General features: G+C 40.7%; 3 protein-coding genes and 1 long non-coding RNA gene across 5 annotated transcripts; 3 read left to right on the forward strand and 1 right to left on the reverse strand.

Moving 5' to 3' along the window:
- The first annotated feature begins 8,987 nt into the window (after positions 1–8,987).
- On the forward strand, positions 8,988–14,878 carry LOC134791921 (deoxynucleoside kinase-like). Its single transcript, XM_063763038.1, has 5 exons — positions 8,988–9,320; positions 9,753–9,922; positions 10,193–10,329; positions 14,288–14,382; positions 14,714–14,878. Exons 1-5 carry the CDS (start codon positions 9,177–9,179, stop codon positions 14,858–14,860), a joined length of 693 nt encoding a protein of 230 aa, XP_063619108.1. The 5' UTR covers positions 8,988–9,176; the 3' UTR covers positions 14,861–14,878.
- An 800-nt stretch (positions 14,879–15,678) lies between these two features.
- Positions 15,679–23,255, reverse strand: LOC134791750 (NADH-ubiquinone oxidoreductase subunit 8). Its single transcript, XM_063762892.1, has 5 exons — positions 23,103–23,255; positions 22,598–22,803; positions 21,879–22,019; positions 21,598–21,696; positions 15,679–16,756 (listed from the first exon to the last, which is right to left on the reverse strand). Exons 1-5 carry the CDS (start codon positions 23,137–23,139, stop codon positions 16,595–16,597), a joined length of 645 nt encoding a protein of 214 aa, XP_063618962.1. The 5' UTR covers positions 23,140–23,255; the 3' UTR covers positions 15,679–16,594.
- Positions 23,256–23,352: 97 nt separating this feature from the next.
- On the forward strand, positions 23,353–55,885 carry LOC134791642 (pyridoxal-dependent decarboxylase domain-containing protein 1). Its single transcript, XM_063762699.1, has 15 exons — positions 23,353–23,513; positions 23,582–23,955; positions 36,976–37,082; positions 37,188–37,319; positions 37,771–37,985; positions 39,199–39,270; positions 39,396–39,455; positions 40,159–40,359; positions 42,930–42,974; positions 43,091–43,219; positions 50,392–50,553; positions 50,659–50,783; positions 51,033–51,232; positions 51,368–52,988; positions 53,401–55,885. Exons 1-15 carry the CDS (start codon positions 23,442–23,444, stop codon positions 53,474–53,476), a joined length of 3,591 nt encoding a protein of 1,196 aa, XP_063618769.1. The 5' UTR covers positions 23,353–23,441; the 3' UTR covers positions 53,477–55,885.
- LOC134791536 (uncharacterized) lies at positions 25,367–30,699 on the forward strand. Of its 2 annotated transcripts, XR_010144309.1 has the most exons (4): positions 25,367–26,438; positions 26,673–26,837; positions 27,052–27,237; positions 28,591–30,699. It is a non-coding gene; the product is annotated as an uncharacterized LOC134791536 (long non-coding RNA). The 2 variants fall into 2 exon arrangements; XR_010144308.1 differs by having other exon boundaries at positions 26,673–27,237.
- Positions 55,886–72,089: the final 16,204 nt, after the last annotated feature.

Raw genomic sequence — 72,089 nt, forward strand, 5'->3', positions numbered from 1 at the left:
AATTAAAAATTATTGTTTTCGTTAACCTTAAAATAAAGCTGCAGAAAAATAAATAAAACTAACAATGGAACGAACACTGGGTGGGAAGAGGCCTTGAAAAGAGTCACGACTATTATATTATGGCCACAATGCTGCTGCATCGCCGGCGCCGCGCCGCGCGGGACCCGGGCCTATTTGATGACGAAAATATACAAAAATTAAACAGTTAGCTTCGCTGATGGACGATTTAAGTTATAGATGCGTCAGGCCTAGCAATGTACAAATTGCAGAAATTGCAGAAATGTTCTCGGAAATTTCAGAGAAATTACATGAAAGAAACTTGGAAAGTTCTCTGTGAGAATGTTCCCATGAGAACTTTAACGTTTTGTGTAATATATAATATTACACGCCACATAACAGTAAAGCGGGCAGGCGAAATATTTAAAATGGCATGTGTCTACGTCGGTCTTGACACGATTAGATTGTTTATTAAATTTAAGTTCCAGAGAATATTCTTCATAGAAGTTTCGCAACTTAAGAAACTTCTCCTCGGTGTATTGCTATTGCTAGTCAGGCCATATTTATTACAGGATAATTTGAAACAACTTATGATGCCGAATGAATAAACTATAACGTAAAAAAAAGGCTTTGAGCAAGAGCAAGTCTGTTTCTTACTTTTGTGTCTGTCGTCTTACGGTAAATCTAGGACCTGAATTTAAATGTCATCAATGTCATCATACTCAATTTTATCTAAGAATAGGGATACTACATCGATAAAATTGAGTGTTTAATAGAGTGTTTTAGTTTTTTTATTAATTAGAACGGGACTTAATCATTTTTGGAGGATATGTGAAAGCAAGGAATATGTGAAATCGTGAAAGTTTAAACCGAAGCACGCTTTTTTTATAAAATACTTAGAACCTTGAATGATAACAGACTTAAACTATTAAGTAATTTCATTAAAAGCATGCAGCAAGCGAGGCATGAAAAAGAAGTTGAGCAGCGAAGCAATCTTCGTATATTCCCGACATTCCCGTACGCTCCACTACTCGCAACAAAAATATCTATTAAAAGTATTAAAACCAGCTCGCTAGCTAACTTCTCTGTGCAGATACTTAAAGTTAATGCAGCAAATTGAACTTAAGAATTACTTCAGTCTGAGTGCTGGCGGGAACTAACCGGGATTTCAATGCAAATTATAAAGGGAAGTTTTGGAGAAAGTTATGCAGCAAATAAAATATTAAATTGGTTACTCGTACATTATTTAAAATTATCTTAAATAATTAGTACTCATTTCACAAAGGGTTTAAGGTAAACGTACTGATGGTGCTCGTCGCGGTTCCAGTACCTACATGTCGTCTTGAAAGTCATTGTCAATAGAGGTGACAGCAAGGTGTCATCTATTGGGCATTAGCATGTCGAGCACTAGTACGTTTACCTTATAACAAGGGCAAATTTTTTATCGCATACTAGGTGTTACTTTCAAATCAATAAAATTTCTCTTTATAACTTATAAGTTACCTATTTAATGTTTTATTTGCTGCATAACTTTCTCCTAAATTTTCGTTTGTAATTTGCATTGAAATCCCGGTTAGTTCCCAGCACTCAGACTGAAGTAATTCTTAAGTTCAATTTGCGACATTAACTTTAAGTATCTGCACAGAGAAGTTAGCTAGCGAGCTGGTTTTAATACTTTTAATAGATATTTTTGTTGCGAGTAGTGGAGCGTACGGGAATGTTCATTGGGGTTGCGCAAATCATCAAACGGCATTGTGACCTTTTGCCTGCGTATCTTTATTCTAGCAATGCTTATTAATTATTATTAAGTAATTTTAGTATAAAGCACAGGTGTTAAATAGGATCAATAGAAACTTGACTTGAGAATGCGGACTTAGAAATAGAAATAATTTATTCGTTAGCACACACATAAAATAGAAAATATACAAAACAGTAAACAAAACATAAAAGGAGAAAGCCACGAAATGACAATAACATAATAGACAAGCTTATAAAGTAAGGACGCGAAGCACAAGGAATTTCGTACATTCACCAACCTGTACCTACCTATCTCTATCACACGCGCGTAATTACCTACCTATATTCCTGTGCCGCCGATGATGCCGGCGGTCAATGACACTGTGCGAGCGGAACAGAAATAAAATTATGCGCGTGCGTTAGAGATAGAATCAGGCGGGTCAAAGTACGAAATTCTTCGCTGCTTAGCGTCCTTCCTTTAGTTTGATAGAAAACTTCGGGTAAATCGACCTTTTCATAATTATTAAACCCAAGGAATAAAAGGCGCATTAAACTTGTTGACAGCACAAATTCAAAAATTAATTGGTTATTTTATGAGCAAGTTCATTAAAACTTTGGAATGGTAAATAACTGCCTCGAGGGCACCATCTATTCTGTTACCAACGACATTACGAGTAAGGACGTGCTATGCTTTAAGTATCTTTTTAAATTCATTCGTTATTTAATCTTGATTGTAATAAAATATTTTTATGAGAGAAATCTGACATAAGCGCCTAAGTAACAGGCGGTATAAATAGGTTGCATCTGGGTGCATATCGCGGTTCTTTTACTATTGATATCGTTATTGGACAGAAATAATGTTTTAGATAAAATTAGACGATATTAAGATAGAATTAGCAATGTCCAATATAAAAATTCTCGAATTCCCCAAATTGAACACACGACTAATTCGAATTTTATGGGCCAATAGAAGCTGTATTGATAAAAACAAAGTAGGTAAGAAAAAAACGAACATAATAAAACTTAAAAACCTACAGATAAAAAAATTGACCCAGATCGCCGTCAGGTCAATATAACAAAATTAAATATAAGTAGGTACTCGCACGAGTCACGCCAATAATATCCAGCATATAGGTACTCTCTTGTAAAATAGTGGGACGTGTAACTATAAGCCTGTAAATGATGAATAACATTTTCATTTAGATATCACTTCATATCAAATATAGGTAGAGTCAGACCAAGAAAAGTCTGCAGCGGATTTGATAGCCCACGCAGTGCAAGTATTATTTTAAACATCTAACTTCTATGAAATTATGACGTATGAGTAACACTGGCACTGCGATCGCTATCAAAATCGCTGCAGACTTTTCCTAGCTTAACTCTAGATAGATTAAGTTCGACGAATTCGCCTCCTGTTAACAGCAACGAACGCCGCAACGCGTAGCAAGCTTTAACCCTAACACGTCCTATTTATGAGCACATTGTACAAGAAAAGAAACGAAAGTTTGCCAATTCTGCCATGCTAGCCCATCTAAAGCAGAAACGACTTCGCAGCGCTGCTGGATCACGCCAGCAGTCAAGACATGTCAGTGATCGACGCGGCAAGAAATGCCGATCGGCAATTGGATTTTACAGTACAGAGCCATTGCAGTCGATGGTATAAAATGATGAGCGCAATACTGAGTTAAGTACCTACTTAGCGACGTCACATACCTACCTACCTAATACGAGTGAACTATTGAATCGCAGCAGTTAACATTTTCCCTCACCGAAAAGTACCAAACTGATAATTCCCACCCCATTTTACTAATCTAGCAATGCTGCCATCTACAGCGTTCTCCGTCGCGCAAAAACGGTGATCCACAAACAATGCACGGGAAGCCCGCTCGCGACTCCGGCGTGGCGTGGGTTCCTATTGGACGAGCGAGGCGACGGCTCAAGGGCAACCCGACCGAAATTCGAGCAGGCCAGCATATAACAACGGTGATCCACAGACAATGCACGGGATGCTCCCGACTCCGGTGGCGTTGGTTACAAAGGCTGTGCGAGTGCTGGCTATAATAGGCCTGCTCAGACGGCCTAGCCAAGGTGACAATCGCTATCGCTACGACAACGAAACGCTTTGTGTCTCTCTATCACTCTTCCATATTAGTGCGACAGTGACAGTTGCGTTTCGATCGCCACGGAGCGTAAGCGATTGGCATGTTGGCTACGCGGCCAGGGTCTTCGCCTGCTGAACCAATGTTACATGACCTGCAGCAGCCACTATAGTAAAGCTCTCAATCATTTTATTTTGTGAGACTCTCTCTAAAATCAAGATTTTGATCTTATGATAAGGTGCAGGTGATGGATCAGATGAATGATACTTTGGGAGTTTCGAGTCTTCGAATATAATCGAACGAGCGAGCAAAGCGAAGCGAAGTTCTTACATTCAACTTGGAACACACAGCTGGCATCACCTGAGGGACATATATGTGGTGAAGAAAACCGGGCAAGTGCGAGTCGAACTCGCGCACGAAGGGTTCCGTACTGCAAAAAACGGCAAAAAAAAAACGGTCACCCATCCAAGTACTGACCCCGCCCGACGTTGCTTAACTTCGGGCAAAAATCACGTTTGTTGTATGGGAGCCCCACTTAAATCTTTATTTTATTCTGTTTTTTAGTATTTGTTGTTATAGCGGCAACAGAAATACATCATCTGTGAAAATTTCAACTATCACGGTTCGTGAAATACAGCCTGGTGACAGACGGACGGACGGACGGACGGACAGCGGAGTCTTAGTAATAGGGTCCCGTTTTACCCTTGGGTACGGAACCCTAAAACACGGGGGTCAATAATGGCGACAAAGTTTGCCGACTTTATCCTTTTTAGGGTTCCGTACCCAAAAGGTAAAACGGGACCCTATTACTAAGACTTCGCTGTCCGTCCGTCCGTCCGTCCGTCCGTCCGTCTGTCTGTCACCAGGCTGTATCTCACGAACCGTGATAGCTAGACAGTTGAAATTTTCACAGATGATGTATTTCTGTTGCCGCTATAACAACAAATACTAAAAACAGAATAAAATAAAGATTTAAATGGGGCTCCCATACAACAAACGTGATTTTTGACCAAAGTTAAGCAACGTCGGACGTCGGGCGTGGTCAGTACTTGGATGGGTGACCGTTTTGTTTTGCATTGTTTTTCCGTTTTTTTTTTTTCATTATGGTACGGAACCCTTCATGCGCGAGTCCGACTCGCACTTGTTTGAGTACATTGGTCTGACTTTTGAGTACGCCACTGTCCCGATTCCACTTCTCGACGCTTATTAGAGAAAATTAAATTTGAGATCTTACCTGAACGGCGTCGCGCGTCGCCAGGACTCGGTAAGCTAGTGGGGTGTGTTTGGGGCGACAATGCGCTCGTTATCCCATTATAACGACACATAATGAGCCGGGCACTTTAATTACGTGCGGACTGCTCTGTTATCTGCTCACGACGGGATTTAGTGCGCTACATATAACTAAACATTTCTGACTGAATCACATTTTTATTATACCTATGACTAGTGGCTCTGTGAGCTGTAGACCTCGCGAGCAGAGCTTGAAATAACATGGTGCTAAGAGCTTTAAATACACCGTGTTTTTTTTGATTTCCGTTAATTTCAAGGGTGCATTCCTGAGCTTAAATCAAGTAACTTTCTCAAAGACACCGATGTTCTAATTAAGTCCATTTCGGAGATAATCCATAATTTATTTTTTTACTATAAGGCCTCTACAAGCTTGTACACTTGCCTTAGGGCCGGCTTACATATTGATTAGTGTTTAGAATGAGTTCATACATTTGCTACTAAACTTAAGTACAATCTCGTCTTTGACGACCGGTCTGGCCTAGTGGGTAGTGACCCTGCCTATGAAGCCGATGGTCCCGGGTTCGAATCCTGGTAAGGGCATTTATTTGTATGATGATACAGATATTTGTTCCTGAGTCATGGTTGTTTTCTATGTATTTAAGTATTTATATATTATATTTATCGTTGTCTGAGTACTCACAACACAAGCTTTCTTGAGCTTACCGTGGGGCTTAGTCAATTTGTGTAAAAATGTCCTGTAATATTTATTTATTTATTTATTTATTTATTTAATCTCGGTCGATTGATGTACGAAATGACATTGATATGTCACAGATTTCAATTGTTTGGTTGAGTTAAATGTAATGCCCGTGTTACAACAACGCTATATGCTACATTTAATTACTTTTTAAACAAAAAAAAACAAAAAAGAAAACAAAAAAAAAATTTTTTTTTGAAAATTAACTATGCCATTTAGTTCTTATAAACGTACTTAACTATACCCCGAAGTTAACGGAATTCAATAAAAACACGGTGTATAGTAAATTAAAGAAAAACAATACGAAATTTATGTGTAAAAAAATACAAAAAGTTATAATATCCCAGCATACAATTACTGGGGATCGAACCCAGACCCTCTGTGCAAACAGAAAAAGCGAACGTTTACAAACTGAGCCAAATAGTTCTTAGATGGGTTGACGAAATTTAGCTACTCCTTCTCAAATTTAAATTAGTTAAAATTAAATATCTAAATACCGCCTAAACCAGCGATAATTTTTTTCTGCATTTTTTGCTATTAACTCTGTAAACATGTTTCAAAAAGAAAAAAGTCTTATGATATCGATACGACTATTTGTTTAGGCGCCAGGTATCACGACTCCGCCATTTTTAAAAATTTCCAAAAACCGGATTGACAAAAACATTTTATTTAGACATAAAATTCGGTCACAAAATTTCACGAGAATCGGTTAAGAATTGCGACCTGTAGAGGAGAACATCCGGACATACGAAAGCAAAATGCCCGAGTCAAAACGTAGACCTTCGCTTCGCTTCGGTCAATAAGGTTTTATTTTATGAGTGAAATTACAATGTGGATACAAAATTAGTGTAGACATTTCTTGAAAGTTTAGCACTTTAATTTATTTAGAAAATTTATTAAAATTTAAGTAGGTACCTAATGAATGTACAGTAGGTACAAACATATTTCTTCAATACCTACACACAAAGTCGACTGGGAATAATAGTTATTTGTACAACAAGAGATCAAAGTTTGATATTTCTTCGAGTGCTTATTTTGAGTCCCTTGCAAGCGAAAGATTCTATAATAGATTCACGAGCGTAGCGAGTGAATCTAATTTAGAATCTTGAGCGTAGTAAGGGATTCAAAAGCGCACGAGATGTAAATAACTTTGATCTCGTGTAGTACACAAAAATTTTCACCCTAAGCAGTGAGAACATACCTAGAGGGACAGAGATAATAGAACCCAAGTATATCGAACTTGTATTAGACCCCGCATGTTGAAATGACTATAAAGGTCACTTGAATGTCATTTTGTCTCACTCAGTGAGCAAAATCGCATTTTGCTCACTGAGTGAGACACAATCAGTGAGCAAAATGCGATTTTGCTCACTGAGTGAGACAAAATGACTCAGTGAGCAAAATCGCATTTTGCTCACTGTTTTTAAGAAGCAAAGTACCCCTGTTCGAGCTGCTGAGGTGAAAAGTTTATTTTAATTTCCTGCGTTTTCCCACTGACAGGTTTTATTGGTCATGGACCATGACCAATAAAACGTAATAGTGATCCAAAAGACTCGAGCCCTGTGAGCCTTTTTTTAGGGCACGCCTCATTTCTTGACGCCTAAAAGGCTAAAAGCCTATTTTACTAATGAAATAAAAAAGGCTTTTAGCCTTTTAGGCGTCAAGAAATGAGGCGAGCCCTAAAAAAAGGCTCACAGGGCTCGAGTCTTTTGGATCACTAGTCATGGTTACTAGGTACCTAATACCTACTTTTTTAACAAGACCGAAGTGATCCCATAAGAGCTCCGCGAACAGTTTTGTGCGGAGCTCTAAAAATTACGCGCAAGTTTCAAAGGGATTTTATTAGGTAGGTACCTTAGTGTACCTACCCAATTATGAAAAAGTACGTTTGAACTCTGCTGCGTTCTGCCATCTATAGTAACAGCCAGTGGCAAGTAAAATTGGTTATTTCAAAGCGAGCCAATTTATACACGTGCCGGAAATGGAACATATGTGATATCTGCAGCAGCCGTCACTCCGAGCTTCCGTTCATTTCATCTCTAAATGGAACTGTCAATCCACTTTGTATTAATTCAGGTTGCGGAGATTTTTTTAGTTTTAGTACCTGCTTTTGTTAGTGATTTTTAATTACACGCACAGTTACCCACCATGGGTTTAACTTACCCTAGAATTTGTTTTTTTATGGGTTAAACATTTTACAGATCAGTAAATATTGACCAATTTTTTACAATATATAGGGAAGATGGTTCTTGGCCTACTCTGGTTGATTGGCCCTTGCGACTTGCAAGGGATAATGAGTTTTTGCATCGCGCTTTCTACAGAAAGGGATGAAGAAAGTTACATGAAATAGTAAATGGATCCTAAATAATGTGTCCTGCAAAAAGGTACGAATAAAAGTAAGCAATAATCCCCTATACCTACCCTGAAAGGTATTGCTCAAATCTCGCACTCCACTATATCCCCGCAGCGGTAACGCTGTTAATGTGGTTTGCTGGTTTGAGTTACAGTCGGCAAGTGAAGGAAGTAAGACATAGGTAAGTGCACAAACGTTTACCTACTTATGTAACAGGTACAGAAACTGCTTGGATAACTTCATACCCAAGCAAAGGGTCTAACGCGCATCGAAAAACGTTATCTGACCCTCCGTTTCTCGAAATGGCTCGAATATGCAAGAGCGATAGAGGCAGTAGATAACGATTATTAGGTTTTCGAATGTTGGCGGTAGGCCCCTAGTACCGCAAAACACTACTTTCGTTTGTTTCTTTTACTGCAGTATTAATTTTAATTTATTTGAAGTTTTAGAAGTCTAGTTTAGTATTTAGATTTAATGTTATTCATACTTTATATGCATCCAAAAAGTTTTGTAATAAATGCATGTTATTTTTTGTAACTAAATTTAGATTTTTGATGTTTGCAATAGTTGGCCACCAGGTATTTCCCATTTTTGGGATTTTCTGGACTAATTATTAATGTTGCTGCTTTTAAAAAATTACAATACTTGGCGGATCATAGTTTTGATTACTCCAAAGAGTACAATTACCGAATTATTACTCTTTCGGTAGTAATTTTTGGCGATTTATTTGATAAAACACGCGTCTAAGTGTTTTTATCGGGAGCTCAAACAATCTGCCATTTTGACATTGACAGTTGTTTTTGTGTATGCAGCGCGAAGCGCGAGATTTGCCGCCGTTTCTCTCAGATTATTGTGTTATTTTCTATTTGGGCGCCAGATGCAATTTATTGTGGCCTTCGTGACACGTTGCACGTAGTCAAATCACAAATGCCGTGGGTCACATAGGTTAAAATATATCTGTTATCCAAGTTCAAGGCCTATTTCAAAACGCATTCAGAATATAATGTCTCAAATGAAATCAGTGGGCTCCGCTGCACGTTTGGCGGGCTCTCGGCCCTTCAGAGTGTCCATCGAAGGCAACATTGGCTCAGGGAAGTCGACTTGTATCAAGTTCTTTCAGAAAAATCGCAACGTTGAGGCACATCCGGTGAGTTACTGAGATACCTACGTAATTTTGACAATCAGTCTGCGCGCTGATTCTCTGCGACACCAGACAGTTTAAAACCGAAGTCGTCGAGAACTTGCTCTAATATTTTAAATTACTAAATTAGCAGGCTAAGAGCACCCTACATATGGTATTTTCAGGCAGAGAATAGTAGCTGACAAAGCTTGCCTTGTCTACAGGTTGCTAGGTTCATTCCCTCCTCATTTTGACTAAAAGCAAAGAGAATTAAGTAGATAGATATTGTATTGTCTTTGCTAAAAGTTTGTAGTATACTAGTTAGTAGAGTTAATATCAACTGCACCCTTTTTACTTAGGGTCAACTTTGGCATCTCTGTGGAAAGTAAGTATTGCTGTAGGTTCAAAATTGCCCTAGGGGCTATATATGAAAACTAACAATATACATTTGTTTTGCAGGAACCCTTGAATGAATGGAGGAATGTTGGTGGCCACAACCTGCTGGGACTGTTGTATGGGAATGTGCACAAGTGGACCTTCCCGTTCCAGCACTATGTACACCTGAGCCGCCTCAAGATACAGATTAGCCCACCCTCGCACCCGGAGATCACTGTCAAAATGTTTGAGAGGTAAAAAGTTTGTTAGTTTTGGGACCATTACCTATTCCTCGCAAAATTGTTAAAGCGCACTAAAATTCATCAAACTCTTATCTTCTTCTTCTCTCATGTCGAGGTTCCCCTAAACAGTGGATGGTCAGAAAGCAGCGGTGCTGACAGCCCGGACTGAGGCAGTGACCGTTTTATAAGCCATAAAGTTGGGTTTTCAAAGTTCTTGATCTGAATGAGGGTCTTGCTTGCACCATATGAAATAAAGAAACATGTTGAATTGTGTATTTGCAGATCAGTGCAGAACAGCCGGCACTGCTTTGTAGAGAACGCCAAGAAACAGAATTATTTGGAAGATGCGGAGTACCAGGTACTGATGACGTGGTTTGATTACTCTGAGAAAAATCTTGACATCAGCCTGGACCTTATTGGTGAGTTAGAGACCTAATTCTTCAAGAGTTAGATCTTCAGAATTCTTTAAGATGAGGGGATTCTGGTAGAATTTTAGTTTCAAATACACATAGAGCTAGGTGGCCATTGTTATTCCTAGACCGATATCAATGGTGGTAAAGGTTGTCAGTGGTTAAGAACGACTTTTACAGTACATATGGTCCTATTTTCCCGCACTAGTGCGTAATATATTATATTATTGCGTATTGCATATTTTGGCCACCTCTCACGACGTTCTCCTGATAGCCTAGAAATGACGACTATGACGGGCAAAGTTGAGGGCCAGAGGACTCGCGGCAGACCACCCGCTAGATGGAGCGCACAAGTCACTACACCGCTGCATCTACATCTGCAGGAAGCCGTACATATGGCGGGTGACAGAAGCCTATGGAAGAGACTGGTCAGCAACATTAGGACATGATGTCACGATCCTCAGCATTGAGGGAACGACTGATGATGATGATGATGAGTGCGTAATATAGCACTTTTCGTGTGTATATATGTCAAAAGTTTAAAGGGCCATATGTACTGTAAAACGTTGTACGATAGACGTGCGAATAGGTAATTCGCAACTCGTTTAGAATTTCCTCTTTTCCGCACTTTTATCGTAAATTAACTATTATTTATAATTCCAAACACTTCAGAGCGCTCTTACAAGAAAAGTCGAAATAATGCAAAATTGATGATACTAGTCGACAAAATTCAGGACTTTGCGCTCATTATTAGAAACAATGAGTACTTGCTCCAGTAAAAGCGTCTTCTTATCTTTAGAAATATCGTTGTAAATATTAGAAAAAGGACTTATTAAATTAGTAATGATTTTTTTTCTGATGGTCGTTTCCGAAAAACCCCGTGAAGCACTGAATGGCGAGCTCTTATTTGGAAATGTTGAGAAGTTTACTCTGCTAAACCTGGCTATTTTGTATTACTAATACCCTGTACTTTAGGCATATCAAACGATATTTTTCCTATATACCTCTGAGAAAGAGAAAATCAAAATAAAACGAACTCAATTTTCTCTCCGAAACAAGTGTCAATTCCTACGAAAATCTACATAATATCGAAGTCATTTTCATACTCAAGCAACCTGCAACGTTTGCTTATACTGTTGGTATACATTAGTGTTTATGAAATTCTACTATAATTTTTTGGCAATTTTTTGAAAACTACTCTATATTACCGATGACACGCGCTGCGCCAGCTCAGTCTGCTCAGTGCCGCGGCAGAGCTTGTAGAGGCAGGACGTGTGTCGGTCGGCTCCGCACATTTTCAACGGCGACGACGAGGTTTTTTATCATTGTGTGCGGCGGGAGCCGTGTAAAACGCTATACTGTGTGCGTGTAAACCGCAACGAGAGACTTTGATCCTAGCACTGTTTTTATAGTACATTTTATAATTTATAATGGTACTTACAGTTTAATAAACTACCGCACAGGATTAAAAATATTTGAAACGACCTGACATTCTATATGTATTTATTTGACTCAAGATAGTACTCAGGGTCTGATGATGGAGCCGGAAGGTGGTCACCGGTACCAATCAACCATGTAACTAAACCACTTCGTGTTTAGGCTTGTTTTATTCATCTCAACAAGATCTTTGACACAAGATAGTACTCAGGGTCTGATGATGGAGCCGGAAGGTGGTCACCGGTACCAATCAACCATGCAACTAAACCACTTCGTGTTTGGGCTCGTTTGACTCTTCAACAAGATCTTTGACTTAAGATAGTACTCAGGGTCTGATGATGGAGCTGGAAGGTGGTCACCGGTACCAATCAACCATGCAACTAAACCACTTCGTGTTTAGGCTCGTTTTATTCGTCTCAACAAGATCTTTGACACAAGATAGTACTCAGGGTCTGATGATGGAGCCGGAAGGTGGTCACCGGTACCAATCAACCATGCAACTAAACCACTTCGTGTTTGGGCTCGTTTGATTCGTCTCAACAAGATCTTTGACACAAGATAGTAGTCAAGGTCTGATGATGGAGCCGGAAGGTGGTCACCGGTACCAATCAACCATGCAACTAAACCACTTCGTGTTTAGGCACGTTTTATTCATCTCAACAAGATCTTTGACACAAGGTAGTACTCAGGGTGTGATGATGGAGCGCGAAGGTGGCGACGGGTACCTGTCTATCATGTAACTGAACCACTTCATGTTTGGGCTCGTTTGATTCGTCTCAACAAGACCTTGGACACAAGATAGTACTCAGGATCTGATGATGGAGCTGGAAGGTGGCCATGGGTACCAGTCTACCATATGTAACTGAACCACTTCGTGTTTGGGCTCGTTTGATTTGTCGCAACAAGATCTTTGACACAAGGTAGTACTGAGGGTCTGATGATGGAGCCGGAAGGTGGTCACCGGTACCAATCAACCATGCAACTAAACCACTTCGTGTTTCGCTTCGTTCGATTCGTCGCAACAAGATCTTTGATACAAGTTTGTACTCAGGCTCTGATGATGAAGCTGGACTGTGGCCACGGGTACCAGTCTACCATGTAACTGAACCACTTCGTGTTTGGGCTCGTTTGATTCGTCGCAATAAGATCTTTGACACAAGATACTACTCAGGGTCTGATGATGGAGCTCGAAGGTGGCGACGGGTACCAGTCTATCACGTAACTGAACCACTTCGTGTTTGGGCTTCGTGTTTGGTTTATCACCTAGTGTCAAAGATCTTGTTGAGACGAATCAAACGAGCCTAAAAACGAAGTGGTTTAGTTGCATGGTTGATTGGTACCGGTGACCACCTTCCAGCTCCATCATCAGACTCTGAGTATCACCCAGTGTCAAAGATCTTGTTGAGACTAATCAAACGAGCCTAAACATGAAGTGGTTTAGTTGCATGGTTGATTAGTACCGGTGACCACCTTCCAGCTCCATCATCAGACTCTGAGTATCACCTAGTGTCAAAGATCTTGTTGAGACCAATCAAACGAGCCCAAACACGAAGTTGTTTAGTTACATGATAGACTGGTACCCGTGGCCACCTTCCAGCTCCATCATCAGACCCTGCGTATCTTCAGTGTCAAAGATCTTGTTGAGACGAATCAAACGAGCCCAAACACGAAGTGGTTTAGTTACATGATAGACTGGTACCCGTGGCCACCTTCCAGCTCCATCATCAGACCCTGTGTATCTTCAGTGTCAAAGATCTTGTTGAGACGAATCAAACGAGCATAATCATGTTACTACATGGTTGGTTGGTATCCGTGACCACCTTAATCATCATCATTATCATCAGATCCTCAGTACCAGTTAGTTTTTAAACCCTCGTTGATACAAACTTTACAAACCTATAGGTACCAAATGCAATGACGAAACATGTAAATAAGCGAGTAGGTACCTATAATTTCTTTCGAGTAATATACCTTCCTAAGTTCGAGTATGGGCTATTCATAAATTACGTCGTTTCAAATGGGAGGAGGGGGGAGGGGGGGTCTGGACATCGGATGATGGTAGCATGACGTAGGAGGAAACAGAGTCATCCGAAGCATGATTTTTGGATGATTTGAGGGGTGGGGGGGTCAAAAATCGTCAAAAATAGATGACGTAATTTATGAACAGCCCCTATGTACATTTGCACTGCATTTAGTATTTCGTACTTACCAAATAACAGTTTTAGGACTTTAAAAGTTAAGTACAGTTAGTGTTGTTATGGTTGATTTCAATATGCTTCGCGAAGGATCAAGAATGTTTAATCCATCATTGTAGTGCGAGTGTGGCAGAAGGGATCGGCATACAGAGCTCGCACGGCCTGCCGCAGCGCGTAAAATACCTAAACTCGCTCAACGCCGAAATGTAATAGCGCTCTTCAGATTGCCGGGTACCTAATTCCGAAAATGAACTCTGATGGAATTATGGGTAATTTTCGGAAATACCCAAATAGGAGTTTTTGAAAGAAATCATAATGGCATAATATAATTTCAGTATACTTGCGGACGACGCCACAAGTGGTGTACGATCGCATGCTGAAGCGAGCGCGCGCCGAAGAGGCCGAGATACCCCTCGAATACTTACAAGAGGTAAGTTCAATGTTCTGGATCACTTAGTACATAGTACATACCTTGTCACAATGACAGGGATGGCAGATTGAGATCCCTAGCGGCCTTCATATTGTCACCGTGGTAAGGTATGAAACTGCCCAGAATTAATATTGCTTGACTGTATAAGACTATAGGTATAGATTCTGGTATAGAATATTTCTAACGATTGTAATTTGTGACGTTTTCAATTTAAAGGTTGAATCAAGACATTGTCGGTTGTAGAAAAGGTTTATTTCAAATTGAAGCTATAAGAAAATAGCACCTTATTGCCAACCGACAAATTGATATCCCCAATGACATATATCCACAGGTACACGATTCATACGAGAATTGGTTGAGCTCTGGGTCCGTGGGCTGCGAGGTGCTCACCATCGACGCGGACCGCGGCCTCGACCGAGTCGTGGAGGACTTAGAACGCTACTCATACAAGATCCTCGGTGGGAACCACACCAACTGACACCGGAAACTCCAGAGGGGCTAAGGCTGCGTTTCCACCAGAAATGTACGAGGATACGTAGCGTCGTGTTTGTTAATATCCAATAGAATCACTTAATTTATTACCTATCCTCGCTCAGCGCGGATAATTAAATATTCTATTAGTTCTTAACCACTACGCATCCTCGCACATTTCTGATGAAAACTCAGATGAACAAGAAGTTCTGTGATGGCGCTTTGTTTTGTGGTAGGTACCTTACTGAATATTCTCATTTTTGATAAAACTCGTGTAGCGCCATCTGCATTAGCTGTCAAATTAAAGCACGCATTATTGTTAGAATTTATACCTTTCCTGCTAATAATCAGTATAATAATTCTTTACTATAAATGCCAAATAAAAACAGCTGTGACATACAACAAAATTCAGTGAGTCAAAAGTTTAGTGTTCACAGAACAGTCAAAAGTCTGTTCTGTGAACACTAAAAATACTTATGAAAGAGCCAAAATACCTAGTTCAAATATCAACTTTTACTGCTTATTTTATTATAGTTACCTCTAGCATTAATTAATTTATAAGTATTTTAAGAAGCGATGGACTGAGTAGAAATAATTAAATAATATTGCCTTATTGTTGACCAATGCTTATGTTTATAACTAACAATTACCTCAATATGTTTTGTCAGTTAAATTTTATTAAATCAAGTATAACTAAATAAATTATTTTCATCTAAATATTTTTTATCTTTATGTTATCCTATATCCAATGAAATAAAAAATGTGTATGAGACACAATACGAAAATACAATATTTGCTAAAATTATTTCAGTAAAACAAAAGTAATAACTGAGATATTGATTTATTATCACAAAAGAATAACTTAATATTCCTATATTTAAGAGCTATTTTGCGCCGAGCCCAAATATCTATTTACATGCTGTCACAATATTTCATAAGTAGGTACTTACACTACCCACATTGTTGTAGATATATTGATACCTTGGTCAATCACAGGAGGAAAATAAACCTTTTTTTTAATATGAGAAAAGCTGATACCTTGATCTACATACTCGTATTATTAACAACGCGTTAGCGAAGGTCTCCGTTTCAGCTTGGGCAGAAATGCTTTCGTATGTCCGGATTTTCTCCTCTACGAGTCGCAATTCACCAACCGCTTCACGAAAAAAATTCTGACCAGGTTCCGATGATACAATATAATTCTTTTGTGAATTTAGTTTTTGGAAAATTTATAAAATGGCGGAGCCATACATATATTCAGTTTTAAGTTATGCTCGCAAGGTCAACAGCTCACAGAGCCACTAGTGTAGTAACTGTTCCTCTGAAAGAACATTCTTAATGCCAGTTAATAGGTTTTCTCATTATCAAACTACACAACGGGACTTAATCGCGTATTTAAGTTTTAAGATTTACCTCCGACGTTTCGAGGACGGCGTTGTCCCCGTGGTCTCGGAGAAGATCTTAAAACTTAAATACGCGATTAAGTCCCGTTGTGTAGTTTGATAATGTTTAATAATCGTGAAAGTTTAAATCAGTGACTAGGTTTTCTCGTTCGAAAGGGAATAATGTCCTTTCATATCATATCATTTATTTCATTTTCATTTTTAGCTCATACCCCATAGACATGAATGTATTATTCTAGCACAGAAGACAAAAAACTATTTATATTTCCTCCAAGGGTCTATACACGAGCTCAGTGCAAAACAGCCCCTAAAGCTATTAGAGTAAGTTGGGCATCAGTTCAGCGGTAGAGATGGTCGGCGCGGATGTTGGAGGCGATCTCGGACTCCCACTTGTCGCCGTTAAGGAGCAGCTTCTCCTTGTTGTAGAGCAGCTCCTCGTGCGTCTCCGTCGAGAACTCGAAGTTGGGGCCCTCCACGATCGCGTCTACTGGGCACGCCTCCTGCACACACAAATGGTCATATTCTAATTAAATGTATATCCGCTATTTTTCTCAAAGTTTCTTATAGGTATGAGTGTCGCTGTCGAGCGAGCGAGTTTAAAGGGCGAGTGTCTCTGTTTCAGCTTTGACAAAAACGCTCTTGTATGTCTATCTGGCTGTTTTCCTCTGCAGCACGCATTTCTCAACCGATTCTCGTTAAATTTTGTTAGCAGGTTCGATATTCATTATAATTTATAATATGGATTTTTTTGGTCTAAGTATTTAGTTTATGACTTGTTTTTTCAAAACTTTGGCGAAGTCTACAGCTTGCAGTGCCACTAGTAAAATAATTATTAGCTTGTTTAAGTACTAGTTATTTCATGCTCTTAACTCTATTAAGTACTAGTTACTTAGATACTAAATACAGTATATAGCGGCCCTCTTTTTTAAAAATCTATCGTTAAATTTAAATTAACACAAATATTTACCAGTGGCGCTAATAGTGAGCACGTTGATGGGCTCTTAAGATAAATAATGTGAAGCTGAAACTTTTAGAACCCCTGGGAGACAAGATTTTTTTTCAGCTCATTAGCTAAAACGTGAGAGTCAGGATCGCGGGTGTACCTAAATAAAAATAAACAAAAAGCATACCATATTTTAGTACCTAATTTGTACTATTTGGTACCTCCTCTAAAAAAATTAGTACCTCACGGTATTAACAGTTATTACCAAAAAACATTACACCCGCCATTCTGACAGTCAGAATGGCGGGTGTATTTTATTACGCAATGATCCCGCGATTATTGATAAATTCTATAAAAGCCAAATTTTAGTACCTTTTTAGTACTTTCATATTCAATTATAAATTGAGCCATTTTATTTGTGGTTTCCGAGTTTTACTCATTTTACACTTTACATTGCTATTACAATTTTGCAGGCGCTTTAATTTTTCACCGTATCGATTTCGTTTTTAAGAAAAAACGCTACGCTACAACTATTGTTATTACGCCAGGTTTTAGTACCTTTTACGTTTAATTTGTTACCGTTTCACGATTAATCTGTTAAGTTCAATTAACTATGAAAATGACGTCTTACAAATGGCAAGGCGCCACGTCATAGAATTCTTCGTATGAAAAAATTCTGCTCTTCATTGTGCTTGTAATTGTGTACCTAATACCTACTTTTAAGTATATGGTGATTAATGAAATAAAACCCGCAAATTATGTCTGTTTGTCGGTATGTGACTTCTCGTCCCGTTGATGTCCTTTTTAGGGTTGCGTACCAAAAAAGTACAAAAGGAACCCTCATGGTGCGACTCTGTCCGTCTGTCCGTCCGTATGTCACATCGCTAAATATATCGAGAACTACGGAAGCTATCGATTTAAAATTTGGAATGATTATTTGTTTATGAATTTTTAATAATTATGGAAAATGCCCAATATAAAGATGGGGCAAATTTTACAAGTCTATAGTTACTAGGTCGAGTAGGATATCATTTGAAAGCGCTCGAATTGAACATTACAAAACATTTCTTTTTCACACTGAAAAATAAATTTATATTTGAAGGAAAAATGTGAAAAACAAAACTATTAAGGTCAATGTGGTCAAATCCGTCAGAGGAGTAAATCCATCCAACAACATTTGCGACTATTCTAACAACAGTATACACTTGCTGACTCGATCGCTAAAGCAGAGAGCATATTTAATACCAGTAGTCAAAAACAGATCACAACAGTAGTCAGAAACAGCGCTCAGTCGCCAGTAAATGAAAAAATCGGGCAAGTGCGAGTCGGACTCGCGCACGAAGGGTTCCGTACCATATAAAAAAACAAACAAAAAAAAAAAGCAAAAAAAAACGGTCACCCATCCAAGTACTGACCACGCCCGACGTTGCTTAACTTTGGTCAAAAATCACGTTTGTTGTATGGGAGCTCCATTTAAATCTTTATTTTATTCTGTTTTTAGTATTTGTTGTTATAGCGGCAACAGAAATACATCATCTGTGAAAATTTCAACTGTCTAGCTATCACGGTTCGTGAGATACAGCCTGGTGACAGACAGACGGACGGACGGATGGACGGACGGACGGACGGACGGACAGCGAAGTCTTAGTAATAGGGTCCCGTTTTACCCTTTGGGTACGGAACCCTAAAAAAATAACGCTATTAAAGTTCAGGTGCGCTCCGAACTTGATATCGAGCTAAGTGTGCTGCTCTGTTTTGTGAAGTTGGGATGAGACGATGTAAGTTAGGCCTTAATAATGGCTTATTTAGAATTTTAGACGATGCGAGAACTCGCATGCGAGTTTCATTACACTGCGGTTTTTGATCGGTCGGTTGAATTGGACGTAACCAACAGTCCGCAATGTAACTAAAATGCATGCGAGTTCGCGCGCAGTCTAAATCAGCCCTTAGTATGTTTATTATTGTTCGATATGCATGTTTATCGGTCTTTTTATCCATTTTACATTATAATCTCTTGGTGAGAAACCATGGGTGGTTAAAATTTGTGTTTACAAAACTATCGAGCGGACAAATCCGTCAATTACGAAACGGGAAAAATCGTCATGTGCCGGAATTTCCCTATTTCATATATTGCCAACCTTTTTTGATTTGACTCACTTAGGTAAGTATAACTCATATCATACTCATGCAGTGATGCGAGATTTTTACTGAATTGTCAAATTTCTCATATAAATTCGTGGTAGCTTTCGTACATCAATCTAAGATATCTGTGCTGTATTATTTAAAATTAAAAAGTAGATATTATTTTTAAACTTTTTTTAAAGGTTTAATTTAAAAATAGGACGGATTTGCCCCAAGAATATATTTGGGAATAAAATCTAAATTTAACCTTAAATTGAGTTCACTAAGGTTTAGTTTCAATTAAGGGTATAGTGGTATTTATGTTCACTTGACGTAAGTACCTACATGTTTGTAATACGTCACGATACAAGAAAAATCGTTGGTTGACAGAAATGCCCTAAACCGTAGGGAAAATCCGTCAACTGACATGTCTTTAAAAAAATCATATTTAAATAACCAGCAGTACTAGGAGTTCAATATGAGTACCTTTATATAAATAAATAAAATATATAAATAATTAATATTGGGGACATCTTACACAGATCAACCTAGCCCCAAACTAAGCAAAGCTTGTACTATGGGTGCTAGACGACGATATACATACTTATATAGATAAATACATACTTATATACATAGAAAACTCCCATGACTCAGGAACAAATATTAGTGTTCATCACACAAATAAATGCCCGTACTGGGATTCGAACCCAGGACCATCGGCTTCGCAGGCAGGGTCACTACCCACTAGGCCAGACTGGTCGTCTATATCTCATAGGTTAAATAAATGCTTAATCTATTACAGTGATAAGGTTTATTAAAAAGTTAATATCATCATAGTTATGACCGGCTAAAGTGAACTTAAACTATGACGGAAATGCCCTCATTGACCTTAAATCCCCCCCCCCCCCCCCCTAAGTATCCCCGAAAAACCAACATACATACAGTGAGTATTTTAGTTACTAAACGTGTCTGAACACCAAAAATTTAGTCGAGAAGACTAGTAAGAGTGGTGGAGTGAGGCCACGGGGAGGCTCACTCGCCAGAAAAAATAGAACAAAATGGATCCATTCGACTAATTTACTGACTAATCTACTCGACTAAATTGTTGGTGTTCAGACACCTAATACTCGCAACTCGCCACTCGACTATGTAGTCCGAACTAGGCTAGACATTGAAACTCAAGGCGGTTTGTGTACAAGTGGCTTAACCGCGAAACGCAAAAATCGAAACTTCGTTATCTGCCTCTCTATCGATCGAATATGCAAGAGTGATAGAGAGGCAGAAACCAAACTTTTGATTTTCGTGTTTCGCGGTAGGCCCTGTGTTGGTGCTAGTGACGCCCTCTACGCAGAGTTTTGCGTAATATTCCCAGTGGGGTCGCTTTCCGTGCCATATTCATACTCAGACACAGCGATCTTGTCAGAAGAAAAACTGTACCAAGACGATAGAAAAACATCATGAAATAATTGCTTGTATTTCTAAAAGGTATGTATTTCAATCGTATGTCTTCTTATTAGCAAAATCAACGGGATCCCACAAAGAAGTATATTCATCACACTAATATACCGACAAACAGACATAATTTGCGGGTTTTATTTGATTAATCAGTAATCACGATATACTTAAGAGTAGGTATAGGTACACGGTACGCGGAATTTTTTCATAGGAAGAATTCTTTGACATCGCGCCTGGCCATTTGTAAGAGGTAATTTTCATAGTTAATTGAACTTAACAGATTAAACGTGAAAAGGTAACAAATTAAACGTAAAAGGTACTAAATCCTGGCGTAATAACAATAGTTGTAGCGTAGCGTTTTTTCTTAAAAACGAAATCGATACGGTGAAAAATCGAAGCGCCTGTAAAATTGTAATAGCAATGTAAAGTGTAAAATGAGTAAAACTCGGAAACCACAAATAAAGTGGCTCAATTTATAAATTAATATGAAAGTACTAAAAAGGTACTAAAATTTGTCTTTTATATAATTTATCAATAATCGCGGGATCATTGCGTAATAAAATACACCCGCCATTCTGACTGTCAGAATGGCGGGTGTAATGTTTTTTGGTGATAACTTTTAATACCGTGAGGTACTAATTTTTTTAAAGGAGGTACCAAATAGTACAAATTAGGTACTAAAATATGGTATGCTTTTTGTTTATTTTTATCTAGGTACACCCGCCATCCTGACTCTCACGCTAAAACCGGCCCTTGATATGAATCTGTAGTAGAGAATTCAAAAATTGAAATTATTGATGAGGTATAAAGTAGATGTGTTACCTGGCAGAAGCCACAGTAGATGCATTTGGTCATGTCAATATCATATCGCGTCGTACGCCTAGAACCGTCCGCGCGCTCCTCCGCCTCGATTGTGATAGCCTGCCAGTGAAAGTGTAAGTTAGTTACTTTAATATATAGCTAAATTTTTACAAAACCCAAACAAGGAGTGAATATTTTAAGTGTTAGCTGCATGGATACATTATATGTAAATTAATTCATTCATTGATGCAGCGCTCCTCATCCAACAAGAAGGGAATTTGCTCAGCTGTTTGTGGACTAACCTGAGCCGGACAGATAGCTTCACACAGCTTGCAGGCAATGCAGCGCTCCTCTCCAGATGGGTAGCGGCGCAGCGCGTGCTCGCCTCTGAACCGTGGGGACAGAGGCCCCTTCTCAAATGGGTAGTTGATGGTTGCTGGTTCCTGGAAGCATTGTTGATGTTTTAAGTTTTTCTCTGGGACTGTTAATATTAGAGATGCACTGGACATTTGGTTACTATCTGGTATCCGGCCAGATACCGGATAGTGACATACTATCCGGCCGGATACCATATAGTAACTTTGCTTGATTTTGGATTAAACAAATTAGATTTAAGGAACAGTCATGACATAATCATACTCATAATTATTTTATAAGAATTACACATTCCACTCACTTGCACGCACACTCATTTCAGAAATGAGTGCGCGCAAACATTCACTATGAAACAGGTCAAAAGCTGCACAATGCGCACATGCAAACCCAAAATACAGGTATGCTTCCGCCATACGAATATTCAGCGTCCAGATACCAAATATTCGGCCGATGGTTTGGCCGACCATATGGTATCCTGTAACGGCCAAACAACTATCCGTTGCATTTCTACTTAATATATTGTATAGTTCATTTCATAATATCATTTATCATAGTAGCAATACAACATATGTATTTTTGGTCACTTGTATACAATAAGTCCATTTTGCTAATCAGTCAAATTATCTACAGACTAAACTAAACAAACCTTAAATATATGAGCCAAGGTGACTGCGAATCCTCTCGCCAGCTCCGTCCAGAACATGGTCTGTGCAGCTTTGTCGGACAGCACCTTGAACGACATGTCCTGCGGCTCGGGGTTCACGTACATGTAGCCCTTCTCCTGCAGCGGGTACTCGCCCGCCTTGCCCGCCGGCGCGCTGTACGCGCGGCTCAGCGCGCCGCAAGCGCGCACTACAACACAGGTACTCATACTCTATACTTGGTCTACTTAACAAGGTAAGCAATAATATAATTTTATAACAGAATTGTAGCCAAATAGGAATGATAAGCTCAAAAGCCTAATGTAAGTAGTGTATAATAAATGAAATGACGTCGCAATCTCGGTATATTAATAGAATTTTTCGATAGTAAATACGCAGAAGAGGTTATAAACAACACAGTTGCGTAATCGATATTTTAATGCCAAAATAACGAAAAGGCGCTTTCAGGGAAAACGATTAGTGATAGATATAATCAAGCACTGTTATTACCTCGCGTAGACACTGAAAATATTTTTGCTAAGGACATTTTTTAGCCCTATTTAGAAATAATGAATTTTGACGAGTGAAACTTCAAACTGCTGTCAAAACTCAAAATATAGAGTCCAAAAAAACCGATAACGTCAAATTTGATGTGATATCATTTGAGCATTTGAGCAACTGTTAAAATCGTCCATTTGAAGTGATCTTTGTGTTGCTTGAGTAAAAACATTTTTTGTTATCTGTGAGCGGTAGTAGCCCACGTCAAAACAATACGTGACGTTTACAAATTTTTATGTTCGGTGATATCGCAATAGCTGCTGTTAATCTGCGAAAAATTCGCCACGCAGCATGGGAGATGCATCGGTCGCAGATACCGAATCTAACAAACCCAGTCCTCAAAGCGAGGCGCCGTCCGAGACGGTAAAACTCCGACTATCTAGTGGTTTTGCGTTTTGTGAGAAAAATTCTTATTTCCGTCTTGTTAACAGGACCGGGGTCCTTTCGGCGGGCTGGAATTTCAAGTTTCAGAAGTGGTTGAGAGGTTGGAAGCAGGAGTGAATGCTCACGATGCCGGCGATGACGAGAGACGGAGGGAACCGCGCAAAATCAGCGCCGGGTTCTTCGAGCCGGAAGAGACTTCTATGGATGAGATTTTGAAGGTTTTAGAGGAGTTGGTATTGAAGACGGACCCTAGTTGCGAGAGCGCGGAGCCGCCGCTGCTGCCAACGGACGCGGTGACGCGGGCGGCGATCCTGTCGCACAGCATCTCGGCGCTGTTCGGGCGGCTGGAGCGCGGGCACGCCGCGCGGCTCGGGGCGCACATCGCCAGCGAAACGTCGCGGTGGATGGCGCACATGTTCAGGTATATCAACAATAGTTATTTGTACAACAAGAGATCAAAGTTTGATATTTCTTCGAGTGCTTATTTTGAGTCCCGTGCAAGCGAAAGATTCTATAATAGATTCACGAGCGTAGCGAGTGAATCTAATTTAGAATCTTGAGCGTAGTAAGGGATTCAAAAGCGCACGAGATGTAAATAACTTTGATCTCGTGTAGTACACAAAATTTTTCACCCTAAGCAGTGAGAACATACCTAGAGGGACAGAGATAATAGAACCCAAGTATATCGAACTTGTATTAGACCCCGCATGTTGAAATGACTATAAAGGTCACTTGAATGTCATTTTGTCTCACTCAGTGAGCAAAATCGCATTTTGCTCACTGTTTTTAAGAAGCAAAGTACCCTTGTTCGAGCTGCTGAGGTGAAAATATTATGAGATAAACTCATACAAATCAACCTCTACCCATGGTAAGCTCAATAAGGTTTACGTTTATTAGTACCTACAACTAAATTAACAGTAAATAGTAGTGTCCGACCGAAGGTTCGGTTTCGGTTTCGGTTTCGGCCAGGTTCGGCCAAAAAATCATGTTTCGGCTGTAGTTTCGGTTTCGGCCAAAAAACGGCCGAACCTTTCGGCCGGGCCGAAACTTACGAAATGGTACTTCGTACTATGAAACTAAACTATGTGACAAAGACCAAAAGTTGGGGAATAAGTAGGACAACAATATTAATATGTACCTACATATACTGATTCATGTATAGGTACAGAAATGAATTGGTTTATTATAAAACACAATTCCACTAATGAGGGCGCCACTATATAGACGGTCGATGCAGTCTTAAGAGGCTGTTAACACCTATAACGCGCACACTGTCTACTTAGACACTCATCTACTCAGATACAATTGTATCGGAGTAAATGAGATAGCACTGTCGTATGTTACTGGGTCTGGGGAAAAGAATGATAAGAAAACTCATCATCTTCCTCGCGTAATCCCGGAATTTGACATTGGTTGGAGTCTGTGCTCAACTACTTATCCTGCAGCCTGAAGCACGGCTTTGACTTCGCATGAAAGTTCGCCTCACTGGGGCACTTCGGACGTTTAGGCCCAGGTGAAGATCGGTACCCGGCCTTGCGATATTGTCAACAAAAAATTCGCGCTCGCTGCGCTCGCGTTTTTGGTTGACCCTGTATCTACATGTTGGCTTGACTGGTGAATGAATAGAGTTAGACCAAGAAAGTTCTACAATTATTTTGATAGCATATGCAGTGCAACTAGTGCAAATGTTTTTTTTTTTTTTTTAATTATTATTATGGCTTTTACTCCTCGCTAAATTTAGCAAGGTGGATTCTGCCAATGTCGAGGTGTAGACTTTTGACTTATGAGACGAGAATGTTCGGTTTAATTTTGATTTTTGTGGAAGGATAGACTGGGAACCTAAAACAAACAAATTATTATGGACATCACAGACAAATACATGACATGACACAATTAACATAGTACCAACATTAGTGAAAAAGAGCGGAAAGCGGATGACAGATTGTTAAGGCAAGCAACATAGCGGATGAAATGGAGGAAAAAACGTAGAGATTAAATTATATAGATAGATAGAAAATAATAGTAAGACGAGCAGTAAGAATTAAAGTTTTATATTATGTTCCTGTACATACTTAATAAGGATAGAAGTTAGGGGCGGGTCCATTAGAGTGAGAAGTGAGTAAAAATTAATGGGTCGCGGAATATTTGAAGGTAACACATCATACAAAGAGTAATTGAATCTCGGACAAGAGAAGAAAATGTGATCTACGGTGCCTTCGTCTAACCCACATTCGCACAGTGACGTATCCCGGACCCGTATCTTGGCAAGGAATACAGGCGTACAAACTGGCCCTAAGCGTAAACGGCAAATTGTAGACGTGACCCATTTAGGGTATGCTCGGAATCTGAAAAACCATGGTTTACGTGGAATATTGGGCTGAATGTGGCCATAATGTTTTCCTACCTCCAATCTGGAAGAATTCCAGAGATTTTGCCACGTGTTAAACATATCAGTCTGTGCATGGTTTAAAAGGTCAGAACTGTATATCCTGTCGTGGCCTGGTGATCCCATCTCAATAGCTCTCTTTGCCCATAAGTCTGCAGACTCATTTCCAGGAATGCCACAATGGCCCGGAATCCACCCAAGTACTATTTTTAACCCCTTTGATTCACATTTTCTTAGTAAGGTTTTGATCTGAAGTATTAAGGGAAATTTTGCTTTCATTTTAAACTGATTGCCCATAATAGCTTGCAGACAACTCCTGCTATCTGTAAATATGAACATTTTTGTTATATTGTGAGAATCCGCGTATGCTACAGCTTCCAAGATGGCAACAGCCTCGCCTGTAAAAATTGATGATTGAGGAGGGCACTTAAACATCAAGACAATGCTATATTTTGGAACCACCACTGCTGCTCCAACACAATTTGCGGAATTATTTTTTGATGCGTCAGTAAACACCGGTAAGTAGTCTTCCCACTTTTCTAAAAGTTTTTTAAATTTGCTGTTAGCTCCCGGGTCATTTTTAAAAATTCCAAGGTCTAAAATAACACTAGGGGTGTAAATTAAAGTTTCAAATTTTGTTTCAAATAAGGGGTTTGTTCCTGATTTATATAATATGGGGTTTATACGATTTAATTTAGAATAAGTAATAATAATTTTTGGAAACTCTTTATGCATCCAATATGGGTTTTCAGTGACCAATGAAGCAAGAGCCCGCAAGCGTGTAATCAGCAAGTGATTGGAGTTGGAGATAGCTCTTATGAGGAACCTGTCAGCAAGATATTGTCTACGCAGCGCCAGAGGAGGCTCCACACATTCTACTTGCATGGCATTTTTTGGGGAAGATCTCATGGCACCAAGTATGATTCTTAAGCATTTAGCCTGTATTAAATCCAACTTTTTTAAGGATTCCTTATTACATGGTTCTAATATAAAGGATCCATAGTCCATGTGGCTGCGGATAATAGCATTATAAAGTAGCTTTTGACAATATGGATGAGAACCCCACCAAACTCCTGATAGAGCCCGCAAAATGTTGATTCCTTTTTCACACTTGTCCTGTATGTATTTCAGATGAGGTATTCCACTCATTTTCCGATCCAAGATGATACCCAGGAATTTGGTTGATTCATTATTGGGAATGCTTTCTTCACCATAATGAACATCTGCAGTTGGCATGTTCCTTTTGCGACTGAAGATCACAGCACAGCTCTTGGAAGGTGACAAAGACAGACCATGCTCTTCAAGCCAATCCTTCAGGTAACTCAGGCCCATGTTCAACCTTGCAGATGCTGTATCAATAGATTTTGCGGAAGTGTAGAGGATTAGATCATCTGCATACTGTAGAATGTTACAGAAGGGTAACACGGCTTGCTCTAAATCATATGTATATATGCTGTAAAGTATTGGGCTAAGAACGGATCCTTGAGGAAGGCCCTGCCACAGTGTACGAGGAGAAAGATAAGAACTGCCATCACGGATTTTGATGGTTCTTCCTATAAATAGATTGGAGACAATTTGTACAATCTTCACTGCAATGCTCAGATGTAGCATTTTTGCTCTGAGCACCGGAAGAAGGACATTGTCATAAGCTGCCGAAATATCAAGAAAACATCCTAGTAGGTCCTCATTGTTAGAAAGCGAAAGTCTGATATCCGTGGTTAGTATGTTTAAGCTGTCCATTGTGCTCCTACCTTTTCGAAAACCGAATTGGGTGTTTGCTAATAGTCCTCTGCTCTCGACATACCACTCTAGCCTATTCTTTACTAGGTGCTCAAGTATCTTGCCCATCGTAGTGGAGAGCGCAATCGGTCGGTACGAGCTGGCTTCTTGTGGATTTTTAGTCGGTTTCAGAATTGGGATGACAATTTGAGTTTTCCAATCTTCTGGGATCTCTCCTGAGTCAAACACGTGATTCAGAATGCCAAGGAAGTATTCCTGTGAGAATGAGCTCAGTTCTGTTATAAAACAGTAAGGAATACCATCTTCTCCTGGTGAAGTGTTGCGTAGTCCATCCAAAGCTATTTTGAGCTCCGAAACCGAAAACGGTTCGTCAAAGGTGGTCGACGGAGGAGGGAGTGGTGGCGACACTACGCAGGATAATTCTGGGGCAGTTGGGGGTGCCAGTCTATCAGCAAAGTCCAAGAGCCAAGCCGACCTGTCAGAAGAGCATATGATATCCGGTTTAAAGGACCCTCTGAACCGCCTTATATTCTTCCATACAACTGATGGGGGAGTTCTAGGGGACAAGCTCTCACAGAACCCTTTCCAACCCTTTTTCTTTGTTTTGGACAATAAGCGTTTAGTGCGGGCCGAGGTTTTCCTGAAATTGATGAAGTCCTGTATGTCACCTGATTCATTGAATCTTTGTTCAGCTTCATCCCTCTCTTTCACGGCAGCTGTGCAGTCAGCATTCCACCATGGAGGTGAAAGAATTTTATCCTTTTTGTTATTTTTCCGGGGGATAAACTTATCAGCTGCTTCTAAAAGTAAATTTTTGAATTTTGAGTAATTTTCCCTATTGTCATTTAAGTTAGAGTCCCATTCTTTAATTTTTGTTTCGACATAAAGTGAAAATTTCGACCAGTCAGCTGATTGTAATCTGTATTTCAGAAGAGGTTCAGGAGCCGGGGATGGAAGAACAGATGAGGGCTTGGAAATAACAATGGGAAAGTGATCGCTGCCATAGGACTGACGAAGCACAGTCCAAGATAACAATGAGGCCAAATTAGGGGAGCAAGCTGACAAGTCGGGAACGGATTGTGGGTTCTGGCCTGGATAGACTCGATGTGTGGGCGATCCGTCGTTTATAACGCAAACATTGATTTCATCGAAGATTTCTAACAAGAGTGACGAAAACCCGTCCGAATGGTATGATCCCCAAGAAATGTTATGTGAATTAAAATCGCCTAAAACTATATGAGGAGGAGGGACAGAGGTTAGGATAGAAGATAATTCAGGAATAAGGTCAAGGTCAGGGTGAGGAATATATATTGAAATGAAATTAATGCCCATAACCTTAGCGGCTACGGCATTAATTTCATTTCCATGAGGAGGGAGGGGAATTTGAGAGAAGGGGTAGGATTGCTTGATCAACAGAGCGCATCCTGCACGTCCATCGACGCGGTCATCCCGGAGGCATGAGAAGCCCGGGAGTCTAAACCGAGACCCGGGCCTCAGCCACGTCTCCGAGATGGCCGCGACAGACACAGAATGGTCATTGATCAGCTGGATGAGATCTGTTTTTTTAGGAAGAATACTCCGGCTATTCCATTGAAGAAATGTGGCCTGGCGGTCCGTGGTGGTGAGGGAAGGAGAGTTTTTCTACTAGGGTCAACATTATAGGTGCAACGTCGTTCGGTAATATATCACTCCATTTGGCGATGATATTAGTCAACAGTTTTAGGAGGAGCTCCATGAGGTCCTCATTTGGAGTTTCTCTGGTGTATGAGTTATTGAGGGCTTGTCCGTTGGGAATTTGGGATGGAGGGGGTCGGACTATATTGTTATGGGCTTGTTGGTCATAACCTGGGGACAAGGAAGGTCTTGACCGAGGTGACAAAAATACTGTCTTGCGGTGAGAGGTTCTGGGAGGGGTAGAAGGTAAATCTGTTAAGTCAAAGGTTGATGATGTGATGGGGGGGAAGGTTCTCTTGTGGGGCCAAACATTATATTTGCAACGTCCGCATAGGGTCTACGACTAACAACTGGGACTTGTGTGGATGCTTCAGCATATGAAATGTTTCTTTCAGACATTATCAGTTTGATGGACTTTTGTCGGTGATGTTCTGGGCAGTTTCTGTCAGTGGCATAGTGTCGGGCAGTGCAAAAAATACAGGATATGTGTTCGGGAGCTACATTACACCCATCACCCGGGTGCTTTTGGGCACATTTGTAGCAGCGGGCATCTGAGCGACATTGAGTCTGAATGTGTCCAAATCTAAGGCATTTTCGGCATTGAATTGTTGGCAGTAGGTATACTTCCACCACTAGAGAAGTATAATAAGCAAATATTCTAGATGGCAAAGTTTGACCTTCAAAAGTAACTACTACAGTCTGGGTTGGAACCCAGGATGGAGATCCATCTTCCTTAGTCACTTTCCTTTGTAGGCGACGCGCTTTCAGAATCCTACCTTTACCTTCTATTAAATTTGTACCCTTAACGAAATCAGTCATGGACCAATCCGTTGGAACTCCTCGAACTAGACCCATACGAGATATGTTGTATGTTGGTATGTTTGCTGATAGTTTGTATTTATCTAACATAGGGTTTTTTAAGATAGAGTTGGCATCAACGGCTTTATTGAATGTTACTGAAACTCTATTGCGGCCTACAGATTTTATCCCGTCCTTCTTAATATTTGTGACATTTGCCTGTGTTAAGAGCATACCCACATAGATGGCTTTCAGTGTTGACCTGGAGTCAGCAGAAGATTCCTTTGAGATGTGAACCACAAATGGGCCATCGTCGTCTGCATTGTATCCTCTGCCTTCTGTGTCAAGATCAGGGTGTTTGTACAAAAGTGGGTTAGCATTCTCATCGCGTTGTTTATCTACGTGGGGGTTGGTGACATCCTCATTTACTATTGCTATTACCTGTTCCGAGATCTCTTTGTTGACGTTGGTTGTAATTTTTTTAAGAGCCGGTTCTTGTGGGCTACTGACCGGTGATAAGTCTAATGTTTGCAAGTTTCTTTTTCTAGAATTATTTTCAATGTCCATACCAACCATAACATTAGAGTTACCATCGGTCTCGTCAGGTGGCTTTTCCTTCTCATTCCCTACCATTGGCCCTAAGGCCAAAAAGGCCTTACCCTAGCTTTGTATCAGAACAAATGTATTAATAAACTAATTTATGTAAATAAACCTCAACCAAGTTAATAAATAAGGATGAAATTTACAAAGGATATTATTTATAAAGGAAAATAACCTAAAAATGAACAGACTCACACGGCGCTTCTGTCAAAAAAACTAGTGCAAATGTTATCTATACGTCACAATTTCACAGAAGTTTTGACGTTTAAAATAACACTTGCACTGCGTGTGTTATCAAAATCGTTGCAGAATTATCTTGGTCTAACTCTAGTAATTTTCTTAAAAAACTGCTTAAGTAACATCAATTTCAAGGACATTGGGTGTTGACAGCCGCATAATATGTGTGTAAAAGCGGTTTTATGACATTTTTTCAACGATTTTAACAAGTCTACAAAAGGTTCGGTTTCGGTTTCGGTTTCGGCCGAAATTAGAGCCAAGCCGAACATTCGGTTTCGGTTTCGGTTTCGGCAAAAAAACATGTTTCGGTCGGACACTAGTAAATAGTCTTCAACAATGGAATGTAAAGGTTTTTAAAGAGTCTGCAACACACATGTAACACTCCTGGAGTTGCCTTGGAAGAGGGCATCTTGAATAATTGATAGAAATATTATAATTGATACAAAAAGGTACTACTTTAAATACATAAAACAAACAAACCTAAAACTCAAACATTTACTAAGCAAATAGGCCACAAAGGCTCTTTTACATGTAAAGATGCAATTTAGATACAAGCAATAAAAACAAATCATCAACAATTGCAGATATTAATTCAATACAATAACATGAAAAAATGACATGACACAATGAAAAAAACTAGTTTATCAAATTATCCTCAGACATGTATATAATAGGGTCTCAAAGGGTTGAATTGAAGTATTATATATTGAAAGATTAATTAAAAGAAAAGATACAAACACTTTCTACTGCTCTTACTGGGATTCAATGTTCAACATCCAGTTGCAGTGACTCATACATACCTACTACAAGTGATGGCATGTTATCTGATATGATATGACATGGCATTGTGTTTGTTGACCTTTAGGATGATGCTTGCCAATATTAACAGTGCTGGATTACTGTAATACAGTTGTTGGAATGTCAATAGTTGTTGTTTATATATATTATAAATATTAAATGTTGTTTACAAACCATAATATAATGAGTGCAGGCTATAAACCAAAGTTTTCACTGCAAGTAATTGCTTTACCAACTAAGCTATTAAGTAAAATTAGTTGTATTTAAAATTACCACATATTCTTCATTTAGTATTCACATACTATATTACCATCTCAATTGAACCCCCTTAGGAGATAAAATCCAAGATGTAAAGTACCCTATTTTCTAGTTTTCACCCTATTTTCCAAATTTAATCAAGATCTGATCAGCCATTAATGCAGGATTGAGGAACAAACATCTAAATATTCAAACATACAAAGGTTCATGTTGATAATGCAAATAGGATTTATATTATTTAAGTACAGTCTTGTTTATGTTCAACATTATACACAAATTTATACCAATAAATAATGGGATAAGTGGACTTTTGTACAAATGTTATTTTTTATGTCTTTGCTTAGATATTTTGTACATAAAAACTACCACTAACTACTACATACATCATAATCTATGCATAGTATGTAAAGCAAGCATGCCTAACGGCAATCACACCCATAAAATGCATGTCCAATACATTTTACATGCATACATGTACAAGGAAGTTTAGTACATTATGTATGGTAGTATTAATGGCTCATATCAGTTACCTTGAGCCTATCCTGATTAGATTGGCTCACAACGGAATTAGAGAATTTTATGGTGGTATTATTGAATGTATGTTTTCACTCACATTGTAGTATGACCAGTAAATAAGTTTTTTTTTACTCTAACAATAAAGGACTTACTTATTACGGTTATTTACAGACAAAAATACTTGTTTAAGTTTATTAAGAGCAGTAGGTCGGTAAAATTTAAACTGGAAGACGTGTGATCGCGGGTTCGAGCCCAATGAGTTTTCGAAACTTACTTATATGTAGTACAAAATAAGTCTATATTCTGTAAAGGTAACCATTGAGAAGAAACTGGACTAATTTAACGTACGCATGACCATCTCAATATATTTACAACCACTTGTGATATGGGTATGCTAGTCCAAATACATAGTTCCCAGTGCTAATTTAGATTGCAGGCATAACTGGGACTAATTAATCATAAAATAAAAACGGTCATGACCTACTTTACTGATAGTATGTAATGCTTGTTGATTGACTGATTGATTCCTCTAATACCTACGTTACTAAGTTGAGATAATAATATTTCTGGAACTACACAATCAAACGCCTGCGACATATCCAAAAATAGTGCAACGCATGGTTTTTTTTCATTAACTTTATCCCAAATATAAACAGGCAAAAATGCTTTTAAACAGACCTTGCGACAAAATTTATAACTAGCTAAGTGCAGCAAGCTGCAATGAATTCAATCGATCCTTGAAATGCCACGACCTGAAGCAAATAGCATTCAATTATCGGTGCGGTGAATACCGGCCCTTTGACCGCCACGTCCCTCGTGCGCGGCGCGGCACGGCGCGGAGTCGTGAGCCTTCTCGGAATGCACGAAGGTTGATATTGGGCTGTAGCCGCGCGCGACAGTGACGGTCCTTGCCACTCCTTGGACGTTTTAAGTTTAACCTAAACCTGCATTCAAACTCGCTAAATCTTTATTGTGGACCTTGTTATTTGGGACCGTTTCCCTACAAATTTCACGCATTTATTCTTATTTCGATATGATGAAGCCCACAAATTCCCATGACATTAAAATGATAATTAATTCTTTAAAAAACAGTAACAGTACGGGCTACGACGGAATTAGTACAAAAGTAGTAAAGGCAGTATCCTGTATAATTTCACCTTTGATCAGTCATATTACTAATTTATGTATAGAAAAGGGAGAATTCCCGGAAAGATTAAAAATAGGTATTGTTAAACCGCTTTTTAAAAAAGGCGATAAGGAAGATTTAGCCAGCTATAGACCAGTTGCACTGCTTTCCATTTTTTCAAAAATTATAGAAAAAGTAATTCATAACTCCATTTACGGATATTTTGAAAAGAATAACTTATTCACGCAAGAACAAATGGGATTTCGTAAAGGTAAGTCTATTAATATGGCTATTTTTGACCTTATGCGAGTAATAGTAACAAATGTTGACAAGAGAGTTCCGGTATCAGCACTTTACATGGATATGTCGAAAGCTTTCGATTTTGTAGATCATAGAATATTGCTAGATAAATTATATAAATATGGAGTTAGAGGTAATGTGCATAATTTGATTAAGTCTTACTTGGTTAATCGAAAGCAGTTAACTCAAATAAATAGACTATGCGTTGAAACGAAAACTGAGGTCACTTATTCATCGGAAGTTAGACAAATTCATTATGGCGTACCTCAGGGAAGCGTTTTAGGCCCTTTATTGTTTATTATTTATATAAATGATTTGCCAAAAGCCATCGAGTATCCAATGGTACTCTTTGCTGATGACAGCACCATAATGTTCACTTGTAAAGATCCAGAAACATATGAAACTGAAATATCCAAGACATTAGAGTCAGTAATAAACTGGTTAACTAGCAATAATTTAAAAATCAATTTAGAAAAAACTAAAATAATGACATTTAAACAAAGGCGAAATGATAAATGTAGTTTAAATATTTCATATAAGGGGCAACAAATTGAGAAAACGGATGTGACAAAATTTTTAGGAATAAGCTTAGATCATAAATTGACATGGAGAAATCAAATAGACATTATATGTAAGAAACTGCATCAATTTTCATATGTTTTATATAATTTAAGAAAGATTGTTAGTGAACCAGTTGTTTTGACGGCATATCAAGCCTATGTAACATCAACACTAAGGTATGGCATTATATTTTGGGCAAACTCAGTTGACAGAGAAGTAGCGTTTAAAGCGCAAAAAAGATGCATTAGATCATTGTGTGGAATTCAGCAACTGGGTTCATGTAAACCATATTTTAAAAAATTAGGACTATTAACTCTACCTTGTTTGTATATTTTCGAAATTGTAATTTTTGTTAAAAGTAATCCCCACTTATTTCAACAGTTTAAGAGTATACGTCTTAGGAACAGAATAAATTCAATGCCTTCCAAAACAGCATTATATAGGAAAAGTATATTTGGAATGGCCCCACAAATTTTTAATAAAATACCCACTGACTTAATATTAGAAATAGACACACAGAGCGGAACACAAACGTCAACAAAATGTGGGTCAGAATGACATTAGCGGCAAATTTGCATTGATGATAAAAACGCTTACGTAAATTTTGAGTCAAGATAAATGTTTTGTACGGAAAAGAACTTACTGCCGTAAGCATTAAGTGTCAAATTTGTAAACATTACTACCAACACTGTTTAAACTTTAAGTCCGATGGCACTAAACGTAACTTCACCTTTGTATTTACGTCAAACAACGTCAAACGAGAATAATGAACGAATGGAGTCCCTTTGGTACATTTTAATAGGTATTACTGTACAGAAAAACCAAAGTAATAAATTAAACAAATTTAATTTGATCGGGAGTTCAAATAAAATTAATTTATGGTAACAACCCGTGTAAGTTATCATAAAACAAAAATATTTTTAATAACTAAGTATACGTCTTTAAATACTATTTTCCTTGAAATAAATTCAATTTATTAAATAACTGTGTATTTTAGATCTATATAATACTCTTCGCACTTTCGTTCTTTGCAATATAGTGCACGGGGACATTCAAGTCGCTACTGGTACTAGGGTTGCCAGATGGCCGGGATTTAGCGGGATTCTCCCGATTTTTACCATGTGTTCCCGATTCCCGACAAAGTGAAAATTGTCCCGAAAACCAGCTTCACGTTATGAAGCAATAATTTCAAGTTCCGAACTGTCGTCGAGCGAGCGAGCGAGCGACTCAAGATCTCAAAGAATGTATACTAGGTATTCTAATTTAAAAACGTCTATGGGCAGAGCAGCTGACGTAGTGCCAAAATGTAAAATATCGTTGTTTTTAATACAATTACTTTAATTTGAATGTTTTTTTCCCCGACTTAAGTCCCAAAATCCCGAAAAAATTATATTTTTTCCCGATAATAGCGCCTTTCGATCTGGCAACCCTAACTGGTACTGATTGGTTATGGTCTTTATCAAAAAAATCCTGTGGTCGTCACTGTGTTCAGACAGGTTTAGCATTTACAGTTAGTCGATGTAAGCCCTTATTGGTCGTGTATATGTCGGAAACAGGGAAATGGGCCGAACACACAAGTGCCGTTTTGCCTTGTTTAAAACTGCATCACCCCTATCTCTTCTTATAATAGCAGTCCACTCTGCACGTCGCATAGGTTTTCTTGGAAATCTTGAATTTAAACATAATATTATATCTTATGAATTCCATATAAAAATAAAAAAAGTATTGACCTCACATCGACTCATTAGATTTTTGTTCCTTCACATCCCTTCTTTGGGACTAACAAAATAATTTATTCAAAACCATGAAATTACCACCAGATTACATAAATTATGTAATGCTATCCAAAGAACTAACCGAAAGAAATGCATTCCATGCTTTTTCCTTGTTTTATCTTTGTTGTTTTTGCATATTTTCACCACCATTTTACGACATTGTTGACAACTTCACATTTGAGCGGTCCATACAAGACTAAACGAAAAAGTAACGCGTGATCTGTTTTAACGTTACTTTTGCGGGGCCATTTTTTGCGGCTGATTGGGTATCCAGTTCTTATTCTATATCAATGAAAATACCGAATGAATTAAGAAATTTAGAGGATATGACAAGTTTTAAAAGTAAAGTTTTTAAATATTTAGTTGACAAAACATATTATAGTGTAAGCGAATTTTTGTTAGACTATAATTAATGGTAACTGTGCACAGCATGTAGTCACAGTCCATTAATGACAAAAAAATTGTACGCCTTATGGCACAACATAGTGATACAACAGTAATACTATAAGATCTGTACTTATGTACTATTCATACCTATGTTGGACAAATAAACGATTTTGTATTTGTATTTGTATTCGATTAGCTAGGGTAGATGAATGTAAAGAACTCTGTGTAACTGATGGGACTATTAGGAGTTCGGAGACACAAATGGATTGTGTTTGGTGTTTGCAGACTGGCAGACTACAGTGCCTACTACCATCAAGAGCAGCTGGAAGGGCTGGTGCGAGTAACTCGAATGCTGCTGCACTGTCGCTACCCACGCTACCTCGAGGATGGAGGTATGCCACGATAATTAAATGTAATTTGCATTGTTACCGGTTTTTCAAAAGTACGTCTACTCTACTACTATCAATGAGATGTCATAACTTGCCTCTTTTTTGTAGCATTGGCGTTCGCGACGCGCCTCCCATGCATATACAGCTGCGTGGCGTCTCCTCTAGGCGTCGTACAACATTTGTGCAGACAGCTCGGTTTGCCATTAGCCTGCGTGCGGCCTGTACCCCAGCACCCGCGCGGTAAGTCATTCCGACAGAGAATGAAAGTACAATTACGAGTAGTAATTGTAAACATTATCTGCAACTCTGCTTAACTACAACTTGTCACAATAACAATAATATAAGATTTCTAGTGACTTTTGTATCGGTTGTTACTGTTACAAGTTACAAAATGGCACATAGATCAAATTCCTTGACTGTAGACACTACTGACAAAGGAGACCTAAAGTTTAGATGCGAGGTCTGCAAGGTAACTTTACAATTTCTATTCGAATTTTAAACAATTAACACTACAAATTTGAATTTCCAATTTTAAACAAGCTCACTGACCAGCAATTTCGGAACTAAAGTTTTTCAATAGAAAGGAGGATGGGTCAATTATACATAGTTCTGCAGAAATTTTGGACTAGTCATTGAGTTTTCACTTCTGTCGGCACTCCCGGAGTGCAACCCATTGTTTTTTTTTTGTCAGGACGTGGCATGGACGTATCTGCTCTTGAACGACTCTGCGAAGAAGACTTAGCGGCCGAACGCACACCGCTCCTAGCACTAGGAGCCGCCGGGGCAGCCCCCCTAGGAGGAGGAGATGACCTCGTAGCCTTGGCAGATGCGTGCCACCGCCGGGGGCTACATCTGCACCTGCGTGGGCATAGCCTTGCGCTGCCCGCGGCGTTGCCCAGAGACGAAGTTAGTAACATTGTCAATAGACATGCTTAGGTGATCTCGCACCACTCTGAGCTCTAGGAGCCGCCGGGGCAGCCCCCCTAGGAGGAGGAAACGACCTCGTAGCGTTAGCAGATGCGTGCCATCGTCGGGGGCTACATCTACACCTGCGTGACCTGCGTGGGCATAGCCTTGCGCTGCCCGCGGCGTTGCCCAGAGACGAAGTTAGTAACATTGTCAATAGACATGCTTAGGTGATCTCGCACCACTCTGAGCTCTAGGAGCCGCCGGGGCAGCCCCCCTAGGAGGAGGAAACGTCCTCGTAGCGTTAGCAGATGCGTGCCATCGTCGGGGGCTACATCTACACCTGCGTGGGCATAGCCTTGCGCTGCCCGCGGCGTTGCCCAGAGACGAAGTTAGTAACATTGTCAATAGACATGCTTAGGTGATCTCGCACCACTCTGAGCTCTAGGAGCCGCCGGGGCAGCCCCCCTAGGAGGAGGAAATGACCTCGTAGCGTTAGCAGATGTGTGCCACCGTCGGGGGCTACATCTACATCTACGGGGGCATAGCTTGGCGCTGCCCGCGGCGTTGCCCAGAGACGAAGTTAGTCATATTGTCAATAGACATGCTTAGGTGATCTCGCACCACTCTAAGCTCTAGGAGCCGCCGGGGCAGCCCCCCTAGGAGGAGGAAATGACCTCGTAGCGTTAGCAGATGTGTGCCACCGTCGGGGGCTACATCTACATCTACGGGGGCATAGCTTGGCGCTGCCCGCGGCGTTGCCCAGAGTCGAAGTTAGTAACATTGTCAATAGACATGCTTAGGTGATCTCGCACCACTCTGAGCTCTAGGAGCCGCCGGGGCAGCCCCCCTAGGAGGAGGAAACGACCTCGTAGCGTTAGCAGATGCGTGCCACCGTCGGGGGCTACATCTACATCTACGGGGCCATAGCTTGGCGCTGCCCGCGGCGTTGCCAAGAGACGATTGGTCTACTCGTTTGTCTTCAATGTCATAAAAAACCGTCAAGTTTATTTTTGTGCGATTAAGGCCCACTTGCACCATTCCACTAACCCGGGGTTAACCGGTTAAACCTGGAGTTACCATGGTTACCAGTGCAATTTGACACTAGATTAACGGTTTAACCGCTTAACCCCGGGTTAGTGGGATGGTGCAAGTGGGTCTAAGGCCTGTTATAGTTAGGTAATATTATAGTAAAGTATAACGTTTGTTTCAGAGTTATAGTATAGCTGACTCCGTCACACTCACGCCGGGACCTTGGTTCGGCGTTCCCGGCCTCCCTACTGTCGTATCCTTTTTAAACGGTCAAGATTATGAACGTAGTGAAAAAGAACAAAAAATAAATACATCTCGTATTAATTATGTAAATTAAAAAATAAGTGACAAAATAATTTTCCTGAAAAGAAATTACAGACATTTTACAAAATTCCAGAGCCTATGACGGCAAACGATCATTCCAAAGGTGTCAATCCGGTTAGTATCGAGTATAGATGATCACTTGTAAAAACTGCGGAAGTATTCTAGTAAAGTGTCTACATCGCTCGTCTCATTTGTTTTTCGTTTATTTCTTATGTCGTATTCGTACCTCGTTCTTTATTCGTCTCGTTATTTTTTGTCATTATCTTATTTGGTCTCGTTCAGTCAATAGCTAGCCATACACGTACGGATTTGCCCGCCGGATCTGCCTGAAAGATGTGTCTGACGGGCACATCCCGATCCGTTGGTTTTTAGCACGGACAGCGGACAGACATCCGGGGGATAAATCTGTGTCTATTTCTCGCCACACATGGACAGATAACTTAAAGCTTATGTACCGTAATTGTAAAGGTAAGCGTCGGCAAGAGGCTGCCGTGACCTGGCAGTCACTGCCCGGCAGTCGCTGCCCGGCAGTCGCCGCACTGCTTTATAGGGATTTGTATGACACCGTCCGACGCAGGAGGCAGAGCGGCGCGGCCGGGGGGCGTGGCCTGCGCGCGACCTCGGCCGTGCCGCCGAGCCGCTCCCGTAGCAGTATGGCAGCGCTGCCCGGTCCCGCCTATCCAAATGCTTACGGCGGCGCTGCCCAGCAGTCACGTTCGGCGGCGGCGGTCGGTCGCGGCTGCCGGACCGCGGCAGCGTCTTGCCGAATGCTATCTCAATTAATCGAACTGTGTGTTATATTTGTGTACTGGTGCAGGCGGGCAGCCGCGAGGGCGCGCTGGCCGCGCTCGGCGGCTTGACGGGCGGCGCGGGGCGGGGGGGCGGCGCGGGCGCGCTGCCGCTGTGGGCCGCGCTGCGCGCCGCCGGCGCCCGCGGACTCACCAAGAGGCTGGCGGGGGCCTTCCGGAACGCGAGGACGGCGAGAGCTATTGTGGCGGAGGCGGGACTAAAGATTCTGGTAAGCTACTAACTTATTATCGACTTTATATAGGACCGAAAGGGTGCGCTCACGCAACGGCCGACTCCTACCTTGCGCGACATGTGGACGACGAGGGCTATTTCTGAAGGGTCCTAAGTGAGGTAAGTTAGCAATATGTAGGCGGGTAGTTAATAAGGCCGCGCTGGCAGAGCTCGGCGGCCTGACAGGCTAACCCACCGACTGGCGATAGCTTTTCGTAATGCGAGGGCAGAGAACCGATACACCTGCTCCTGCCTTCCTTAATAGGGTATTTGACGTTATTTTATGAATGGTATCAATCGATTAGGTTCGTTTTAAGGATCAAATATGTCTGTACCCTCCCGTTGTCTTAAGGTGGATGTCTAGGGCTTTCCTGCCGACTAACCACCAAAAGATGGCGTGACTGTGCACAATTTTCGAATTATCACTATCTTTTTCAAAACTCAAACATTTTTAAGACGTGCTGATATCATGCGTCGACAACAAAAAATATGACGTCTAAATCGAAATATATTTACAGTCAACAGTCTGTAAATTTCATCAAAAATTTGTAAAAACGGCAAAATATTGCAATGTCTTGCATTCACGCACACTTACGTACTTAAAGTCACCTTAAAGTCAGTGTCAAATGTCGCAGATTCGTAATGTTACAGTAAAGTAACCTAGAGGGCGCAGCGGATGAATGTTTATTGTTGAAAAAAGATTAGAAATTAATTTAATATTTTTAAATATTATTATTGAATAACTGGTCATTTTTTTCCATTTTGCTAAAACAAACGATCCATAGTACCTAAATATCAAGGTTTAAAGTGCGGGAAGTCAACTTATTAAGAGAAAATCTGTAAATACAATTGTATGAAATTCGGACAAGGAGAACCACCTTAAAGCAATACAAAAGTCACAAATGATAGTCAAAGTCTGGCACCCGCACTTTACTGACGAAACGCTTCTAACAAAATGGCAATACATTTCATTCATTTCATTTTTATATTCCTTGCTTAGTGTGTGTACAAAAGGTCTTATGTGTAAATCATTGCATGTCTCAACACAACCCTGTGAGGGTATTGCAATACACTTAAGAGCTAAGAACTAAAGTACCAATACATAATAACATTTAATATACAAATCTAATTAGTTAGACATTAAAATTACAATTTAAATTAATTTAAAAATATGATAATAATATAATTTCCATTGATTTATGATAATTTTATATAAGATATATTGCTATTAAAGAGAGGTGACAATATCTATGACCATTTTCAATATCTTGACTCATCATTTTGTAGATATTCCGCGACGGTATAATAGTTTTTTTCCACAAGAAATTGCTTTAATATACGTATAAATTTGTTATAATCAGGTTCAGTTTTTATGTGATTCGGTAATTTGTTAAAAATCCTTATTGACGTGGGATAAGGTCCATTTTTATGTATCGCTAAATTAGATGATATTTGCATTAGATTACTTTTGGAACGAGATTCAAAACGACGAGGTACATCTCCGATTTTAGTGAACATTTCTGGGTGATTTTTAACGAATTTGCATGATTCTAAAATGTAGATACAAGGTAAGGTTAGGATGCCAAGGTTTTTAAAATAAGGTTTGCAGCTTTCTGGGTGTTTAGTGTTTGAAAGAATACGGATAGATTTTTTTTGTCAGATGAATAAATCTGGTGCGTCAGTGCTATTGCCCCATAAGATCACGCCATAGCTAAGCCACGCGTGCGCGAAGGCGTAGTATGCAGATAGGGTGGTCTGTAGGTCGGTGGTCCTTTTTAGTTGCCCTAGTGCATAATTAAATTGGCTGTATTTTGTTTTTATTTTTTGTACGTGATCTTTCCAATGTATATGGGTGTCGATAGTGATGCCGAGAAGTGGGAACGTGGGGACGCATTCTAGTTCAATGCCGTTGAAGGAAAAATTCATATCTAATTCGGTTTTTTGACGGGGCCTAAATTGCATTATTTTTGTCTTGGTAAAATTTATTTCTAAATTGTGATCGTTCATCCACCCTACAATGTTTGTAACTAGTTGATGTATTCTGTCATTCAGGTTGAAACTATTTTTACATGATAGTAGTAGGGAGAAATCGTCTGCAAACATGACACAAGTTTCGGAAACATCGTGACGTCACCTCACCATGTTACGTTTGAGGCCGTTTCGATGTATGGAAAACAAGGAAACTGCGATTTCGTCGGTGAAATATTGCGTTTATGTATATTGTGGCTATACAATATTTTTTAAGTAAAATGTAAGGAATCGAATAGTATAATTATGTTTTCCTATTTGGAAGTTAAAATGTTTTTTATTTTTTGAGTTTTTGAGGTCTTCTAATTTTTTATTATTCCCATATAGTATTTAAGTTTCCAATTTATTGTGATAGATTGCAACTAAATTTAGTTATACAATTCAACATGTGTCACAACCCTATTACTAACTTTTGCCATGTGTAGGTGTACCACTTGACTTTTATTTTCATGTAATAAATAACGTACCTCCTACGAGTCACAATGATGTACGAAACACACAAATATCTCTCAAATAAAATTATCATTAATTTTTTCACAGAGCGCAGAACCCGGCGGCGATGAACCACCAACCGTAGATCTAGTTGTGAGTACTTTTCTGACAACACTATCAATACCTACATCTCGATTGTCACTTGCCTCTCTGATCATAATAACTTGGAATATGAGAAAGTTAAACAAATCTGTTACTTTGTGTTACAGGAGGCAATATCTCGGGCATCGGCATGCGTTACATTTCAGTTTGCCCCCGAAGACTCGGAAAAGCCGCCGCCATATTACGACAAACTCAACTCGTGGCTCGGACAAGTGCTGCAGCGGGAGGCAGATATGGTCAGTTTTCTTGTTTATTTCTAAGCCTATCTCGATAATTAGTGACAGCAAGATTTTCCATAACGATAACATGTTAAACAACAAGAGTTACCTAAAAACTTGAGAAATTTACCATGTGTCAACACATCAGACGTGCGGTGCTCGCCGACTACTAAGACCAAGGCAGGGCAAGATCATCTGCATCCCGTGGCAGCTTTCTTTGCGCTGCCACGAAGTGCTGGAATAATCTTCCACCCCCAATCCGACAGAGCAGTACTATTGGTTGCATTAAATCAAGACTAAAACTTACCTAATGGACCAAGAAGGTTCTGCTGACTGGAGCTACATTTAAAAAACACTTTCCGTCTTCGTTTTCCTGTTCCCGTCATTGTTAATATCTATTTAGTACTTTAGTTACCCACCAAATTATATACACGACGGTTTTTTTAAGTCATTTAATTTCAAGGATGCATTCCTGAGCTTAAATTAAGTAACTTTCTCAAAGAAACCGGTATTCTAATTAACTCCATTTTGGAGATAGTAAATGATTTTTTTTTAGAAACAAACAGTCTTATAAAACATGTAGGTAAGTAAGCTAACAGCTAGAATTTCACATAGTGTAGACCTATAGTTTCCTATATGTAAAACATATTTTGTAATAAACTTAATACTATGAAATGCTATCTAAGTATAACAACTATAAAAAATAACAAATAACACATAATGAGATAGCTTAACCTAACTTTCAGACTTAGGTATTTAATAAAGCGTTCATACACTTTTCATTACACAACCTGCATGCGCGTTGAATGTATGATTGCTGTGCATATTTAGTTCGACATATTCCAACACTGACCAGCATTTTGCTCCGACAACCACGTTCTGTTCTACGAGGCACTCGAAAACCTATATTATGTAGAAGTTCAGGAGCATCTACAAGATTATTAATTAACCGACTTCCATTTCATAGAAGGAGGAGGTTCTGTATTCGGTTGTGGCTATGTTATTATTTTAAATAAAAATACTAAATCATTACAAGAGCGCCTTAATGACAGAGGTTGAAGACTGTGTCTTGAGATTGAGGAGGCGTAATTTTCATAGTTATTAATACCCCTTATTCGGAATTCAAGAGCTTTAATAAATATTTTTTGAACCCTTTCTATTCTCTTTTTATGTACATCATAGTAAATGTTGTCGATATGAGGAATGAATGTTAGTTTAGTGTCAATTAATACACCCAAATCACGTATACTGTTCTGACGCGTTAGAGTACTGCCACATAATTTATAATTGTATAATATAGGATTTTTTTACGTGCAAATGTGATATTAACGGAGCATTTGCTATTATTTAAAAACTTTAAAAAAAAATTTGACTTTCAAAAACTATGTACTTCCAGTGCAGTACTCCTCAAATCTGAGTAAATCCTCTTGCAGCATAGAACAGTCGGCAGGGGTCTTAATAACTCGGCATATTTTGGTGTCATCCGCATAGAGAAGAGCTTTTGAGTTAGATAAACACTCCGTTATATCATTAATGTATAATACAGTCAGCAGCAGATATACCTAAGCGGGCAAGGTGTCCAAGAAAACATATACACTTCAATCGTCACAAAAATAAGGACATCTAAGTTGTCATTTTCACGTAGGCTTTCAGTTCGTCACATATATCTTAAATTATGAGATTTTCTTTAAGACATACACCCTTATTTAATCACAATGACAATAACGGTTAGAACGTCAGTGGTAACTAAGCACTCAAATTCAAGCTGCTGTCATTATTACCTATACATCAGTCAAATCTTACAATAAAAAAACAATGCGTGATGTAGTTCTGTATTTTTTCTACATTGTTTGGAGTCTTTGGAGGAATGTGAGACTGTGTTTTGCAAGCAAAAAAAAGTTGTGCTCTCTGCGTAATTTGCGAAAAACTCCTAAAATTTCGGACTTTTTTCAGATTTTACGGTTTCATTATAAAACTATGGGTTTTTGGTCAAAATTTGCTATGTAATGTTGAAAGTATATTAAATTTGGAACAATTTAAGCCCATAAACAGCGCTGTATGTCAAATAGTTCTTGAGTTATAGAGCTTTAAAAAGAAGGGATTTTTTTTCCTTGAATAAAATTTTTAGTTTTTCCTATATTTTAAGACAAATATCGGCACAAACGCTCATGCTATGAGGTATATTGCAATAAACAAAGTTGTAGCAAATTTAATTACCTTTCATTTAAGTGTGCAAAAAATGAAATTGCTATAATGGGGAAGGCACCTAATGTATTGTTTAAGGCATTGTCAAAATCCCTACAAAAGGCAGTACCATCGACGAGAACGCAATCTACGATTCGCTTTACCGGTTTTCCCCGATAGCAGCAGAGCGATGTCGGAGATCAACCATTTTTAAAATGCACCCCCCTCTTAAGGACTTCATTCATTCAGTAATTAAATCAAGATACAATCTGTAGTTTGGCTTGTTTCTCGGCCCCACTTTTTGGTTGTAGCCATAGATCCCACGATGCCGATTCTGATTTATGTTTTTGGATTTGGATTTGTATTTATGGTTTTGAACTTGTTTTGATACGACCTTGACAATAGTTCACGGTAATTGGCGTGGTGTTGGTGAAACACCCTGAAATTACTGGAAGTCATGTCATTAGTATCTAGCTCGCGCTCGCTTATTGGTGCTCTTGAGTGTACTCTGAGTCGTGGTAATACAAGATCACGATAATATCCTAAGATCCTAACCATAACATATTGATTCATCAGAATCAGCTACCATTACCCACTCTAGGTAAACGTTTGTGTTATAGGGCATGTATGTGACTCAGTCTTGTCATGTAACCAGTATATTAAAACTTCTTCAATGGTTTACCGTATTTACACAATAAATTACAAATTCATTTCCAATGGTTGTTAAGGCTAAATGAATGTGGAGCTACTGCTCAGAGAGTTGTCAATGCACGGGTTGTAACTAGCAATACTTCCTTCACTAGTAGTATTTACTGTATAAATGTATTAATAGTAAAAAATAAAAATAATGAGAAAGTAAATGGGTCAATTAGTCAATAGAAAAAAAGTATTTGTTTGGTTTTATGAAACCACGATACAAGTAAAACATTTTTCGGATTGTAGATATAGGCATTTAACTGAAAATATTCGGAAATTTATCCGATTTAGGGTGTTAAGAACGGGTTTTTAATCTTAACTTAATAAATATTCTCTTTAATTATCTTATAAAAGCTCGCCCAACGCCAATCACGCCAATGTAATTCACGCCAGTTACTCAACATGATGTTGTAGTTCATAATATCGCTTATACGCGAGTCAAGGGCTAAAGCAACCGGTATAAAGTAAGCTTTCCGATATGAAACAAATGTATGCAATCCGCCCGGCTTGGCAGATCATGTTAACACACACTTATCTATACTTACCTACGTCTTTCGTTCAGTTCTTTTTCTATTAATGATATGGTTTGTCAATTTATACACCTATCTAGTAAAGACTAATAGGATATTGCTAGTTAAAACCCGTGGATTATAACACATACGTGTACCTAGAGTGGGTAATAGTAGCTGATTCTGATGTATCAATTTGTTATGGTTAGGATTTTTTGGTGATCTTGTATTACCACGAGTCAGAGTACACTCAAGAGCACCAATAAGCGAGCGCGAGCTAGATACTAATGACATGACTTCCAGTAATTTCAGGGTGTTTCACCAACACCACGCCAATTACCGTGAACTATCGTCAAGGTCGTATCAAAACAAGTTCAAAACCATAACAAATTGTTAAATCAGAATCGGCATCTTGGAATCTATGGCTACAACCAAAAGTGGGGCCGAGAAACAAGCCAAACTACAGATTGTATCTTGATTTCATTACTGAAGGAATGAAGTGCTTAAGAGGTGAGTGCATTTAAAAAATGGTTGATCTCTGGCATTGCTCTGCTTCTATCGGGAAAAACCGGTAATAGATAATCGTAGATTGCGTTCTCGACGATGGTACTGCCTTTTGAAGTGATTTTGACAATGCATAAAACAATACATTAGTTGCCTTCCCCATTATAGCAATTTCATTTTTTTAACGATAACTAGAGAACTGTAGGACTTACTGACTTTTACTAGCACTTAAATGAAAGGTAATTAAATTTGCTACAACTTTATTCCTTGCAATATATCTCATAGCATGAGCGGTTGTGCCGATATTTGTCTTAAAAAATAGGAAAAACTAAAAATTTCATTCCAAGGAATAAAATATCCTTTTTTAAAGCCCCATATCTCAAGAACTATTTAACATACGTCACTGTTTATAGGCTTAAATTGTTCCAAATTTAATATACTTTCAACATTACATAGCAAGTTTTGACCAAAAACCCATAGTTTTATAATGAAACTGTAAAATCTGAAAAAATTCCGAAATTTTAGCAGTTTTTCGCAAATTACGCAGAGAGCACAACTTTTTTTTGCTTGCAAAACATAGTCTGACATTCCTCCAAGGACTCCACACAATATACAAAAAATACAGAACTACATCACGCATTGTTTTTTTAAGAGATTTTTTTGTAAGATTTGACTGGTGTACTACACGCACTGCCAATCACGTACGTCACCAGCCAGGGTGCCACCAGTTGCTAAGCAGTTGTTATTTCAATGGTAACTATTAACCATCAACATTTGATCTGTTTAACTTTAAAAAAAATATTGTAGCAGCTACGAATTGACATCTCCTTTCTTAAAGAAGTATTTTATCGTCAAGTGTCAAACTTAGACAATAAATAAGTAGGTTCTACGAGAACGATCGGTTTTTTATTTTAACTGTCATAGGCGGCCGTTCTTCCAAACCGTAGAGCATACAGGGTGATTGGTAATTCGCCGTATTCCTATGACCCATAGAATAACCCCTTTCAAGGAATACGGCGAATTACCAATCACCCTGTATATATATGTTAATAAATTTATTTAGCCCGCTTATTGTACTAAAATATACTATACAGGGTGGCCCATTTAGATCGGTCAGTATGGGAAAATCTGAAACTATAAGACCGATCTCTTCTTAGGAACCATGTCATCGATTTTTGTAACGAGAGAAACTGCATTCATAATTTTAAAAAAATGTGTACTCAGCTCGGGAATCGAAGCCCGAACGTTTTGAAAAATAAAACTAAGACTATTTCTATTTAGATAGGTATCGATTGTGTAGGTCTTAAGCAGTAAATGTTACTATGAAACATGATGTCTGAAATGAATAAAATGCATTGTTTTCATATCCTTTCATTTATTTTAGTAAGTTTTCGAAAAGACCACCTTTTTTTTTCAATACATTTTACATACATTTTTTTTAAATGTATGAATGCAGTTTTTATTGTTACTAAAATCGATGACATGGTTCCTAAGAAGAGATCGGTGTATGTCTTATAGTTTAAGATTTTCCACTACTGACCGATCTAAATGGGCCACCTGTATAGTACTAAAATACTATTGCTCCGAATCGATCAAAGAACGAAGGAGAAAATAATTGAATTGAAACGTAACACGTTCACTGTCCCAATCTGACATGTAAACCTTATGGCTTTGTAATAGAGGCTAGCTGTGGCCCCACGTGAGGAGCACGGGTAGTAAAGGTAAAAAATATCTTTGAACTTATTGTTAGTATAACCTAGCAGTAAGGGGTCATCCATTAATTACGTCACACGAATTTCTAGGTTTTTTGACCCCTCCCCCCCTCCTTGTCACACTTGGTCACATTTGGCAAACCCCTCCCCCCTGGTGTGACGTCACATTTCTTCAACGAAATCGGCAAATATTTATTTAATATTTTATCAAAATATTTTTGACAAAGGAAATATTAGTGATTTTATAACCCAAAACTGATTAAGAAATAAAATTAAACGAATAACAACGATTATCGTTTCAAAAACTTGTTATTTAAATGATAATTAACGTATAAAATAATTTAAATACATTTTCGGTTACTGATGAAGTTAAAGTGACGTCACAAAGTTTATGACTCCCCCCTCCCCCTTGTCACAACATGTCACATTTTCTTGACCCCTCCCTCCCCCTAAACGTGTGATGTAATAAATGGATGACCCCTAAACATCAAATGGCATTTCGCACAGGGGTAATCTAAGGAACGCCCACTGCGGGTTCAAACCTACAACGTCCTGTTAGAAGTCGCACATACGCTACATGTGACATATCTTCAAAAATTATATAAACTAATGCGAATATACATAAAACCAGAAGACACAAATTAATAATAGAAATGAAACCCAAAAAAAATAAAAAGCTGTAATCTCTAGGTGTGTGGTGTGTGCGACTGAGATTTGAACCCGCGGTCTCCGCTTTGAAAAGCAAACGCCTGTTACTGAGACCACAACGTGCCTTGACAATTGGCTCTAAATTCGGCTTCAGTTAGCTTTCGCTATGTGTCATTCGTTTTGACGATTCTGCTAAAAGAAATAGTTTGTAGTAAGTTGACCGAGAGGCCCCTGTCAAATGGTTGAAGAGCAAAACGTGAGATAGATGTATGTGATGACAATACTGTACTGCTTTCGATGATTGTCAAAAGGCTTTACCTGAAATTAGCATGGTTATTTTTCATTCAATATTCGACCATACTTGTATGCTTTAAACGTCTATTTTTCCATATTGCTCAGATATATCTGACACGTTGACCGCTTAGATACTAGTGGTTTTTTGACAGCTAAGGTATCAATGACTTGTTGTAAGTGTAGAAATTAATGAATAGCGACTGTTAAGATATTTGTGACACGTTGAGCGCTCACAAGTAAATGCTACCATGACAGTCAACAACTTTTTGACAGCTTAAACGTTTACCTCTCTTTGAGCACCTGGAGTGTATAGCGACTTCTGCTGCTGACTGTACAAATAACAGAGGGCCCAGATGGGATCCCTGGGGGACCCCTGACGTGGCTTGTTTGAAAGCTTGACACGTTGCTTACTGTTTATAAATATGCTACTAATCGCAAGTACTATTTTGGATGATCGATATTCGCTATGTCATTGATATGTCATAGTTTTCAATTGTTTGGTGGATTTAAACATAATGTCCGTGTTACAAAAACGCTATGAATTAGTTTTTATGTAAAAAAAAATACTATGCCATTCGGCTGTGCCGCCGGCACATTTCAAGGGGTAGCGACGGTAGCGATAATTTTCCGTCCTCGGCAACAGATCAGCATAGAAGTGTGCGAGACAGAGAGCCACGGCGTGGTGCTGCGCTACTGCCCGCTGGAGGGCGCCGCCACGGGCGCGCTGGACGCGCTGCCGGCCGTGCTCGACGCGCAGGTCCACGTGCTCAGGGCCACGGCTACGCTGAGGGAACCTTTCTTACAGGTAACCACAGTTTATATCCCAATAGCAGTAGGATAGGATTCTGGGAGTTTTTATTTAAAAATGTAAATAGTGACAGATGTAACCTTACCAAACCGTGTTGTGCAGCACGTGGCGGCGCTGCCATGCCTGGTGGCGGCGCACGTGCCGGGCTGGGCGGGGCTGGGCGGCGTGCGCTACGTGCCGGCCGGCTGGCAGGACGCCGCGCCCGAGCGACAGGACGCGCTCAACAGGTACCTCACTATGCTCATTTTTCATCGCACATGCTCGTAAAAGGTGTTATTACAAGAAGGCGATGCGATCCGAAAAAACACCGTCACAAAACAAACAAAATAGCATTTCTTTTGTTTTACTGTTTTGTCACACAAACGAAATTCATCCCAATTAACTCTATACAACAAGGTTCAAATAAAAGAAAAATTGTATGTCGTGCGTTACAAGGTAAAAGTGTCCGTATGTTAGATAACGTGTATTTCGCACAGGCAACTAGTGGAGGCCCTGCGAGCGACGGACGGCGCCTTCAGCTGCGGCGAGGCCGCGGACGGGCGCGCCTGCGTGCGCTTCGGGATGGTGACCGCCGACACCGACGTGCAGGAGCTGCTGGAGCTGGTGCTGCTGGCCGGCAAGGACGTCGAGGACTCCTCGAGGGAGCTCACCGACATGACCGAGGTGCTAAAGAAGGGTACGTACACGAGGCCGGCCGCCGGAACGAGAGGAGGCCGGACGGAAGCCTCGGTCGGTCGCGCGTTAGTCTTTCGCCCGGCCGGGCCTCGGGAGGTCGAGAGGCTTCGGTTTACATTATATATCGTGTCGACAGGTATCGAAGAGGCGGTGGCGGACCTGGAGCGCGAGAACGCTCACCGGCTGTGGCAGGAGGGGCTACTGCGCCGCGTGCCCGTGGTGGGCCGCGTCGTGGACTGGTGGGCGCCGGCCGCCGTGCCGCCGCCGCCCGGCCGCCGCCTGCACCTGCAGCACGGCACGCTGCAGCCCACCAGCGACATCTACAGGTGGGTCGCTGTTACACCCGTACAGGAGGGGCTGCTGCGCCGCGTGCCCGTGGTGGGCCGCGTCGTGGACTGGTGGGCGCCGGCCGCCGTGCCGCCGCCGCCCGGCCGCCGCCTGCACCTGCAGCACGGCACGCTGCAGCCCACCAGCGACATCTACAGGTGGGTCGCTGTTACACCCGTACAGGAGGGGCTGCTGCGCCGCGTGCCCGTGGTGGGCCGCGTCGTGGACTGGTGGGCGCCGGCCGCCGTGCCGCCGCCGCCCGGCCGCCGCCTGCACCTGCAGCACGGCACGCTGCAGCCCACCAGCGACATCTACAGGTGGGTCGCTGTTACACCCGTACAGGAGGGGCTGCTGCGCCGCGTGCCCGTGGTGGGCCGCGTCGTGGACTGGTGGGCGCCGGCCGCCGTGCCGCCGCCGCCCGGCCGCCGCCTGCACCTGCAGCACGGCACGCTGCAGCCCACCAGCGACATCTACAGGTGGGTCGCTGTTACACCCGTACAGGAGGGGCTGCTGCGCCGCGTGCCCGTGGTGGGCCGCGTCGTGGACTGGTGGGCGCCGGCCGCCGTGCCGCCGCCGCCCGGCCGCCGCCTGCACCTGCAGCACGGCACGCTGCAGCCCACCAGCGACATCTACAGGTGGGTCGCTGTTACACCCGTACAGGAGGGGCTGCTGCGCCGCGTGCCCGTGGTGGGCCGCGTCGTGGACTGGTGGGCGCCGGCCGCCGTGCCGCCGCCGCCCGGCCGCCGCCTGCACCTGCAGCACGGCACGCTGCAGCCCACCAGCGACATCTACAGGTGGGTCGCTGTTACACCCGTACAGGAGGGGCTGCTGCGCCGCGTGCCCGTGGTGGGCCGCGTCGTGGACTGGTGGGCGCCGGCCGCCGTGCCGCCGCCGCCCGGCCGCCGCCTGCACCTGCAGCACGGCACGCTGCAGCCCACCAGCGACATCTACAGGTGGGTCGCTGTTACACCCGTACAGGAGGGGCTGCTGCGCCGCGTGCCCGTGGTGGGCCGCGTCGTGGACTGGTGGGCGCCGGCCGCCGTGCCGCCGCCGCCCGGCCGCCGCCTGCACCTGCAGCACGGCACGCTGCAGCCCACCAGCGACATCTACAGGTGGGTCGCTGTTACACCCGTACAGGAGGGGCTGCTGCGCCGCGTGCCCGTGGTGGGCCGCGTCGTGGACTGGTGGGCGCCGGCCGCCGTGCCGCCGCCGCCCGGCCGCCGCCTGCACCTGCAGCACGGCACGCTGCAGCCCACCAGCGACATCTACAGGTGGGTCGCTGTTACACCCGTACAGGAGGGGCTGCTGCGCCGCGTGCCCGTGGTGGGCCGCGTCGTGGACTGGTGGGCGCCGGCCGCCGTGCCGCCGCCGCCCGGCCGCCGCCTGCACCTGCAGCACGGCACGCTGCAGCCCACCAGCGACATCTACAGGTGGGTCGCTGTTACACCCGTACAGGAGGGGCTGCTGCGCCGCGTGCCCGTGGTGGGGCGCGTCGTGGACTGGTGGGCGCCGGCCGCCCAAAAAAATGTACCGTACCATTGGCCTAATGTCGAGTAGATGGCGTTAATTTCAATATTTATCAAATTAACACATATCAATGAAATAATAAGGATCAAAGTCAAATGGCGTTCTAACAGTTGTAATCTTCTGTCGAAAGATGGCAATTAATTTACTGTGGCTACATAATTTACTTTAACAATCAGCCTCTATTTCAAATTATCTTTGGTATAACTTATATAATATTACAGTTTATTAAGCTCAACGAAAAGAGAATGTCGAAGGGACCATCATTTGACGCGAGGAATAACATAAAACCTAAACTGATTTAATAATAACCAACAGGTACGTCCAAAAGAAGGCGGAGTCGGAACCGGCGCGCGCACATTCACCGGCCAGACAACCGGCTACCGACCAGTAGGCAAGTTGGCACACGTTGCTGATGTTGACACGTGGCACACGACACGTTGCCAACGTTGGCACACTCGCCGCCCACCGTTGACAGGCTCGCCATGTAAATCGGCTCGCGATCTGACCATTAAGCCGCATTTAGACTGATCAAGAACTTGCATGCGATTTTCGTTACATTACGGTGTTTGGTCGATCGACTGAAGTCATTGTACTCTGTAGTTAGCAATGAATCGAATATTGTATGCTTGCTCTCGCGCCGTATAAATGGTGTTTGAGTGTTCAGAAGAAGTGGAAGAAATTGTTAACAAATCCATTTATCTTTTTATTTCCATAGCACCTGCTTTTTGCTTATTACTATGTATATACACTTGAGGTTACGTCTAGGTAGCTTCAATTTACAACTAAATGTTTTAGCCGCCTACAGATAAAGAATAACTAAGACAAAAGCAATTTTGATTTGTAAAAATAAATAATCAATATACAATGAAATGGGAGGCCTTTTTATTAGTCTCCGGGCGGCTAGAAGATTTGTCAAATAGTATAAAATTGTTTACTTTTTCCTCCATTTCTCTTGAACACTATTTTTAGGCTTCACAACGCGACACGCGACAGTTTAGGATAAAATATAACAATCGGTCCGATTGTAAATCTTTATTCATTATATTTAATTTTATAGCTATAAATGAATTGCTCCGTCGGTCGACCGACGACCAAAGATTGTCGCGATAATTTTTCAACAAAAATGTAATATTCCGCCAATTTTTAAGCAATAATTTTATAGTACGAATTGAATAGGCAACCAATTCAAAGCCCAGTGGCATTACTTAAAGTATTATTTAATTTGAATGAAATTAAGTGGCAACGTGATTCATTATTTATAGTGGAATCTTAAAGATGTCAAGCACTGGAGTTACCTGGTCAATGCCTTAATTTTAACTTTAATTGCTTTACCTAATTGTTCAACTATTTTGACTTTTAACGTCGTGATTTGGCATTTTTGTGGTAAAACCGTTTGTAGGTAATTGCGAAATTCTTGTTGTTTACATCGATCGGTGACATTCGATCATGTTTGTTGTCAAACAGTCTCCTTACCCGATAAATTAGTACCACTGAAAATACGCACCATGGCGAAGGCCGAATCATGTTATGGTATAAAACAATTCATGACATACAAACAGTGGAGGCTTATAATATAAGTTACTTACTTACTTACTCCGTTGGCTCAGCGACCCAAAATGAGACTTGGCCTCCGACACAAGACAGCGCCACTTTTCTCGGTCCTGTGCGACCTCTCGCCAATTGTTGACTCGAAGTTCGCGCAGGTCCGCCTCCACCATTAAGGGGGGGTTCCTCTCCTTCCACCTTACTCAGGTCCTCTCGGGGCATGGTTGCTTCGGGAGATACCTGTGTAGGAGGGCGGGACGGGAACCAACTATGCAATGCCACGACTGCGGCAATGCCGAAGACACGGCGCTACACACGCTGGCCATTTGCCCAGCGTGGGCTGATGAGAGGGCCGCACTCGTGGCCGTAGTGGGGACAGACTTGTCCTTGCCAGCGGTGGTAAAAGCCATGCTTGGTGGGGAGAGTCGATGGAAGGCGGTGGCCTCCTTCTGCGAGGACGTGATGGTGCAGAAGGAGGCAGCGGAGCGTAGCAGAGAGGAAGATCCAGCCTCTCAGCCAATGCGCCGCAAGCGCGTGGGGTGGCGGCGGTTGGCATACGACCGCCGGTTACCCCCATAAGGGCACTTGTGGGCGGCAGGCTCGGGGACGTCTGTCGCCCACACAAAGGTCCCTGCGTGGGCGGGCGCGATGTGTAATCAACGCGCCCACTGAGGTGAAGGGGTGATTTCCCCTAGAGTCGGGTCCGAGTCCGGACGGTCGCTGGCGAGGTTGCGGAAGAGTACTTCGGCGTTCCTGGGACCTCGCCATATAGCAGCGAGGCGGCAACAGAGGGGTTTTAGTGGGTAACCCTGGGGTCTCATTAGCCCACAACAGGGAGTCCCACATAACCATCCCGGCCCGACCCCGCGCCGGGTGGTATGCGTAAAGCATTTGCCCTCTTAGAAAAAAAAAAAAAAAAGGTCCGCCTCCACCATGTCGCACCAGCGATATCTGGGGCGTCCGACAGGACGTCTTCCTGCTGGACGGCCCAGGTATGCTCTTAGGTACGTTCTTATAATATAAGTTAACCATCTAAAATACGTAAACAAGGTGCTTGAGTGTCGCAGCTCTTAAACGTGTAAAGTTAAGGTACTGGCCACGTGCCTCCTACTGTGGTTAACGAGTACATTATATTAATAATTATGATTGTATCCTTGACCGCACCTATGTCTATTAATAATAATGGTGAGACTAAATTATTATGTGTACAAATTTATGTTATCAATAACCTGTATAAAATAAATAATATGAACATAACTGTCTTACAATTTAACCCCGACAATCCTTGCTCACTACGTTATGAGTTATGGCTGATGCGTTTCCATCAGCGATTCGCTTCACGCTGAGTGAGGGTAGGCTAATGAAGTGATTATATTGTTTCTTAATAAACACATCCCTCGCTACGCATCCTTGCATATCTCTGGTGGAAACGCATCCTAAATGTGCCCATATTTTGAAGGCATTTACGCGACCCCAAAAGTTTAATTTCATAATTAAACTTGTTCTACACAATGTCGTTTATGAAATAATTGTGATTGAAAATGTATGGGGCCGCAGATAAAAGGGCATAAGTCATATAAAACAAGATTTTTACTTTTTGCTTTAACGTCGTAATTTCTTAACAAACTCAACCAGGACATACAGTGTGGAAAGATAAGTCGGGCCCTGGAGGGAAACTACCTTAACCCCTCAACTGCCTTGTCCCGTATCCGTCCCAGACAATTTGGACTATAATAAACAGTTGAAAGGTTATTAATTCAGTAGAAAATTTTTGACACTGGCGTTCGAGGGGTTAAATCCTTAAGCTAGCTCATTTTACTTAAAGGAGACATTACTTTTTTTTTTAAAGAAACAAAACTGCATTCAAAGATTTTCTAAAACTCGCTTGCCTCGCCCGGGACTTGAACCGACTAAAAATTCCAAAAAATACATCACACTCGCAATTTTATTCTATAGTCGAGACAGTTAATGTTAATGATAACATTTCTCCAAGAAACATTAGGTCTTACACTCGTCTGTCGTACAAAATATCCATAAAATCTAATATTTAGTAAAGCCTGACAACAGTTTATTTAACCCTGAGATAGTGTCGCTGCAAACAGCTTACGTATGGCAATAATGTGCGTACGTCATGTATAGTCGGGGTAGTGGGCATTGGCTTCATGTTGATACTCGTATAATGTCAAAACATTGCTTACAGAGAATTCGGTTATTTCAATTTACCTATTCGTCAAAATCTGATTCTAAATATTCAATATTTATATATTCTTCGTTTTCTGACTCTGACGAAGTCTGATTTGATGTCCTTATAATATTTATTTAAACAACTAACCAGTTCAATAAAACCGCACTATAAAATGTCAATACCGGTCATGTCAACAACCAACTTTAAAACATTGTTTATTGGAATGCTATGTAATCCTTCGTCTTTTTTAAGCTGTAAGTATTTGATTGCATTCACTACAATTTTTTTCGCATCTGGTAATTTTTTTTGGCATTTTTGTAATAAAACCGTTTATATTTGAATATATTCGTAGATATTTTCCGTTTGTTTACATCGGTGACATTCGATGACATCCAACGTTCGTTGTCAAAGAGTACTTGTTGCCAGTAAAAGAAATTAGTACCATTGAAAATCCGCAAAATGGCGAGGGTCAAATAAACTGTTGTCAGGCTTTACCTACTCAAATTTTTTTTACAAGACAAATTGAAGAAAAATCTTTGAATGCAGTTTTGTGTCTTTTTAAAAATAAAGGAATGTCTCCTTTAAGTAAAATGAGCCAGCTTAAGGATTTAAGGTAGTTTCCCTCCATGTAGCAGGAGATCTAAGGTCCACCACCTTGCATTTTGGAGACAAAGCAAACCGCTTGGAACAGGTGTTCCTGGGGGTGATCTGAGCTGATTAAGCCCGGTTGCCAAGAGGTTCTCCCCAGCAAGTGGGCAGGGGAGGGGGGGTAAAAGTGCCTCCGGCGCGCCTCACTCTAAGCTTTATATCTGCATACATCTAGCAAATATATCAAGTTTGGTGTCTTTTTCATGTAATTCGAGGATGAAGAATTCAGTTCTGTGACTAAATTTTCACTCACCCATACAAAAAAATCGAGAAATTCAAAATTCAAAAAAAATTGTTTAATTTTTTTTTTCGTAAATCCTCTAAAATATTTAAACTATGAGGATTTGCTCTAGAAAAAAAAAACCTGTTAATAGCCCAGTTATCGTACTATACAGAATAGTAAACTTCTCAAACATTTTTTTTTTCATAATTCTGTTAAAAAAAATGTTTTGTGTCGCGCGGCGTACCTGCATTGTAAGAGCGGTATGCAGCGTTTAGGATTTTTAAGTATGTTTAGATGATTTCTGATAAGTTGTTATTCTTCTGGTTGTAGATTACATTAATAAATTACTTCTGGAAGTGATATATATACAAATATAAATTAAATATATAAATAAAGATGTTGGGAAAACTTTCGCCAACAGAGTTAAGTATTATAAATGTGATAAAATTAACATTATTATTTGCATGTCTTTTCCATATCTCGGGACCATGGGGTCCCGGACCTTTGGGAGGCGTACGTGGGGACGAAGCCAACAGCGCAGAGGCCCTTTAAGGCACGTTAATCTAAAAGCAAGGGATACATGTGGTGGATACTATCCCCGAACGCACAATGTGATACATCTGGAGATGGTCCCCGCCAGGTGCAAAGACTATTACAGTGCAGCACTTTTGTGCTGCGATGGGAACTAAGGTCATGGGCTATAAATTTGAAAGTTGGATGGACTGGATAATGGGCTATGGGAAAGACTAGCGGACACCTGCCGTGACAATCAGTCTCAAAATTGTAAATGACAGGTGGTGACTCGCCAACTCATTGAGTGGGCCCCGCAATGGCCGCACGCACAGTGCGACAACAGGGCAACACTTTGGAGTGGCTGTGAGGTTGTCGAGAGGTGAGTCTGCGGTAGCCAGATCCCGGTAATCCGTTCAGCAGGCCGCCGGCGTTATGACATTTTACACTTCCAACCTGGAGCATAGGTCTCGCTCTCGCCACTCCATTCTGGCCGGCCAATCAAGGCAAGCACAGAGGCGAGGGCCAGATGACAGGGCCCTCTGAAATAGGGGTCCGCGGTGTCGTCACTCACCGTCAGCTCGCCACAAGCTGCCCCCGCGGGACATTATTATTATTATTGTGGTGTTGTGGGCCTTTGAGTGTCGCATTGACCAGCATTGATCTATTGTGACGGCCCTTTAAGTTCATTACTAATGCCCGTTGCATCCAGAAAGTTCCAGATTCTTTGGGCCGTAATGTTTTGTACCTCATAGGGTTGCACTACGTGTCGCCCTTGGTAGGTACTTCTTTTTGACATTAGTAGTCCACAAGAACAAAGAATGTGCATTGCAGTCTCCTCTGACTCCTGACAGAACCTGCATGTCGCATCTTGTTTCTTGCCAATTTGAAACATATATGTTTGTTCAACTTGCAGTGTCCAGTCAGTATTCTGGTCACCGCGCAGGTTTTGTGCCTTTTGAGTCTTAAAAGCTCCTTAGCAGTTTTGCTGTTGAACCCTTTGATCAGAGCTTTCGAGTGACTTGTCCTTCAACGAACTTCCACCAATCGATTGCTCTCGTTTTTTCTAAGTTGCTGAGCAGAGAATATGCATCTCGTTTTGTGCTTCCACAGAAGGGTTCTGGGCCGACCAGGGGTGTGTCTGCGCCCTTTCTAGCAAGTTCGTCCGCTTCTTCGTTTCCGTTAATATCGGAGTGCCCTGGTACCCATCTAAGTGTAACTTTGTTGGAGTAAACCAGTGCATTTAGGTTTGTTTTACAGTTCTGGACTAGTTTTGAGTTTGACTCAAGGGATTCTAGTGCCAGCGGAGCAGCCTGGCTGTCTGAGTTGATGTAGATAAGCTGGTGTCTTAGGTTTCTATCCAGGTTGATCTCCGCACATTTGTTGACGGCGAAGACTTCTGCCTGGAAGATTGAGGCCAATGTGCCCATGCTGACGCTAGCTCTGAGCTTAGATCTCTCACCATAGATCCCACATCCTACATCATTGCCTCTCTTGGAAGCATCTGTATACCAGATGTGGCTTCCCTCTTCGACGTACATTTGGTTGTTGATCCATTTGTCTCTAGGAGGTATTTCTACTGTGTACAGTTTGGTGAGATGACATTCGGTGTGAGCGTCATCAGTGGACATGCTAAGGGCTCTATTCGCAAAAACCCAGGCCTTTAGATTGGTTAATGCCTGAGAGCGCCATTTCGGCCTGTTTAGCGTGCATATTCTGTAGACGCACTGCTTGGCCTCCTTTTGCACCTGCAAGTGGAGTGGTATGATATCCAGCAGTGCATCTAGGGCCGCTCCCGGTGTCGAGGAGTAGGCGCCTGTTACTGTTAAACAAGCCGTGCGTTGCAGGCTGTTTAGAGTGTCTATTGCTGTCTTTTGGCTGGTTTTGTTACACCAGACTGCGGAGGCGTAGGTGACAATTGGCCTCTGTATAACCACATAGCAATTTGGATCTTAAGCCCCATCTTGCTCCTGCCATTCGACAGCATGACCACATGGCCATTTTCACTTTTTGTATAATGTTTCTCAGGTGAGGGTTCCAAGTTAACTTTTGGTCAAAGGTGACCCCTAGATACTTGACCTCTGCCGAGAACGGTATTATTTGTCCATTAAGTCTCGGTTTTGTGAGTTTATCGAGCTTCCGTTTCCTTGTGAATGGTTAAATGGCTATTACAGTCTTGCTCGGATTAATGGACAAGTCATTTTCTCTACACCATTTGAATATTGTGTTTAGAGCTCCTTGCATTAGGTTGGATATTGTGTTGAGGCAAGGGCCTTTGACGATGACTACAAGGTCGTCGGCATATCCTTGTGTATCAAAGTCTTGGCCTGACATGGTTGCAAGAAGTTGGTCCACTGCTAGGGTCCATAATAGTGGGGATAAAACGCCTCCTTGTAGGCACCCTTTAGTGGTATAAAATTCATGCTCTATATATAGTATTGATGGTCAGAGTGGCTACTCTGTTTGAAAGCATGCTATGTACCCATCTGGTGGTTTCGTCTACTCCCTTTGATTTCAGACCATTGAGTATGGTCTCTGTGGGCGTATTGTCGAAAGCACCTTTAACATCAAGGAAAGCACATAGAGCGGTTTGCTTTTCCTCTAGGGTTTTCTGCACCTTGTCAACCTGGTTGAAAATTATTTCGGCGACACGGCGGTTTTTGGCGCACGGCGCGATTTGGTGTATGTTTGGGGACAGGTTATAGCCCCTCAGCAAAAGCCACCATGCCCTGCTGACTGGGGCTGGTCCAAACAACAAGGTTATTGGGAGCCCATATGGACAAGCCTACCTGCGGCGGCTGCTGCTTGTTTAGAGCTTATTCGTTGCCGCTGCAAAACAAAATGCGCAGGGAGGTGCAACTGCGTTAAAAAAAACCTAAAATGCACAGTCCCATGGGCATGTAATGGCAATTACGAACAATATAATATCTTATTTTAACCCGCATTTTTGTCAAACATCTCCTATGTTAATTTTATCACATTTATAATACTTAACTCTATTAGCGAAAGTTTTCCCAACATCTTTATTTATATATTTAATTTATATTTGTATATATATCACGTCCAGAAGTAATTTATTAATGTAATCTACCACCAGAAGAATAACAACTTATCAGAAATCATCTAAACATACTTAAAAATCCTAAACGTTGCATACCACTCTTACAATGCAAGTACGCCGCGTGACACAAAAAATTTTTTTAACAGAGTTATGAAAAAAAATTTTTGACAAGTTTACTATTCTGTATAGAAGGAGAACTGGGCTATTCACAGGTATTTTTTTTCTAGAGCAAATCCTCATAGTATACATTTTGTAGAGGATTTTCGAAAAAAAAATTCTAAAGTTTTTTTTTTTATTTTGAATTTTTCGAATTTTTTGTATGGGTGAGTGAAAATTTAGTCACAGAAATGAATTCTTCATCCTCGAATTATACGAAAATGACACCAAACTTGATATAGTTGCGAGATGTATGCAGATATAAAGCTTAGAGTGAGGCGCGCCGGAGGCACTTTTACCCCCCCTCCCCTGTCCACCTACTGGGGGGAACCTCTTGGCAACCGGGCTTAATCAGCTCAGGTCACCCCCAGGAACACCTGTTCCAAGCGGTTTGCTTTGTCTCCAAAATGCAAGGTCCCCTTAGAAAACGGGACCTTAGATCTCCTGCTAATGGCCCGACTTATCTTTCCACACTGTATTTCATGCTAAAAGGGGGGGTTGCGTCAGGTGGAGGGAGGGGACTGATTGTAGTATGATATAAAGGTACGCGTGACGCTAGTGTGCGTAGAGCACAATTTCTTTCGTCTTCCCCATACATTCGAACATAACTTGATCGAATCATGCGCCTAAATGCCTTTTAAAGCGGTCGGTAACCAGCGTTACCAGGCAGCCCTGGTCCCGCCTCGTTGCTACTGGCGCGATGCAGGCGCTGTGATTGAAATTTACAGTTTTTTTACTGTGGCATCTAGAATGAGAAAGAGAAAATTTACATCTTTAAGAACCTAACCTCGCGAAACAGTGTCTAAATAATTATGTTACTCTAGATTATGGCTGTTATGAGTAATGTGGTTAAAAATGCAGGTCCATACGCCAGTCCTTTCTCACTCACAACGCAGAGGCGTTCCGCCACCATACATGAGGTGGCAACAGATGGGAATGATGAATGATTCATATGAATATGCACCACCTGTGCCCGACGAGAACAAAGTACCTAATGTGTATTCTACCCAAAAGAAAACCTCCTAAATAATTATGTTGCACAAGAGATTGTAAGGCAGAGTAACTAGGCACCGTCGCGTCACGGGTGCTAATTAGATTGAGCTTACTCACAGCTTATGAGGATTATTATACCCATCCCCGGGATTAACGCATCAGGCGAAGGTAAATCAACGTCTACATACCTTTATTGCCCATATGTTACAAACACGATGATTACCAGCCGTAACACATGTCATCACAAGACAATACAATTTTGCGAGATTTCGCGTTTCAAGGCTCTTTCAAGGTTATAAATCGTATTGATAACGATAGCGGTACAGCCTGAAATTCGGGAATCAGCTGCAAGTGGTGTTAAAGGTATGAAAATCGGCACGATTAATCTTTAGGCCAATTAAATCAATTTGACCCGTAGCACCAAAAAATAAAAACAAACGGAAAGGAGTTATGACGTCATCTTTTTTTTGTATGGAAAATAAGAAAAAATTGTTCAGAAACCTATTGTGTGTAGTATTAAATGAAAGGGCATTTTGAGTCGGTTCTAAAAATATATCACATTATTATATTTCCGTCACTTGCATTCAATAAAAATAAAAATAATTTTCAAAACATACCAAGTTTGGGCTCCTCCAGATACGAAACCGTTGCATTATTTTTTGTAAAATATACCTCAAGTAATATCCAATATCCTCATATCTAACCCCAAGAAATTAATTTCGAAAATATTTAGTTTTAGTATTTTTTTATTATTTTTTATTATTACAAATTGTGATCTATCAATCTACCAATGAAACGGCCTCCTAGCCTAGTCGATAGTGACCCTGCCTATGAAGCAGGAGGTCCCAGGTTCGAATCCTGGTAAGGGCATTTATTTGTGTATTCATCATCATCATCACACAAATAAATGCCCATATACACATATATACAAGCCCTGGTAAGGCTACGGGTCAAATTGATTCAAATGGCCTTAAGATTAATCGTGCCGATTTTCATACCTTTAACACCATTTTGGTGAACCGCAATTACTATGAGGTGACATCTACATACCTATCCGTCGTGTTTGAATCTGTATGGAATCTTTCATTAAAGTTGTTATTGTTGCATTTCATTTTGCACCGGTAATTAGCGGTTTGGTTTAACAAAAGATAACAATGCCATTCATCGTCAGGTAGTCTCTCAAGTGGATACCGACATTTTAAAACCATACGACTATACATAATTTGGCACAAATTTACTAGAACGTTATTATTTCACAGATTAGCAAAGTAATATTTATGTTTTCATTGAAATGGAAAGCCCAGACAGGGAAACACTTATAGCTACAAATTAAGTTATCAATGAATAATGTTTTTTTTACTGTCTCATAAATAGGTACATTGTGTGAATGTTCAAATAAATTACAATATCCTCTTTGCTCACTGAGTTCATTAAGAGGCGTTAACAAAGGAAACGATTCTTTATTTTTCACAACAAACAACCTCTGCGGGTGCATGTAGGTACTTAACTCTGTATTTAGCATAAGTTACCGATAAAAGGATTTACGAGTGTTAGCTCATTTATTTTACGATTCTTGTGGACAATAAAAACGGAGTTATGATTTATTTGTCTACGGCTGAAGGACGAAGGAATTACAACATGAGGCGAAACTGCGTCTTAATACTTACTCGTACGGGCAAACTTCATTCATCAATCATTCGTAAAAGGAAAGGCCAAGGATATTATGACATTTATGACCTAGACTCTCTAAATACATTGTTTGTGATATTAATATAATAGCTATGGAAACTTAGCAAAAGACAACTCAAGATTATAACGGGGGTGTTTGCTGGCCATTATTACGGAGTCAACAGAGTTTTGGCCGAGATGGGACACTCTGACAACACCTACTGTCGAATGTGTGGCGAAGAGGATGAGACCGTTAGACACCTAATGTGTGAATATGTCACGCACTCACCAGATAAATAACGAAGGAATTTGGAGCACGCTATCTGGAACCAAAGGAATTCAAAACGCTACCCCCATGTGCTCCATTATCTGGCACATGGAGATGGTCGAAAAACTCTTGAGTAGTTGAAGGATTTTCTTTAAGGGGCAATTGCACAAAAGATCCCTATGGGTCGAAATGTATCCGTAAGAGGTCCCGAAACTATAAGATAAGATAAAATAAGACTAATAAAATGACTGGCTTAAGAAGCTTATATAATCTTAACATGTCCTTAGTACGTATGTTTTCAGTTTAAATAAATTTAACATCTGAAGTCATATAGAAAGTTCGAAGTTACTGAAAGTCAGCCGCCATTGTTAAATTAACTTGTTTCAATTAAATATAAAATTACAATTAATATGTATTGACTAAGAGCATCACCAGAAACGTCACTGCTGACACTGACAGATCTTATTATCCGTAACAATTATCCATATCAAATTCATAACCTCTTATTACGATCAGCATACTACATGTCAGACCACTATAATGAACATTACAATAGAATAATGAATATTCGTAACTAGTGATGTGCCGTTCCCGGGAAAATTCCCTAGGTGGGATTATTCCCGGAAACGTTGCCGGGAAATTTCCCATATGAAGGGAAAATAGCGGAATTTTGAAATTGCGCATATAGTATTTTATTATCAGAAATTCAGTCAACACTTAGCATCTTAAACTTTTTTTAAAAACATTAAAAACCGTATCTCATCCGTCTAAGTAAATTCCCTATACTCCCGGGAAATTTACCATTCTTCCTGGGAATTTTCCCATAGTTCCTGGGAATTATTCCTTGGCCAATTTTTTTTTTTCAATAATACGTCTTTATTCAACAAAATCGATACAAATCATCAGTTTAATCAGGGTAAAAATAAGGGGTTACTAATGGATTACCGAAATATTTTTGCCAGATTTTCATATCCCAAACAATTTATCCCAAAAATATAAAATCCAACTAATCATTTCCCAACTAAACAAGTCGAAAAAAAATATTTTCCAAGAGAACGATATGCAAAAAAATATTTTGACATTTCCTTACTTTCGCAACATTTATTTTACCAAATTTTAATTACTCGAAAGTATTAGTTGGCAAAGAATACAAAAACCATAACAAAACATGACAAATGTAACAGTTATCAAAAAAAGAAATTGCCAATTTTTATTTGAACAAATTTTAATTTCTCCAAATGAGTACTTACCAAAGAATACAAAAACCAAAACTAAACGTGACAAACTATTGTATTTTGTCATTTTCTTATTTTGACAATTATTATTTCACATTTTGTTATTTATTTAATAAATACTTTAAATAATTCCAAATTTAGTAATGGCAAATATTACAGAACAAATGTCAAAAATTATTATCTGTAGGGTGGTACGAATTGCATTTCACTAATATTTTAATAAGTGGGTAGGAGATTGAAGTATCCGTATAAGCGTCTGAATACCGTCGATATTTATTATTAACTTTGCTTCATAAAAGATTTTTTTGGGAAGAATCCGATTTTGTTTATTAAGATAGAAGTATATCTTGTAGCTACTTACGTGTAACTACTTACCTATTTTTTTCTTTAAAATGTTCTAGTAAAGGTAAAATAGTAAAGATTGAAAATAAAATACTCATTTATGTTTTTTTTTTCATCGATAACAATCCCTTTTTATAAAGCAAGTGAGACCTGGTAGCCGGTCGACGAAGCCCCGCTTCGCGGGGCTTCTATTTTCTGCTCTGAGGAACACAAGGTAACTAACGAACCTATCTAGGTGGAAATATACGTAATACTGTAGTGTTTTTTAATGCGGGGGGCTTCGCCCCCCGAGCCCCCCTTTCGGGGGGCTTCGCCCCCCCGTCCCCCCTTTTGGTAGCTTTCGCGTGGTTTAGACTAACGCAACATATTATGGGATTATGTTAAAGACAAAAAAAGGGAACGACAACACAGTAATGAATCATTCTATGTCGATGGAAATGTGGTAAGTGGACAGGGCGCTGCGGATGCCTTCGCTAATTATTTCAGCTCAGTATTTCAGCAGGATAGGCCGAGCCTGGACGCGGCGGCCGCGGCGCGTGGGGCATACATTTCTGGTGACTCCAGGTCAGTTTCCATTCCCTTCGTCTCTGAATCTGATTTTGGGGCGGCCATTCGCAACCTTAAACCCCGCTCTTCAGGCGGGCCGGATGGTATCCCAGTATTTCTGGCCAAAGATTGTGCTGATATTTTGATTACACCTCTGTTGCACATATATAATCTCTCACTCAATCACTCCGCCTATCCAAATCGCTGGAAAACTTCTAGGGTGACACCGGTTCCTAAGGATGGTAACAATACAGATATTGCCTCTTTTAGGCCTATAGCTGTTCTTCCTGTGTTTGGTAAAATATTTGAAATCATGCTTAACCGCCAAATAACTCTACAGGTGGCTAATCGCTTGCATCCCAGTCAGCACGGCTTCCGTAAGTCGCGATCTACAGTCACGAATCTAGTTGCCCTCGCTGACTATGTCTGCAAGGAGATGGATGAAGGGCACCAGGTCGATGCTGCATATTTCGACTTCAGAAAGGCATTCGACCTGGTCGACAACGACGTCTTGCTGAGCAAGCTGGCGCTAGCGGGCTTCACACCAAAGCTATTAGATTTCTTTGCTAATTACATGAGTGGCAGGCAGCAGTACTTTACGCTGTCTGGTGTGAGTCAGGGCAGTACCCTGGGGCCTACTCTTTTTCTCCTTATGATAAATGACTTACCGGACACAATCAGAGCTGCTAAATGTCTTCTTTTCGCTGATGACCTGAAGCTGTTCCTAGGCATTCGTAGTATTAGCGACAGCGCAGAGTTGCAAGCTGATATTGATGCTGCTGCCAGGTGGAGTGAGAGAAATCGACTTCCCTTTAACGTAAAAAAGTGTAAGGCGATAACTTTCTCGCGTAAACGTTCTGCTCTTCAAACTGGGTACAGCTTAGCGGATTCCTCCTTGGAGAAAGTTAGCGAAATTCGTGACCTGGGTTTAATATTAGATAGTAAATTTGACTTCCATTCGCATATCAATAGTATTTGCAAGCAGGCCAGTAAAACCTTAGGATTTGTAATGAGAATATCCAAGCAATTTCACGTTGGAGTGGCTAAGGTTCTCTATAACGCATACGTGCGCAGTAAGTTGGAATATGGTGCGGTTGTCTGGGATCCATATGAAGACAAGTATTCCCTAATACTTGAAAAAATACAACGAAAATTTGCACGTTGGTTGTATAAAAAAGCATATGGATATTACCCTTACCTTTACCCTTCCATCTTTGTCTCGGGGATGGTTGGGCTAGACACGCTCGCATTGAGGCGGAAGTTGTTGCTCCTGGTGCACTATCTCTCAATCATTCACCACCAAGTTGATAGCCCTGAGGTGTTAGAGAAGATAGGGTTGTTGGTTCCTAGGAGGATACCGCGGGATGTGGACGGGGCGGTCGCGCCGCGTCGCCGGCCGTGTGTGTTGCTGCGGCCGTCCGCTCGCACATGTTACGCGAGGCACGCACCTACCACGCGTGCTTTATCATTTCTACATACTATGCTCACTCAACACGTTGACGCTGACATGTTCGCCGATCGTTTAGCAAACTTGTGCAAAACTGCTAGACAATTTTTAAATTTTCATACTGCATGACATTGTATATGTGTGTATTGTAATCTGTTTTGACATTTAATTCATATAATTTTTAATTTGTTTGACATTTTTATGCGCATGTATTTATATTTTTGTATGTTTTTAATTGTTACTATTTTGACAATGTATATGTTAGCGTGTAAGTGATTTGGTCTGTAACTGTAAGCTTACATTGTGTTCAATAAAAAAAAAAAAAAAAAAAATTTCTAAAGTATGACTTAATTAATAATCGTTAACAAGTGAGACTCGGCAGCCGGTCGACGAAGCCCCGCTTCTCGCTTCGCGGGGCTTCTATTTTCTGCTCTGAGGAACACAAGGTAACTAACGAACCTATCTAGGTAAAAATACAGGTAATACTGTAGTGTTTTTACAATGCGGGGGGCTCCGATAACAATCCCTTTTTTTAAAGTAAGTGAGACCCGGCAGCCGGTCGACGAAGCCCCGCTTCGCGGGGCTTCTATTTTCTGCTCTAAGGAACACAAGGTAACTAACGAACCTATCTAGGTGGAAATATACGTAATACTGTAGTGTTTTTTCAATGCGGGGGGCTTCGCCCCCCGAGCCCCCCTTTCGGGGGGCTTCGCCCCCCGAGCCCCCTTTCGGGGGGCTTCGCCCCCCCGTCCCCCTTTTGGTAGCTTTCGCGTGTTTTAGACTAACGCAACATATTCTAAAGTATGACTTAATTAATAAAAAAACAATTGTTGCATATTACAATCCCCTTTTTTAAAGCAAGTGAGACTCGGCAGCCGGTCGACGAAGCCCCGCTTCTCGCTTCGCGGGGCTTCTATTTTCTGCTCTGAGGAACACAAGGTAACTAACGAACCTATCTAGGTAAAAATACAGGTAATACTGTAGTGTTTTTACAATGCGGGGGGCTCCGATAACAATCCCTTTTTTTAAAGTAAGTGAGACCCGGCAGCCGGTCGACGAAGCCCGGCTTCGCGGGGCTTCTATTTTCTGCTCTGAGGAACACAAGGTAACTAACGAACCTATCTAGGTGGAAATATACGTAATACTGTAGTGTTTTTTCAATGCGGGGGGCTTCGCCCCCCGAGCCCCCCTTTCGGGGGCTTCGCCCCCCCGTCCCCCCTTTTGGTAGCTTTCGCGTGGTTTAGACTAACGCAACATATTCTAAAGTATGACTTAATTAATAAAAAAACAATTGTTGCATATTACAATCCCTTTTTTTAAAGCAAGTGAGACTTGGCAACCGCTCTAAGGAACACAAGGTAACTCACGAACCTACCTAGGTAATAGTGGTTTTTTGGGCAGCTTTCGGGCTGTTTAGTTTCCCAAACCAAACTAAGCACCCACTTTACCTAACCTAGCCGTAACACATTTTTAATAACCTAATGTTTTGGATAGACATAATTTGTCCAGTAGTGGTTTTGCAATACATTTGTTTGAACAAACATTTTTTAAGTAAAGATATTTTTGGAAAAAATAATTTTGTCCAGTGATTCATTTGACGAAAATAAATTTGAGCGAACATTTATAGTCTAAGTAAAACATTTGGAAAAAAAAACAGTTGGTCTTATAAAAGTTGCAAAGTAATAGTTTGGGAAATGATCATTTGTCGGAATTTAAGTTTGTTAAATGTTCATATGGGAAAGATTGAGTTGACAAACGTGCAGTTGGTAAAATTTGGTTGGGAAACGAAATTTGGTCAAAAAAGTTTCGGTAAATTAAAAGGATCCCAAAAATAAGTTAGGTACTAATAAGAATAGTGGAGTTCCGTAACCTATTTACCAAGAAACTCTTGTACATACGAGTGTTAAGGACTGGTTCTTGTGAATTATTTTACATTGCATTATCAAAATATCCAATAAAAAAGCTGTAGACATAATTTTTTGGAGATTAAAAAAAAAATATTTAGTAAAATTTCGAAATGGTCTGACTTCATTAAGATTTCGCATTATGGCACATCGGGGGCTTAAATGGCTGGTGCCAAATTTTTTTTAATCCAAAGTGGCGACTGTTGTAAGCAAACCCACTTTCCAAGTTTTTTTTGGGAAGCCACTATGCATTTTACGGTTTTTGGGTACTTTATTTTACTAAACGCAGTTACTTGTCGTTATAGCTAGCTTTAATTAAAATTGTAATACACTTAGGCTATGTTTCAATATTCCCCTGTTTGGGGAATATTCCCGGGATATTGTCCATATGGGAATATTCCTTGTTCCCGGAAAATTCCCACGGCACATCACTATTCGCAACCGACCCAGAGACCGCAAACTCATGCGACCTTCCCCATCCTTCCCTCGACCCGGCCGTCACGCGACTAGCGATCTCTTCATGCGGCGCGTAGCGCGGGCCCGCCCGTAGCGGCGCTACGCCGTACACTCGTAGGTCTGACTACGCCTCATTAGCACTTCATTACGTAAGGGGCCCTTCGGCGCGATTCGGGAAATGAATTAGAGATTCACTAGATATGAAATAGTAAAGATATGTGATGTTCCACGGCAAAATGTAACATTGCCCCGGCTGAATATTGGAGCGGCGTTAATAATAGGTTAAGCGCCAGCCGCCATAAGGTAGGTACCTTTTGCCGTGGAACATCACATATTTCATATCTAGTGAATCTCTAAATCATTTCCCGAATCGCGCCGATTGTCTCGCTAGGTTCGAACTATGTAGCATTAGATTTATTTACGATAACTAGTGACATTACAAATGTTGCATTAAAATCATAGTTTCGCATCACCAGCTTCTCTAAAGGACTCTTAAACACCGTCTATGATAGAACAAAACAAAATTCACTATACATAAAATCGCTAGTTATTTCACCAGCTCTCATTAAAATAAATCAAAAACCCCTCCTCATTACGCCAACAATATTAACCATTCACGGCCGACAAAACGGAACCGGTTTTATCGGAGCCTCCCGTGACCCACCATACATCACTCCGACCAGTTCGGCGAAGCGCCGACAGCTCAAGAACCACATTCGCAACATAATTAATCAGCCATGTGGGCAACTCGAGGCGAGGTATCGAAACTGTGTTAAAGGACGCCACGCGGCACGCGGCCGACCGGACCGGTCGCCCACGAGCGACCTCTTTCGTACAGACAAGCTGATAAGACCTCCTAGTGAGTATTATATTCTTTGGATAAGACGCTTTGGCATATAATTATCGAGTGACCCTGCCTGCAAAGCAGATCTTGGATTCAAATACCGGTAAGAGTATTATTGTTTTGATGATTTGTCCGATTGAAGAGTGAGTGAGGTGATTGACCTAATAAAGATATGTATTTATTTATTTAAAATTTATTTAGGCAACAAGGTTCGTTTTACAAATACCTTATAATTATGTATATAGACTAACATACATACCTATACATTTCATAAACGCAGAATATCACAACGGCGTGGCTCCGTTTAATCGTCTGTTTTTGTGTGGAATTCGGAAGTTTACCCACATGTATTGTATACGTTTGTTTACATAATAAGTATGTAAACAAACATAATAATTATATATTATGATGATTGATGATTACGGTAATTGTGAAAGTAATTCTGAGGCGGGCGGTATTCTGATACATATTTATTACGATTTGTAAAGCTAAGTACCTACCTATGCTATTGTTACAATACAGCTTTCAATTTATTTCATTTTAAGAACGACTTGAAGTACCTACATCTACATCACGCCCTTCAATATGCACTCAATATTAAAATGTCTAATAGATTTATCGTTAATCAGAATCCGACCTCTGTTGGGTTCGCCCTATACATACATACGTACGTTTTCCTTATGTCCTCGGAGTGAGAGGCGCTGCGCAGTGCCCAATTTTTGCGGCCCCGTGCGTAACGAGTAGGTATCCTTGGCGTTTTTATAGCAACATTAAGACAAAAACCTCTAAGGTATGCTGTCACAAAAACCGCATAGGGGCCCAGTTATAACGTGTCGGTGTAACTTTCCGAGCTATCAAAAAACCCACTGGGAATTAACGCATGTAGCAAAAAAACATTACTAAAATGTGTTGTGTATTGAAAGTAAGTTGGGGTTTTGTATAATTTTTGCTAATCGTAAAACCACCATCATCT

This window comes from Cydia splendana, chromosome 6, assembly GCF_910591565.1.
Source record: "Cydia splendana chromosome 6, ilCydSple1.2, whole genome shotgun sequence".
NCBI classification, from domain to species: Eukaryota; Metazoa; Arthropoda; class Insecta; order Lepidoptera; family Tortricidae; genus Cydia; species Cydia splendana.

What these genes read in the sequence shown, in the direction of transcription:
- LOC134791921 (XM_063763038.1), top strand. Translation starts at nt 9,177, where the DNA reads ATGTCTCAAATGAAATCAGTGGGCTCCGCTGCACGTTTGGCGGGCTCT. An exon ending in CATCAGCCTGGACCTTATTG is followed by an intron (nt 10,330 to 14,287) that starts GTGAGTTAGAGA and finishes ATATAATTTCAG; the next exon opens with TATACTTGCGGACGACGCCA. An exon ending in CCCTCGAATACTTACAAGAG is followed by an intron (nt 14,383 to 14,713) that starts GTAAGTTCAATG and finishes ATATATCCACAG; the next exon opens with GTACACGATTCATACGAGAA.
- LOC134791750 (XM_063762892.1), bottom strand. Translation starts at nt 23,139, where the DNA reads ATGTCCTTAGCAAAAATATTTTCAGTGTCTACGCGAG. An exon ending in AAGCTATCTGTCCGGCTCAG is followed by an intron (nt 21,697 to 21,878) that starts GTTAGTCCACAA and finishes TTTCACTGGCAG; the next exon opens with GCTATCACAATCGAGGCGGA. An exon ending in TCTACTGTGGCTTCTGCCAG is followed by an intron (nt 16,757 to 21,597) that starts GTAACACATCTA and finishes TTGTGTGTGCAG; the next exon opens with GAGGCGTGCCCAGTAGACGC.
- LOC134791642 (XM_063762699.1), top strand. Translation starts at nt 23,442, where the DNA reads ATGGGAGATGCATCGGTCGCAGATACCGAATCTAACAAACCCAGTCCT. An exon ending in TGTACCCCAGCACCCGCGCG is followed by an intron (nt 37,320 to 37,770) that starts GTAAGTCATTCC and finishes TTTTTTTGTCAG; the next exon opens with GACGTGGCATGGACGTATCT. An exon ending in CCCACCAGCGACATCTACAG is followed by an intron (nt 52,989 to 53,400) that starts GTGGGTCGCTGT and finishes AATAACCAACAG; the next exon opens with GTACGTCCAAAAGAAGGCGG.